The sequence below is a fragment of the Mercenaria mercenaria genome, chromosome 8 (assembly GCF_021730395.1).
Source record: "Mercenaria mercenaria strain notata chromosome 8, MADL_Memer_1, whole genome shotgun sequence".
Taxonomy (NCBI): Eukaryota; Metazoa; Mollusca; class Bivalvia; order Venerida; family Veneridae; genus Mercenaria; species Mercenaria mercenaria.
Window position 1 is genome coordinate 50014693 of NC_069368.1, and position 72089 is coordinate 50086781.

Sequence of the window (72089 nt, forward strand, 5' to 3'; positions counted from 1 at the left end):
TTTCCATAAGTCATATAACGGTTATTGTTGCCTTCTACTAGGGTGTTTCCATAAGTCATATAATGGTTATTGTTGCCTGCTACTAGGGTGTTTCCATAAGTCATATAATGGTTATTGTTGCCTGCTACTAGGGTGTTTCCATAAGACATATAATGGTTATTGTTGCTTTCTACTAGGGTGTTTCCATAAGTCATATAATGGTTATTGTTGCCTGCTACTAGGGAGTTTACATAAGTCATATAATGGTTATTGTTGCCTGCTACTAGGGGTTTACCATAAGCATATAATGGTTATTGTTGCTTTGCTACTAGGGAGTTTACATAAGTCATATAATGGTTATTGTTGCCTGCTACTAGGGAGTTTACATAAGTCATATAATGGTTTTGTTGCCTGCTACAAGGGTGTTTCCATAAGTCATATAATGGTTATTGTTGCCTGCTAGTAGGGTGTTTCCATAAGACATATAATGGTTATTATTGCCTGTTACTAGGGTGTTTCCATAAGTCTAGGGTGTTTCCATAAGTCATATAATGGTTATTGTTGCCTGTTACTAGGGTGTTTCCATAAGTCATATAAGGTTATTGTTTAATTGATTATTTACGAGTATACCGGCCGCTTATCTCTCTACATAATTTCTATGTAAAAGTTCCTGGTCAGATTTAACAATCATTTCAATGCACATGATAAAAGAAAATATATTTGAAAAGTTCATATCACTAATGGTGTATACTTTTAGAAAATCGAAAGAGAAACTATGACACACTTGCCGTTTAAAAGTAGCAAATTCTATAGATTTTAGCGTATAGTAAGGTTCGTTAAATGCATTGACCTCCAGATTTTGGCTTAAAAATTGTCTTTCAATCAGATTGAAGTTTTGTCATGTTATGAACATTAGAATATTAATTTTTGTTTCTAATCTTTTTTAAAAAATGCCAAATTAAGAAAATAAGATGACCGCGTCAGGAATCGAACCCGGTCCGCCACGACAATAAAGAAGTTTTCCGGCTTTAGTGTTTAAAGCGTGTCAAATATAGATATTTATAATCGAGACAGTTTACCCCGAGTAAACGCTTTTCGAATTTCATTGTAAAAAGTAGTAAAAATAACTAATTTTCATGTGTTTCCGTAACATATAGTCTGTCAGTAATTAAGCTTCAAAGCATTCTTAAGAAATATAGTACATTGTATTTATTTCCAGATATGTAAAAATCTTCTCTTTTTGTTGTCGAACGATCTGTAGGCTAGTGCCTTTAACTTTTAAATTTGAATATCTAATATTTCTATCACATACGAGTATATTCTCTTTGTGAATATTTGTGTTTTTAATGAAACAGACACTGTATTTCTCATTGGTATCATTATAGTAAATTTTAATTAAGCCGATATAGGGTTGCCTTACCCAGCTCGTCAGTGTGTTTAAAGACACTTGGTGGCTTAAGTCAAAGCAAAATCTAAAATATACGAGGGGTGTTCAAATATGAATGCAACTAGGCCAATTTTCAGAAGTTCTTAACAAACAATGCCAAAATAATTATCTTAGTCTTCAAAGTTTCAGTCTTTTAATCTAATTTTAAAGGCGTTTCATAACCTTTTCGAGGTAAACTGTTCAGACACTCGAAAGTAGCCGAACCGAGATTTTTGCGCGTTAGAAATTTACTTCCAGAAAGGTGTTTTTTGAGCCTCGGAAATAGGAAAAAATCACAAGGGGCATGATCTGGCGAATAAGGAGGGCGAGGTCTTTGGCTTCCTTTGTTTGCCCATATTTTGTTCTGTATCTTTCGCTTGGGCTCATAAAAGTGAATCCACGTCTCATTGCCAGTGATGATATTTGCGAAAGATCGATTTTTGTATTTAGGGAACTGTTTCAACAATTGTTTGGCGAGTAAGTTTTTCTCTTTTGTAAGGAGACTGGGTATCCATCTGGCACTTATCCTTCTCATTTTTAAATTACGTCTGAGAATTGTATGAGCAGCTCCTACTGAGATACCAACGCATTTAGCTATAGGCCTACTTGTAAATCTTGCATCGGTAGCAATCAAATCCTTTACTTTTCCAACTATTTTTGGCGAAATTACAGTTTTCGGACGGCGTGCATGAGGCGCCTCTTTTACTGAATCAACACCACTTTTGAATTTCTTACACCACCGTGTGACAGATGAAAAAGAAAGTTCATTGTTCCAATAAACACGACATAAAAGGCACTGACCTCCACTGACATTAAATATGTCTTTCGCCTGTATACCAAGAATACAGCCGTTCTTCATATAGGACCGTATTTGGTCAATGAAAGGAGACCTTTTCCCAACCATTTTAGCTTTAGTTCACACGAATAGATAGTGTTAATCGAGCTATTGTCAAAGCTATACTGAAAGGATTTAAACATGTTTTGTATCAATGGAGAGCTTACACAACCGTCTATGCGATAGATGTACCTATTTTGTGCAAATCGTGGTTAAAAGCGAGATATTGGCCTAGTTGCATTCATATTTGAACACCCCTCGTATAATGTAACACGGATGCAAATGGTTTGAATGTTATACTGTTTCATGGAAGTGACTAGAGCTGTTACAGCGGAGTGGTTTATTGCACATCAAATGCAGGTTTCAATTTGTGCTTTGATTACCATAATAGCATCAAACCCATGGATAAAATAATACTTTTTACTTGTTGCTTTATATATTTGGTAAATGATATTGCGATCTTAAACTGACAGAAAACGATATCTTCTGTAACTTTTGCCAACTTTGCATTCTGACAAACATGCATAGTTTTTATGCAGGTATTTCATAAACTGAAATAATTCAAAACATAGAATGTCAAATCAATATGCTCTTGAAAACTAGAATGCATTATCGCTGGTGGTCAAGAGCTGGAGATTGCACAATCCCAGTCTAATCGTAGTAGGCACTTCCGCAGTACAAATGTGCTAGAGGGTTTTAACAAATATAAATTGCTTTGCTAATGTGATTTCATTCGGTGCAAACTTCTCAAGAAAAAGTAGCTAGAATAATGGAATGATATATATCTAAATTTCCTAGATAAATACCCTCATATTAAAATGTTACATACAAATCAAGCGTTACATAGTTTTACAATAAAAAATGTCTATGTAATATTGATTTATCCACTGTTTAAAGTTCTTGATGGTATTGTGAAAATGTTGTTCGTTGACTTGCCATCTGCTACTGAAGTTATTAGATAGAAGGCATTTACTGACTCTCATTGCTATACTGTTTATACATCTGTACCTGAAAGTCAGCATTATTAACCAGACAGAAAATGTTGTTTTACATACTTTAATTAGATTGTTTAGGAACAATTATTTCACGTGTCTGAAAATATGTATAATGTACGAGTATTTAGTGATAATATTTTCATACAGTTTGTGTATTACCACAGAATCAGTATATTTGAATGACATTTATCATAACTGACATAGCTGTTTGCTCCAAATTCTTTCCTTTCACGGTATATGTTGTTCACAATTTATGCAACTGACAGTTGCGGTCAAGGTTTTATAGCATTATTGCATTTTCCTCTCAATAATAAAGTATAAACAACAATCGGCGAATTTGTTTCAGTTGTTACAAAAGATCCATTATGAAATGCCATGTCCCAGAAGCGCGGGTCTCACAAATCAAAACTATACAACCGTGTATACAATGTATGTATTACAAGGGAAAACTGTCACTTTTGTGGCTACAGTTCGAAACAAACACCACATCGAGATTTTCTAATCATTAGTAATAGAAAAAGAGAGAGAGAGAGAGAGAGAGAGAGAGAGAGAGGGAGAACACAAATAATTCTACAACTTACGTTTCGTAGTGATAGTTATCCTTTAGCTAAATATAAGAACATTGTATTTTACTTTCTTATATTTCAACTTATTTATCATTTAGGTATCAGTCATATTAATTCATTTATGTTCTTTTACAGCAAATTTTGAACCATTTTCCTTAAACGCTGCGCAAAAGCAGAAATATAGTTTGATTCAAACTGTTTCCTTTTAAAATAATAAAGCAAAGAGACTTGTATTTAGCTTTTTCATGTGTACTTAAGCAAATTACTCAGTACAGAATGTATATCTTTATTGTGATTTTTAGTTTTTACACAAAAAATACATTGTATATCTTGACAAAATAAGAAACTATCTGTTGTTTCATCTGAAACAAATTTTCTGGCCTGATTTAAATGATCTGGGGGAAATGAAGACGACTAAACTTGATTACAAACGTAAAGAACTAGATATCTTCAGGAAGTTTTAATATGCGGCAAACCATGCATTCATACGGAATTCAACATAGTTTTTATTTAAGCGCACGCAAGTTTTCAGAAGTAAATGCTTCATACATTATGTAAAATGTAAAAACATCAACGGAGAATGAGATAACAAACAGACAGTTTTTCATCAAACGTGAAAATACACATAGTTTCCGGACTGTGCAATCCGGTATAATTGCAAATAACTTTTCCGTTTCCATTGCTTTGAAATAACAAATAAATCAAAGGGTGAGGAAAAAATGAAACAGTGTGAAATCACTACTTTTTGTAGAACAGTCTGAAAACAGGTTGTTTTCCTTAAGTAAAAGATTGTTAGGTTACATTTCCATGTAATTTTAGTATTAAATGACATAATGATAAAATTCACAAATGTATTCTAAAGTCATAGTCATACCTATTCCGAGCTAAATCATATGAAGATTGGAAATCAACAAATATGTTTAAACATTTATTTACGATTTTCACATGCACAGCCAAGCACGGGATTTTCGCAAAACTAAAAATTATTTTACGGATATTTGTGTAGGCATTTAGGTCAATAAAACGATGTTTAAAATTCATTAGCTTACCTTTAGATATAAACAAAAACAAAAATTTCTACATTATTCAAGTGTCTAGTTGGAAGTTTTGCTCAGTAAATCCAGATACCCATTTTTCCTTATTTCTGTAAAAATCAGGCAAAAATTACAGTTTCGGAAAAAAGTGTTTTAGAGACTTTTCACAAATATTGTTTTGATGCTAAGGTTTCCTGAGGCTGAATGTTTCATATAAAAACAAATGGTTTTTTGTTGTTGTTGTTGTTGTTGTTATTTATTCTTTACTTAAATTCTAATGTCAAAAAATGTCAAACTATTTTTTTAAAGATCAAAAATCCTACTACCTCTCAGAGTTCTTTAGAATTATATGTAACATTAATAGTACCTTTCTAAATTTACTGGCTACAATTTGTGATATGAGTTTGTGTGACCTAAACGGTATCTGAAGGAAGCCGACAGACGACAATTACCGTAAGCGCCTTTGCCAATATTGCTACAATAATTGTATTTTTCCAGCTTTCGTTTGAATCTTTTGTGCATTTAAATACATGGAATTTAAATACATGGAAATAGCATAAAAATCATTCGACATAGGACAGGACTAATGGCGAGCATAATCGACTGTTCATTCCGCTATTAATTCCCCTGTATATTCCGATATTTATTCCATTTACACAGCTTTTGATTTGCCAAATGGTAGTCAAAGATCATCTTATGAATCTTATTTTATTATTTTTGAAGGTGAATCAGACAATAATTTATGGCACAAGAAATACGTACATTAATTTCCACTACCGTCCATAAACAGGCTCAGCCAAACCGAGATTTCAACATTTTCATTTATGTTGAGTTGTGCGACCTGTGGTTTTCCACTTTCTTATTTTCAAATGGACCATGGCGAAATATAGACCTCTAATTAATTAGCAATATCTTTATCTATAATCCTACTGTCAGATTCAGGTCATTTTTTTGATATTGTTACCTCGCATCATTAGTTGTTTTCTCACCCTATAATATCATGTAGCTTCATTATGTTAATAAGACATCTGCTAATGTCAGTAATCAGGATAATGATACATAGCCATAAATTTTTGAGCAAATGGCATCGAGGTTACAGCTATGCTTTCAGTAATTTTTATGAGCTAGAATCGTTCTTTGTACAGAAAGGTCCTTGAATTCAGTAGAGTCTTTACTGAATATGATCATGCGAATCAAAGTCATTCGATTAAAGATCCCAGAGAGTAACCTTATATACCCTGCGTTGTATAGTCAGGACTGTTGTGTCAGTATATTATATCTAGAATCGTATTGCTCTTGTCTAGAAAGTTGTCTTCCTAAATTGATCTTTATCCGTTTTACATATGTTCCGAATTCATAATGTTTCTGCTATAGTCCAAGTCCATTATAATGGTTTGTTGCTGCTACTAGGGTGTTTCCAGTAAGTCATATAAGGTTATTGTTGCCTTGTACTAGGGTGTTTCCATAAGTCATATAACGGTTATTGTTGCCTGCTACTAGGGTGTTTCCATAAGTTATATAAGGTTATTGTTGCCTGCTACTAGGGTGTTCCATAAGTATATATAAGGGGTCGTTATTGTTTGTGCCTGCTACTAGGGTGTTTCCATAAGTTAATCATATAATGGTTATTGTTGCCTGCTACTAGGGTGTTTCCATAAGTCATATAATGGTTATTGTTGCCTGTTACTAGGGTGTTTCCATAAGTCATATAACGGTTATTGTTGCCTGCTACTAGGGTGTTTCCATAAGTCATATAATGGTTATTGTTGCCTGCTACTAGGGTGTTTCCATAAGTCATATAATGGTTATTGTTGCCTGCTACTAGGGTGTTTCCATAAGTCATATAATGGTTATTTTCCGTACAGGTGTTTCCATAAGTATATAATGGTATTGTTGCCTGCTACAGGGTGTTTCCATAAGTCATATAATGGTTATTGTTGCCATGCTACTAGGGTGTTTCCATAAGTCATATAATGGTTTTGTTCCGCTACTAGGGTGTTCATAAGTCATTAAGGTATTGTTTCCTCTATAAGGTGTTTCCTAAGTCATATAATGGTTATTGTTGCCTGCTACTAGGGTGTTTCCATAAGTCATATAATGGTTATTGTTGCCTGTACTAAGGTGTTTCCATAAGTCATATGCATGGTTATTGTTGCCTCTACTAGGTGTTTCCATAAGTCATATAATGGTTATTGTTGCCTGCTACTAGGGTGTTTCCATAAGTCATATAATGGTTATTTTGCCTGTACTAGGGTGTTTCCTAAGTATATGGTTTGTTGCCTCTACTAGGTGTTTCCATAAGTCATATATGGTTATTGTTGCCTGCTACAAGGGTGTTTCCATAAGTCATATAATGGTTATTGTTGCCTGCTACAAGGGTGTTTCCATAAGTCATATAATGGTTATTGTTGCCTGCTACTAGGGTGTTTCCATAAGTCATATAATGGTTATTGTTGCCTGCTACTAGGGTGTTTCCATAAGTCATATAATGGTTATTGTTGCCAGCTACTAGGGTGTTTCCATAAGTCATATAATGGTTATTGTTGCCTGCTACTAGGGTGTTTCCATAAGTTATATAATGGTATTGTTGCCTGCTACAAGGGTGTTTCCATAAGTCATATAATGGTTATTGTTGCCAGCTACTAGGGTGTTTCCATAAGTCATATAATGGTTATTGTTGCCTGCTACTAGGGTGTTTCCATAAGTTATATAATGGTATTGTTGCCTGCTACAAGGGTGTTTCCGTAAGTCATATAATGGTTATTGTTGCCAGCTACTAGGGTGTTTCCATAAGTCATATAATGGTTATTGTTGCCTGTACTAGGTGTTTCCATAAGTTATAATGGTGTTGCCGTACAGGGGTTTCCATAAGTCATATAATGGTTATTGTTGCCAGCTACTAGGGTGTTTCCATAAGTCATATAATGGTTATTGTTGCCTGCTACTAGGGTGTTTCCATAAGTCATATAATGGTTATTGTTGCCAGCTACTAGGGTGTTTCCATAAGTCATATAATGGTTATTGTTGCCAGCTACTAGGGTGTTTCCATAAGTCATATAATGGTTATTGTTGCCTGCTACTAGGGTGTTTCCATAAGTCATATAATGGTTATTGTTGCCTGCTACTAGGGTGTTTCCATAAGTCATATAATGGTTATTGTTGCCTGCTACTAGGGTGTTTCCATAAGTCATATAATGGTTATTGTTGCCTGTTACTAGGGTGTTTCCATAAGTCATATAATGGTTATTGTTGCCTGCTACTAGGGTGTTTCCATAAGTTATATAATGGTATTGTTGCCTGCTACAAGGGTGTTTCCATAAGTCATATAATGGTTATTGTTGCCTGTTACTAGGGTGTTTTCCATAAGTCATATAATGGTTATTGTTGCCTGCTAGTAGGGTGTTTCCATAAGTTATATAATGGTATTGTTGCCTGCTACAAGGGTGTTTCCATAAGTCATATAATGGTTATTGTTGCCTGTTACTAGGGTGTTTCCATAAGTCATATAATGGTATTGTTGCCTGCTACTAGGGTGTTTCCATAAGTCATATAACGGTTATTGTTGCCTGCTACTAGGGTGTTTCCATAAGTTATATAATGGTTATTGTTGCCTGTTACTAGGGTGTTTCCATAAGTCATATAATGGTTATTGTTGCCTGTTACTTAGGTTTTTCCATAAGTCATATAATGGTTATTGTTGCCTGTTACTTAGGTTTTTCCATAAGTCATATAATGGTTATTGTTGCCTGTTACTAGGGTGTTTCCATAAGTCATATAATGGTTATTGTTGCCTGCTACTAGGTGTTTCCATAAGTCATATAATGGTATTGTTGCCTGACTAAGGTTTTCCTAAGTCATAATGGTTATTGTTGCCTGCTACAATAGGTGTTTCCATAAGTTATATAAAATGGTATTGTTGCCTGTACTAGGGTGTTTCCATAAGTCATTACGGTTATTGTTGCCTGCTACTAGGGTGTTTCCATAAGTTATATAATGGTTATTGTTGCCTGTTACTAGGGTGTTTCCATAAGTCATATAATGGATATTGTTGCCGTTACTTAGGTTTTTTCATAAGTCATATAATGGTTATTGTTGCCTGTTACTTAGTTTTTTCCATAATTCATATAATGGTTATTGTTGCCTGTTACTAGGGTGTTTCCATAAGTCATATAATGGTTATTGTTGCCTGTTACTTAGGTTTTTCCATAAGTCATATAATGGTTATTGTTGCCTGTTACTTAGGTTTTTCCATAAGTCATATGATTATTTTTGTTTCCTGCTACAATATTGTTTCCATCTGTAGTGTTACTTTTATTTGCTACTTGATACTATAGTGTTTTCTGTCAGTCAAGCTATGATTATTGTTGATTGCTGCCAGTGAGTGTCCATCATAATGACCCGTCGTCCATTTCATATGAGTATACTCTTCTTTCGAAACATGATACTCATTTCTACATTAACGTTTTAGTAGGTCTGTTGTCATGTGTTATAAATGGGATGTCTGAGCAAATGTAATGCGTGGTAATTTTATTTTCTCTACACAGAATGCAGAATTCTTTCAATTATAAGTATATTACTAAATGTTTATTTGCTTCGTGTGATAAAGCGATATCAAAAAAGGCACATATATCAATGTAAGGTTTGTTGCAGGAGAATTGTGGCTGACATCACTTAAGCAGACTGATAAACAATATTGCCTACATTACAGGCATACTAATTTTAAACTAGTAAAATTGATATGCGTTAAAGCGGCTTATTTAACTTAAAACGCCCGCGTTCTTCTATTAATGTAATCAAACGATAAATTATGTAATATTTACGGTTGTTATGTTGCCTTAAAATATTTGTCCCAGTCATAATCTGATATAACTGTGACAATACCGTTTGCAACCGAGCGAGCAACATATATAAAAATACAATAATGTACACTTTTAGTTCTGTTTTGATCTTCGGCTAATACATAGACACAAACGTTCATTAAAGCGATTTCAGCTTTAATTTCCGGATGAATGTTTATTTATTTTTGTTCGTTTGAGTTTATATTACTGTCATTTGGATGCAAGGGTAAGCCATAAAATGATCTGGCAAGTCTAAGCATTAACAGATTACAACAGACTGTTTCTGTCAAATACGATAAGCTTAAATGACTTCATTTAATCTTCAATAATAATGTTACAGCATCTTTATATTTAATCAAGCGCATATGACATCCATTATTCATAATATAACTAGAGACACTGACGAGAGCATGTTGGGTACTGATTGGTTTTTCAGTTGTATTTGAATGCACAAAGACAGCTACGGTGATGTGGCAAATGTCCAACCAAAACAGTCGTGATCAGTTCACAATTTAGGAATTATCTTCGTCAACAGAAAGTACTCCGACTCTGATAAGTGTCGGTGCAACAGTGACAGGCCAATTATTCTTGATTACCGATTCTTTACTTCCAAAGAATGATAAATGTTGGGAAGAGAGAGACGATATTAGCTTACTCTTTGTGGAAATAGATAACATAAATGTCAAATACACTTCTTCATAATTTTGAACTATTTTGGAACATATGGGCGAGTGTAATGAACAGAATGATTTATGCCTATTGTTTTATAGGCTATACATGTGATCGTGTGGAATGAGTAATATGAGTATTGTCAAGTACATGTATTACTGATGTTAAAGCCATGCCTGTTTTCTTATTTTCTTAAACAAGATTGACTTACTATAATTATAATCTTGCAAGTGACAGTGTGTACATGTGTAGATATTTCAAAATAATTTGCCACCTTTTAAACCAGATTTTACTAGAGAATTAAAATTTTATACAACAATCATGGCATAAGAACTCTTTTTGTGACACGTTTTACGACACGGATTTAAAATTATTTATGTACAATGCATAGAAAATCACTTGCAACTTTTCATTATTTTATCATTCTTTTCTAAAGTCATGGGTACAAAAACACATATTAAAGATTTAATAGAAATATGTTTAATGTATTTGCGATATTTAACCTAATAATGTTGTGATATTGTATTGGTCCTTTGGGGATCTTGGAGAATATTCACGTTTACTGTTACAGTAATAGAATTCTAGAATGCTGGTCGGGGTGGGGGCGTGAGGTGCACGCACATTTCATAACCTCTCATGAACCCAGTTTGCTATTATATTTCTTGTTTACGTTCTATGCTTCCAAAGGATCTTTACACAGACTTTATCAACTATCACAACAGTGGTCGGAGGCTGTAATAAGTTTACCCGTACTTGGACACAGAGTTGTTATATTTTCCGTTTCTTTGGATCACGGAGAATATTCATTTTTAACGTAATAAAATTCCGCTTAAGCCCTTGCTAGGGGGCTTGAGGAATGTTGCAAATTTTATGACCTCTCATGAACAGACTAAAATGGTTGCGTTTTATGCTTCCAAAGGATCCCTGGACAAATTTTATTAACCAACATGCTGCTTAAAGATACATGAAATGTGACAATACCAGTTGATGTTGTAGTCATTGCACTACTTATCCCTATTTCACTTGTTTTTCGAAATAGATTTAACACGAATAAATGTTTTTCTGTTATGAAATTTAGAGAATTTTGTTCAGCTGTATTGTATTTAAAAGTAAACTTTTTCATACGGTGTAAATTGTAGGAATATTTGTTTGGGATATAGTCAACTCTTTTTGCTTCACATCAATTCAGAAATTATAATTTCGTCCTAATTTATAAGATATGGTGATGAAAAGATATAAATATATTATGTCAAGATTAGCCAAATATATATAAACATAAAATAATAATGCAACAACGTATTTGTCTGCCGGAAGAAACCAGTCAAACCAGCGAAGGCCCAGACACACCCTGTACAATCTGAATATGCCGCTTTTTAATGAGTGAGGATAGCAGAAACAACGATGTTTGCACTTTTTGCCAACAGCAAGGACGGAGATTTAAAGACTATTTAATTTTTGTTCCATATTTTCCCCCAAGTTTAAGGAGCAGACGCGTTGGAGGTTTATCGAAGGTTCAGACACATTTGTAAAATCTCACGGTCAAATGCGTTTGCTCGTTCCGAAATGAAATGGCCTCAAGACATTTGGCCTTTTCACACACCAGTGTATTTTACATGCAAGATAGATTCATTTTTCATTAAGTGCATTGCATATATTAACAATGCCCTTTTCTTTTCTTTTATTTTGTCATTAATCAAAATAATGAAATATTTAGCCTGCAAGACACAGTATTCTTACAAATTTGTTAAAATGCTTATACTTATTTTACTTTTTCAATTTAATATAGCAAATACAGACGTTCTTCGTGTGATATTAGTAATTTCTGGTTCAAACAAATGAAAAAAAAATAAAATAGTGTGTGTGTTTTTTGTTGTTGTTGTTTTTTTTGTTGTTGTTGTTGTTGCTGTTTCTTTTTTTAAGGGGAAAGGGGTTGAGGTGTCTCCTTGTTTGAACGTATAACATGAAATAGTATTAGACAATCACTCGTTGACAAAAACTTACTTTTCTCCCCTGTCTTCACACTTGCTGATTGCATCATTGGTAAATTATATTATGATATTTAACTGACACAAAATAATATTCTATTTTCTGTAACTGTTGCCAGCTTTGCCTTCTAACAAAACATACAGAATTTTTGATGCAGGTGTTTCCCAATATAAGATATTTCAAAAAACTAATATGTCCTTGAAAACTTGAGCGCGTTAGCGTTTATGTATGTAATGATATTTTGTTTGTTTTGGGTTTAAAGCCGTTTTTCAACAGTACTTCTGTTATGTAAATGATATGTCATCATATCGCAAAAAATATATTTGGCGACTGCACAATACCAGTCACATTTAAGAAGATACCTTCCGCAATGCAAAAAGCCCTGGTGGGTTTTAACAACTATGAAATGCTTTGTTGATTTATTGTCAATCTGTGTAAAAGTCTTTAAAAAAAGACCAGAATAATGGAATAAAATATATATAAATTTCCTGTATTCATCAGTTTACATCAGTTTACATAAATAACCTTAGATGTTACATACAGATGAAGTGCAATGTATGTAGTTTTACATAGTTTTAACCTATGTCATGTTGATTTATTCTAAGCAAACAGTTCTTGTTAGATTGTGAATTACACCCAGCTACTGAAGATAATAATAGAAACGGATTACTACTGTTTACACACCTGAAAGTCAGCGCTATTAACCAGACAGAAAAAATGTTTATTTATGTACTTAATTAGATTATTGAGGAACAACTATTTCACAGGTAGGAAAATATGTATAATGTACGAGTATTTAGAGACAATATTTTCATTATCGCCGAATCAGTTAACTTGATCGACATTTATCATAACTGACAGGGTTGTTTGCTCTAAATTATTTCCTCTCGCGGTAAATGATGTTAGAAATCTATGCACTCGTCAAACTAAGGTTATGATAATAGATTTTATCAGTATTTTAGCATTTTTCTTATAACCGTAAATCATAAACAAAAATCAGCGAATTGAGTGTCAGTTGTTACAAAGGGTTATTAGGAAAATCCATGTTCCAAGAATGCAGGTACCACAAATCAAATCTCTATATCAATCATGAAACAAACGGTATGTCAGTATGTTGTATACAGTTTGCTATAAAAGTTTTCTTTATTCCTTTCTGACCATTAACTATTATTAAATTTGCCATTCATATTTATTGGTGGCAGATTTTAGCTGACCTCGCTTTTGACCAGATATCAAACTTTAAGTTAAAATGCAAACGTGACAATGAAAGTGCTTTCTTGACGAAACGGCCAAGTTCACCGCTAAATCAGCTTGCTGGTAAACACCGCCACGACCACAAATCAAGAATAAGTTAGCGAACTTTAAGTTCTCTGCAAAGTTAAATCAAATCTACATCGCCTACCAATCCCCGATTTTTGATATTCGATACAATGCTTGTAAAATACAAAACAATATGATGTCACTCACCTTTGATGACGTTCTTTTTTCGCGACTTGTACCAGCTCGGAAGTTGCGACAGAGAGAGAGAGAGAGAGAGAGAGAGAGAGAGAGAGAGAGATTTACTGTATACCTCTGAAAGAGGTAGCTCTGTTGCTTACCAGGCGTGTATATATGTTGTAACAAATCTAGGGATATGAACAATCTCAAGATTGAGCAGGTACATGTAGATGTGAAGTAGAATAATATCATATGAGGTAAATCAATTTTTGGTTAGTTCTGTTAAAAGAAACATAAAATCACCGATCTAAGCTTTAGAAATTGCGATCAAAAAAAAATCCATATAACAGATTCAAATATTTTAATTAAAGTCTCATAATGCCTTTGTATAAAATGTGGCTGCCACATTTTCCGATATGAACATAAAATACATTAATTTCTTGTTTAATCCTATTTCCGATAAATGCTTTCTTTAACATTTGTCGAAGGTTTGAATATTGCTGAATACACTAGAATGTTTGATTGATTCTATTGTTTTTATTACCTCTATTGTTTTTATGGCTCTAACCATAACAGTTCATGCACAATATTTAAAGTAGGGCTTTTAACCATGTAATTACGCATAACATCTATTTTGAAATCTGTTTGATCTGTTTTACGATAAAAATTTAAAGCATTATAGACTTTAACGTTGAAAATATTATAAACATAGAAACCTCATGTAAATACATTTTAATCTAAACTATACCATGCTGACTTCGAACTTCTTTTATGATATTATTGGAAAGGAAGAATTAAGACAGTATGTTTATAATTTTGCATAGCTATTATTACCAAAAAAAATATGTTGTTTAAGGTGAAAATTATCCATTCTTTTTGTTTTTCCTTATCTGTATATTTTAAGGTTTTCTGTATTTCTTTGTGACCATTAATGTGAAAATTTGAAAATGTATGCTTGGCTGGTCGCAGTCATATTAAAAGTTATTACGCCTTGGAAAAGTTTTAAAAGTAGGAACTATCAATTACCTCTATAGTATAGTCCGAGACATAAATCGCCTTGGGTGTTGTATACAAGAACCGCTTTTTTGTAAAACAATATATAGAACAACATTTATTTCCACAAAGTACGTTTTCCAAGTGATTTTTTTTTTTTTTTTTTTTTTGCTGTATGTAAGAACTTTTAAATTTACTGACAAATATATCTCTATTTTATTTCAGCAGTGTGTTACTCTGGATGAAAATTTTCTGATTGATTAAAAACAAAATTAGAATTAATTAATACTTAAGCACTTCTCGCATTCAATTTATTTCGACTGTGTGGAAATACAAACATGTGTTTTCTCTCTACTCTGTGATATTTCAGCGCTCTGTGATATATTTTGATTACTGCTGTTAGAACATATTTTTTTAATATTAAAAACAGATTATGTATGTAAATTGTGACCATATCCTAACATTTACATTCTGGCGACATAACAAAACCAAGTAAAATTACAGTCCTTTAAAAACTATTCTGTGAGGAAAGGGGTAGCTTGAAAAAAGATTCTGCTTCTACATATTGAAACAAAATTATGACTTCCAAATCACTGGAAAAAAATCTGGCTATATGTCAGATTTCAGATTTTTGGGAAAACAATTATTTTGCTTTTAAATTGCTTTAAGATTTAAAATTTTATGGTTATGTTACAGGGTTAGTAAATGTATTACATAACACTCTTTCTTCGTTACTGATTAGAAACAGCATTTCCATCGACGTTTTAAAATTAAACATTTGCTGAAGAAGAGTGCAAGATTGATTTGAAAGTATTAAAGCGGTAACCTATACAGTACACATAAGCGCATGAGCAGTGAGGAACGGGAAACACCATCTTTTGAGTGTTTATATATTTCTTTAGTAAATCATGCTCAAAGTTTTATCTAAAAACACTCAGTAGAATCCAGCATTTCGTTGTACCACTTCCTAAAAAGGTATTGCCGCGATAACAAATTACTCTAAGAAATTGAGAACCTTATATAGAATCCTCAATAATTTTTGCATTTGGCATTTCAAACTTTTTCAGTATACCCTCCTACAGAAATGTTACCACACTTTCTAAAATAAGATTACCACTTTATTGCTAACAGCCGTCAAACATGTAGTCAAAAATATGTAAATGAGCCGTGCCATGGGAAAACCAACATAGTGGGTGTGCGACCAGCATGGATCCAGACCAGCCTGCGCATCCGCGCAGTCTGGTCAGGCTCCATGCTGTTCGCTTTTAAAGCCTATTGGAATTGGAGAAACTGTTAGCGAACAGCATGGAGCCTGACCAGGCTGGTCTGGATCCATGCTGGTCGCAAACCCACTATGTTGGTTTTCTCATGGCGCGGCTCAAATAATATTATTTATGACTTTACTATCTTAATGATTAAAAAAGGTAAAATTACAACCTATACTTCAGGTATGGAAAAAAGTGGTGCAAAACACTTGTGAAATTCTCATAACAGGAATTTATTTCTCTCAAAACTAGATTAAACGAAACTGATCATAATGCTTGTGTATATTGGAAATAAAAATGTCACCCGTGTTAATTTTATTCAACAAGGCTCAGTGTTGTTATATTTTTTGGTCCTTTGGGATCATGGAGTACATTCATTTTTACTATAATAGAATTCCGCTTCGTTTGTCTCTTAGTTGACTTCTATGCTTCCAATTGATCATTTCAAAGAATTCATTTAATGTTATTCCTAACCACCTATGTTACCTAAAAGCGTTGCTATATTCCCTGAAGTAACCTTGTCATATTTATTTTGAAAAAAAAAATGAGTTGTTTCAAAATCTGTGACCTTTTGATATCTTAAGGGAATTTAATCCTCAGTCATCGCAAATAGTAAGATATAAAGAGATTCTGAAGTTCTATGACATTGTTCTCTAAAAGCACTGAATACTGTATAAAATGCGGTAATACGTAGGAGTAGACGAGGCCATCACTAGCTTTAAGCGTTGGTTAATAATTGATTATGGGTGTGTAATTTTATTTCCTTATTTGGTATCTTTTCCTAGTTATATAGAATATAATATCCTTTTTATCTCTCAATATATTTAAAAGTCATCCCCAAATATGTATAATATGATTTTATTATATACCTGTATAAATTCTGTGGAAAAAATGTTGTGCTTGTATTTCACAATTGAATAGGAACAGGCAGAAAAAAAAATCCGTATTGTACCTTTTAAATTCCGTATTGTACCTTCTGGATTGTATGCTGCCGGACTGTCTTCATTAATATGCATGACCTGACACAGGTCTATAAATAGCGCACATAAAAACTCACTTGGTTCCATTTTAATATTGATAAACATTGCTGATTTCAATCTAAAACAAAACAATAAACAAAATGGTACAGGTATATAATAAAAGGGTCTCGTGAATTTTGCAAGGTCGAATCACTCTCAGCGCTTGTGCGCCTCGTGAGATCCGATCTGGCAAAATCCACTCGAGCCGAATACACCATCCCAGATCGAGCTACTGTTATAATAACCCTATTTTATACTTTTTGTATAGTTTTACACTAAATCAAATATTACCAAAAAGCGTTATATGTCACTTTAAACATTAACTAGACTTTACGATTTCACGACTGAAATGTGTGGGCATCGTTATGACATTCCACTATATAACTATTAATTTTGAAGATGAACGTAAAATTCATGGCATCTTCTTATGAAAATGTTTGTTACTATCATAATTTGTTAGAACTGTATGTAGGATATTATGTCACGAGACCTGGAACAAATACGAATATATGTTATAGGATACCGAAAGTCTTTGGGCAGATAATAACCTAGAAAGTCTGCTGAAGACAGCTCAATATTACAATTGACCTCTGCCGTTACAGAGAGCAAAACCCAGAAGGAATCTGGAAAAACGGAAACATTTCATCGAAAGCAGTAACAGAACACCGTTCGGACGTAAACAGTTTATAGCAAATTGAATTATATTTACGCGACTTTTATAAATAAAGTGTAGGGTTAATAACGGTATGTTTATTGGAAATAGATCGCGGATTAATTTGAATATGCATATGTTATAACACTCAGATAGTTAGCGCGGTAGTAAATTAAACGTCCGCTTTGAAAGGAAAACCGGAGTTTATTAGAGACGGTGACTGGAAAATCGACAGAAAAGTAAAAGGATTAATAATGGCAGTTGAGCGGTAAAACTGGCGACATATGGAAATTGAATTTGGTGATGAATTGAAAGCAGAAAAGAAGAAGTAAAACGTTAATGTAATTTCAGTTTCTTTTATCCATGGTTATGAAATATTGATAAATGGGAATATACGAACGACCTGTGTGGTAGTGCGTGGCAGTGTGTGCTTGAATTCTGTTAAAAGGAGTCGCGTCTCCAGGAAAGAATATTTGTTTGGTTTTTATATTGTTACATTATCAAATTACTTTAAAAAATCATTTGACTACGTAGGTAGTTAACAATACTTTTTATCGCTTGTCTTTACACCATGGGATATTAATTAATAAATACTTATAGAATTAAATATTTTAACATTTTGAAAATGAGTGTTACGAATACATCTCTTCAATTGGATCATAGCCAGAAGGCTTTGTTGAACCTCACACTGGATTACACTAATGGTAATATGACAGCAGACGCGGATCCTGCTTACTTTGCAGGTGTAAATGAAAGTAATGGAAACATAACGATGTTAAGTGCTGCTCCCCCGGAGCCGGCGTCCATCGAAACTATTGTTTTATTATCCATCCTTTTCTGTATCATTGGAACCATCGGGCTTATCGGCAACAGTCTCGTCATTATAGTCATTCTGTTAGACAGGAAAATGCGACAGTCATTGACTAATATATTTATAATGAATCTTGCCGTGGCAGATTTTGTCATCATGTTGATTGGGATTCCAGAGATTGTACAGTTTATGATGAACCGTGGATGGCTTCTTGGCGCCACATTGTGTAAGGCCAACCGCTTCATCCTCGTCGTCAGTCTCTATGTCTCCATATTATCCCTCGTTTTTGTTTGTATAGAAAGGTGAGTTCTTATACCATTTCACGCTTAAGTACATAAAGAAACTTATTTCGTATTTATATGTGAATGAAATTTTCAGTGCAATCATTTGTAAACTTGGTGTATAGTATGAAATCATCAAATTTGGTCGGGCTATTTTTTGTGGATTTGTTTAGTTGTGTCAATCCTCGAAACATAACCCCTACGAATACATAAAATTCCCATTTACCCCATCGTCAAAAATTGAAATCAACGAATTCATACCTGCATGAAATAGACGTTTTATGCACGCAAACCTCAACATGTTATGCCTTCAGAATTAAATTATTCTAAAATATGTTATTGACGAAAATTTTTTGTTAATATACATCCTATCAGTATATCTGTTATATAAATTCTAAGAGGACATATAAGATATTTCAATCAGGTATTTTAATGTCTGCACGTAAGTACTAAACTAACTTCAGTTCAAATAAGTTTTAAGTTTTCAGAAAAAAATGCTATTATGTTTCTTTGTACAGTTTGTTAACATGTTAACAAACTGATGTAGTCGCTTTTCACAAAGAGAGTATGAATTTTAATGCAATATTGTATTAATTTAGCTCGAACATGGTTCTTTTTGCATTTAATCACAAAATTTTTAACAAAAAAATATTTTTGCAAAATCAACCAATTTACAATTTTATGCATGCTGTTTGTTGACTTCCGTATAACGTGAGTTTACTAAGTGTAACCGTTAGGTGACAAATTACGATGTTTTTATAACCATATAATGTTTGTGTTTTAAATAAAATGGACAGTTTTCACGCTGCTCAGCTTTACACTTTAACAATTAATATAATAATAATACTGTTTTTACGCCGTCATCGGTTAATGAGTAGTCATAAAAATACAGTTTTTAATACTTTTTGGTCTGTATACATACGAGGGGCGTTCAGTATGTAATGTTACTCCGTATGTAGTTCCGTAACCGCTGGTTATTTTTAGATGCGGTTTTCGGCACATTATAGAGAAATTTATTGGAAACACATAGCTATATAAATTATAAAAATCGGCAGGACTTCAAAGTAAAAATATAATCATTTTAGTGAGGTGTACTTTGGTATACTGGATCATAATTATAATTTAGGTTTGTCCTGGGCAACTAAAGTCTCGGAAAAAATAGAATAACTTGTAAAATCACAACATTCTATTATTTTTCTACGAGGTACAGCTATTTGTGATGCGTTTGCGTTTGTTTTAAACTATTTATTGCACTTTTAATTTTACAACACAACTAAAATATCTAAACTCCAGGTTGATTCAATCTGGAATGGGTGTTGAGAGCGATTAATCAAAGTTGTAAGAACTAGTTTCGCAATCGAGAATTAAGATACTAGTATAAACTTAAAATACAAGAATTTTTTAAGCGATGATTATCGCGCCTGGCAAAATTGCAGAGGCTTATTGTACTCACCTTATCATTTTTCGAGTAAAAATGTACACACTCAACTTAAAACTGTTATAAACTTTTTTACTTTAGTTTTCATGTGTTTTTGTGAAGATCGTGATTTGTTTTATTTGTTTAAACTGAAAATTGAACTATTGTTCTAGTTGTTCAATAGTAGAATCAAGGAATTGCATATTACAATCTTAATATTTTGGACATAAAATTGTCCAGTATACCCGAGTACACCTCACTCAAATGATTATATTTTTACTTTGAATCTACTGATTTTTATAATTTATATAGCTATGTGTTCCCAATAAATTGCTCTATAACGTACCGAAAACCGCATCTAAAAATAATAAGCGGTTACGGAACTACAAACGGAGTAACATTACATATTGAACGCCCCTCGTATTTTGTGTTTGCGATATGATTTATGCTAATTTTATAGACAATGGATAACTTCAGCTTATCTCAGATTCCCACTTACTGAGCCACTTACCTGTACAAAAAACATAAGTGACATAAGTAATTAAATTACGAATCCTTTGATGTATTCACACGTAATATAAGTAATATATATCTTTTTGTTTTCAAGTGAATCAGTGCTATGCAAAATGAGATGACTATTGTATTTTGTTCTTTGTATTGCGCACTGAGGTGTTTCGTTTTAAAGATAGTCTGAAAAAAATATATTTTTTAAATTATATAAAATCAAACAGATATGAATGTTTCAACCTCAAAAACATTTATTACTAAAATATTTAGGTCATTTTATGAACAATATATTTTGATATATAAGTTGCCTATGTGATATATATAGTTGACCTTCCTTCATCTTTTTTTAGCCTTTTATTTAGGTTTAAAATCAGTCATCATAAATTGTAACGGGTTCGGCTGAAAAGCCTTTGAAAGTACTGACATCACTTTTGATTATTACAAGTCTTTTTCTACAATTTAGGTATACTATGTTATCATAATCATAAATGTCTGCATTTTCTAAAAGTGATTTCATGATCTTTGATCCGAATATTTTAATAATAAATACATTAAAAGTATTAGTAAAGGTTTTTCACTTAACAGGAACATTTTATTTAAAAAATTTAAAAAATGAAAAAGAAACATCTTTTTAAATTTTGTTCTAACACATTTTAAATTAAAATCACAAACAACGCTGACATTATTACAAGAGCGATGTAAGTCAAATATCGGACATTACCCCAAGAGGCTCGTCAATCAAATAACGGACACTATCTCAACAGGCACGTCATTCCCTAACTAGCTACTGAATGAAATCTTGTTTTCTATCGCCATTCTTAATTAATTTTCTGTTCTGTTCTGTTCCGTTCTTAATTCTCTAGTTTTGTAGCACGATGAATTATTAATATATGACATTGATCTATTTTACGATAAAAAATCCATATCTTTCAACATAACCTGAATAACCTATGCAAGGAAACGTAATAAAAATAGCATAACGGATAGTGGAAAGAAGTGATGAATGTTATAGTAATTATTTGATGTAAAGGTGATATCGCATTTATTCAACATTTATGAGCTTTTTTCTCTTGATCTCCTTAAAATTCCTAGCGTTTTTCTTCAAACATCTTATCATTAAATGTTCAATCAGTGGAAGAATTTCTCATCGTTTGAGAAATTTCCTCAAATTTATTTTGGTTAGTGTCGTGAGATCTGATAATGCGTGATGATTTTCCAACAAATGTTTTACAGAGTTGTCATAAAACACAATGCTTGAATAAGTTCATATGAGTTGAGTTAAAAGATTGACATAATCACGAACCAATTGGTAGTTTATAACCAGAAAATAAACTAAGTATTAAACTGAAAATAAATACTAAATAAATACTAACATTATAAGCCTAACAAATATGACATTCTTGTGAAATACAAACAATATATCTCAAGCAGTGATTTGCCCTTTGAATTAAATCACTATGGTTCCGATGCGTATTATTATATCACGAGGGCAGCCCTCGTGAAATAATTCGGTCGCATCTTAATCTAATCCATGATTAATCCGGCGGTAAATCAATGTTTGGGATATACTATTTCTTTATTAAACTTAAGGTCGTATTGAAAAACAGTAGATTTTTTTTTTCATAACGAGTATCTGTTATTATAAAATGCTTGATTGAATCCCTACGTGGGATATAATATCTCCTTGTAAAATCAAGTCAAAATGGTTTAAATCAATTTAGAAATAAAAAAACAATATAATGAAGTCAATCGACTATGTATTAGAACAAAAGGAAGTGTCTGTTATGATAACTTTTTGTCTACTTATACCATTTTCCTTGCGAATAATCCTTTTGTTCCAAAATTCATTCGTAAAAAAGTAATTAAAGACTTCTTTTCCTATATTTACTTTTATTCTAATCCTTCAGTACAGACATTATAAATATGAATAATTAATCAAACCTTTGCGTCTAAACATCATTTTGCCTTTACTAAGAATATAAGTGATTTCCAAAGTCGTTGCACAATACTTACTAAGACAATAGATAATACAAGAACATAATTGAAATCGTCGGAAAAACAGAAATAAAAAAAAAACATTACATAGCAATAAACCAATTAAATATTCTTTAAACTTCATCTCAATATTTACAAAAAGAGAAGAACAAATACGTTAAAGTTTAGAAAAGAAATGCTCATGCATTTTATCTAAAACGATCGATGGTTTTACCATGATACCCGCATGTGTTTGAAATGATGCCTGAAGGGAACATCTGGATCGTCCACCACCACTAATAAAAGGTTGAAAGCTATGACTTTAAACGAAAAGCTAAAATCCATAAGTAAAGCCAAAATATTATCTGTATAATTATATAGTGTTTTGTATACTATTGCAAACTTGACAAGCTGATCAACCAAGCGCCAGGTAAACAACTATTCTCTGGGTCATTCAAGATAGTAAAAACTGGAAGTTAAGCCGGCACCGGTTGGAAATATTACCTTTGAGGCTTCCGCTCCCAAGTAAGCGTTTAAATAAAAACCAAGAGGTATGAAGATATATTATACAGAAAACGTGCACTGTATTTGTTTGCGTTGTCTACAGCAGCGCAACATAGATTTTTCCCTTAAGCTGTTTTATGGACCTTTGCCATATCAAACTGCACAGCTACTGGCATAGAAGCAAAATGAATTAGACGTCGCATTATTTTACCACTGCATCTGCGTTCTCTGGAAGCAAAATGAATAGAGATATCCTTAGTTAAGAGCTGCTTCTGCACTTGCAAAAAGCACAGTTAGTCACACTAGTTCAATGCTGCACCTGCACTTGCAAAAAGCAAAGTGAATCAGAGGTCACATTATTTCAGGTCATCTCAGTACGTGCTGGATGCAAAATGAATCAGTGTCAGTATTTTAGTGCCGTCTATGCACTTCCTGGAAGAAAAAAATGATTGAGAGGTCATATTATTTGGTTATGAAAACTGAATGAGAGGTCAAATTATTTCAAAATGAATCAGAAGTCTTGTTGTTTTGTTTTTGTTTTGTTTTTTCATTGTGAAAAATGAATTGGAGGTCATATTATTTCAGTACTACCTCTGTAGAGATTTGATTCTGCTGAATTTATCTATAGCCAAGAATGAAATGGCATATAAATGTCTCATCTATCACACTTGACTTAAGCAGTCTCATTATGGTCTGACCACGTCAGTTTGTTCGGAAATATTGGACATGCAATAAAAACTTGCCACTAATCCATTCCAAAGAGGTAATTTCAGAAGTGTGTCTGTCTACGGTAGCCTGATAAACGTTCTTATTTCGTATATCATCGTATTTAACTCGATGAGCCTTCTGGGATACAGTATGATACTGAAAGATGATAGTGTCTGCATTCATACTGATATTTCGCATTTATTTATCTTCAGTATGATACACCTCTAACCTAAGCAAACAACATGAAAGGCAAAATTATAGTCACTTGCCCTGTCAAAAGTATTATGTCTATATAAACTGACACTACTCATTGAAAAACTATCTAATCGTTGATTAGCGTAACCAGTGCAATACAACTGAGCTTGCATCAAGACTCGAACAACATTCAAAAGAATAGGTGATTTCCAATGCAAGAACTATTTAATGCAACATTATGTTGCAATAAAGCATCCATCGTATATGAATAGAGATTAGTACACTTCAACAATCAATGATAGGAATAATGCACGTGAATATCGTGAGCATTTGCAGTATATTTGCATACTAAAAATATTAAGTACAGTTAAATCATGACTTATTTAATATTGTACAATTTATTTGGCCTGTCAAAATTTGTTCCCGGCTTTCATTATATCCTGTTCAAGCCTATATAAGTTTAAAATAAAAGCCAGAAACATGTTTTGACAGGTCAACTTAATAGTACAATGCAAAACTTTCGAAAAGCCACGAATTTAACAGGTTTTTTTTCCCACATGATTGTATTTACATGAAGAATAATTATATCAAGTAAAACATCCTTTCAGTTATGTTATTTGTTTTAAAATAAAAAAGTAATAAAGACGTAAACAGCGGATACAGTATACCTCGAACAGATATAAGACAGTGTTAGGCTATAATCTTTGTGCCCTTGACACACTTTATATATATTATATTTAGTTTGTCTAATGACGGTATATACCCGATGACTTTCCGTATCGTACTTCTGATAAATTCCGTCGTTAGACAAGTTGGTAATAGAATATTTTTTTGTATTTCATATATTCCGAACTTTAAAAGTACCAAATTTATGTTGTACCGTGTTTAAGTGCATCTTAATATTCACATGTGTTGTCATTGTGACAAGCTGTTGCAGCTGATAGAAATATACTAAGACTTTACAGTGACATATATATCTGTCAACATCTGTCAATACATATTTTATTTACTTTATGGTATAAATATGTGATTTTATTCAGAATTACATAATTCACAATTTAAATATTAATATATGTTCATATATTGTCTCTCATCAACATCTTTTTATCATCAAGTTTCAATGAAATCTTTTCACTACTTATCACGTCATTTCTGGACACATAAAATCGAGAACCTCTCTGACATTTATTTAAAGCAACGTGTTTGAGTAATGATTCTTCCGTACAAGAATCAACGTAATGATTGACATGACCCTGTTTTAAGCAAATAGCACGCGGCTGTTTATTGACATGCACTGCTATACACATAATGACAAAACAACCCGCTTGGAACAGATTGTGCAAGCACATTGTTTCTGTGCAAAATCAGAAATAATAGACATATTACACGAACGCATTGCATATCCAAAATGATATAGGTTAACGTAAAAACAAATACATTCAGCAAATAGTGAATAAACTATCAGGCATTGTTACAAACCAGTACTGAATAGTTTCGGAAAATTAGATAAATGGTCTGAAAATGTATTTCGACAGTTTCGAAAATTATTGAAATCATTGAGAGTTTCTTTTACATTTTGACACACGTTGAATCTTAATTTCAACATATTTAATAATGTTCTCAGAATGTTGAACCCATTACTAATATGTATAAAAAAAATGGTCTATATGAAATTGAGGTTTAAAGATAGTTTGATGGAAGCGTAGTTGTCACCTCTGAAACTTTGATAAATGTTTTCTTTCTAAGACTAATTAACGTTAAGTAAGAATCGATTTTGCTTCAAAATTAGTTAAATAGTACAGATCTCATCTGTCTTTTAAATATGTCGAAAACCCATGGGGAATAAATACGTCTACTACAGCCTTCTCTGGCGAAATCAACAATTACAAAATGATTAAGGGGGCATTTAGGTTAACAACAAAATAGACACAAAAAGTCAGTGATCTGACAGATCGGATGTAAGAATGTCAAAAAAGATTCGTATCGGAAAACAGTCCGCTGATTCAACATGTTATGCAATAATCACATGACCAAAAATTCATGGTCGAGGGATTGTTTCGGTGAAATGGAGTTTGCATTCTGCGAAAATATATCATATACGTTTCTAAATGCCCTAGGAATGTACTCCATCATTTGTTTAGATTTGTGAACAGGTCGGTTTCCTGTAGGGACTTGTGTGGAGATCACTTTGAAATTTGATTGGCTGATCATAACAATGCGAGCTTTTTACTAACAGTGTGCTATAAAAGTTTGTTGCAAGTGCACGCATAAAAGAAATTGAAAATAAAAAGAAAAATTCCAGATATGGCACTAGAAACATCAGAATAGTTTTTTTCCCGAAATTTTGACTGCTTCTGCAGAATTTTAGAGTGGGCGTCTTTCAATTGAAATTACAAAGTGAAAGCAGTGGGTTTTCCCATGAAAAGCGCTTCTGATTTTTGCATTTAAGGTAGCTCTTGATGACGGAGCGAGGCAATTTATCCAAACGAACATTGTATTAGTTGGACAATCATATATTTATTTCATAACGTGGGTCTATTCTTGAATGAGTTCATTGTGTTGGTAATAATCCAATTTGAGAATCATATTTTTCATCTTAACACAACATAAAAGTTCACTTACTATTTGACGGTTTCGACCTCAGCTGAGGCCATCATCAGAATGCCGAACTTCGCGAGATCGGTCATGCTCGATGATTTCCGTCACTTCCTGTGACGAAAACCGAATCGTAGACTCGTGGGAGCTGGTGGCCCCCTCGTCCCTGTTCATGACCTCTCTATGGACTCGTATGTGTATTGCCTCTTTAATCACCCTGGTCTTGTAATTCGACTCCCGATCAATTACTGCCGCCCCCTCACAGTCTATCTCATGGTTATTTTGATTAGCATGGTCTGTGATTGCCCTTTTGTTTAGGTCAGTTAAAAATTGCTTTCTTGTTGATCTTGTATAAGCCCATTTGCTATTTTGTTCCACGTCCTTTGCATATGCATCTTTTATGCTAGTAGAATCTGGTGCAATCACATTCGCGCCAACGCATTATTTAAGCATGGTGAATGTCTTCGTCATATGAACTAACAATAAAAATACACACCGAGCGAATTGTTTAGAAGTTTGTTTTAAGAATGATTCAAAACCGTTTAGTGCGAATGAACTAATTCTGTACTCAGATTACATGTTTTGTTCATAGGAGATAACTCCTGAAGCTATTCAATTTGTATCATATTGTATCATATTTCTTCCCCTTTTCTTCTCAAAGCAATATTTAACTAGAGCCATGACAGAATTTTGCTGCGATAATAAAAGAGAAAGGAAATTTGAAAAAATATATACACTCTGTGTTAGTATTTCCTCATACTAATAGGACATGCCTATACTACGGTGGCACAGAAGTGACATAGATGTTTTTTTATATTAATACGTGCGCACGTAATAACTAATGCGTGCGCACGTACTAGTTCAAAAAACATCATCGCACATACTATAAAAAATCCTCTTCGTACGTATAAAGTAATACGTGCGCACGTATTAGTACAAAAAACACCATCGCACATACAATAAAAAACATCTTCATACGTATAAAGTAATACGTGCGCACGTATTAGTACAAAAAAACATCATCGCACATACTATAAAAAAACCATCTTCGTACGTATGAAGTAATACGTGCACACGTAAAAGTAATACGTGCGCACGTACTACTTTATGAAAAACATCTACCTACGCATAAACTAATACCTTTTACGTGCGCACATATTACTTTATACGTACGACGATGTTTTTTATACTAGTACGTGCGCACGTATTACTTTATACGTACGATGATGTTTTTTATAATATGTGCGATGATGTTTTTCGTACTAGTACGTGCGCACGTATTAGTTATTACGTGCGCACGTATTACTTTATACGTACGATGATGTTTTTTATAGTATATGCGATGATGTTTTTTTTATACTAGTACGTGCGCACGTATTAGTTATTACGTGCGCACGTATTAAAATAAAAAACATCTATGTCACCTCTGTGCCACCGTACTATCCACTGCAATTGGTATTTTTGGATTTCCCGGTTTTCCACGTGGTTGTGGTTCTGATAGCGTTTGGTGATTTCAATGGCCTAAGTTTTCCTTGCCTATATTTTTCTGTAAGCTTTTGTGAATATCAAATTATGAAATATTATTTCTTAACTTCACATTTTCTATATTACGTGAGAATAGTTGATCAATGTTTGCCTAAATTATACAATTGTGTGCCCTATCTCAGATAATGGGAGTGATTTATTGGGATAATGAAGACGTATAATTTGTTCGAGGCCGACTAGCCTGTTCATACGGTTGACCCACAATAACTATTTCAGCCGTGCCATGGGAAAACCAACATGATGGTTTTGCGACCAGCATGGATCCAGACCAGCATGCGCATCCGCGCATTCTGGTCAGGATCCATGCTGTTCGCTAACAGTTTCTCGAATAGCAATTGGTTATGAAAGCGAACAGCATGGATCCTGACCAGACTGCGCGGATGCGCAGGCTGGTCTGGATCCATGCTGGTCGAAAAGCCACTATGTTGGTTTTCTCATGGCGCGGCTCATTTTTGCTTTATAAATATTGTTAATTCTAGTGTCAGCGTAAAACTTATCAAACATAGAAACAGCGCATTTATATGCGAAAGCAAAATATTCTGTAATAGGTCATAATCAGATTGTTGGGCAGTATACCGTATATGTAGGTTTTGCAAAGCATTAAATGCAACCAACATACATACCAGAATTAAAACGCGGAATTGTACTTTTTAAGCCGATTTTGGTATGTGTTTGTCTAAACAAAATAGCGTACATAGAGTAAATTGGGCTGTCGGAGTAACGCATTTAATTTACTGTCGTCACAGGTTCAATCAACCCGAGTCTGCTATTATTTTGCTAATGCTTCTAGGGGATCAGCGTTTATGTGGTTTTGTGAATTGTGGTCGCTGTATTTGTTTTTATTTTGGATTTGCTGCCCGTTACCCAACAGAAAGTTAGTCAGTTCATGTTTTCGAAGATACACTTGAAATAGAAGATTTTTCATATTCGGGGAAGCTTTCTGGTTCCTGTCATGTTCAAACATCCGTGCACGGAATTGTTACTCCAAGGAAAGCATTTGTAATAATTCTTGCATAAAAACTTTTTTTTCACCCATGTATCAGCGGGAGAAATATCATGTGCAAACAAGGCAACTAACGTGCTGTTAATACATGAGCTTTATTTTTTCAATAACTTTGCCAGGGACATATATGTATTTCTGCGCAGATTTACATCTAATATCTGCAACTTGTTTCTTCCATAATAATATCTTTGTGTACCACAAATGCAACATTGAGTTTTAGCCAGTTTGTTTAAAATTATTGGGGTTTTGAAATTTGCTACACCCTTTTCTGTATATTATCCATCGTTTATATAATAACATTAAAGTAAAACAACACACAGTAGCGTATAAAAGATGATAATAAATAATTCGGAGTACTATTAGACACACAGTTAGTTTTTTACATTTGCAATTATCTAAGATACAAACGAAAAGCAAACTGATACAAAAGCAAAAAACACGCCGAAACTAACAAGCTTCAGGTTGCAATTTGCTTGAAACATATTTTTCTTATCTCCTTAATTACAAAAACATTCAAGTTTACCTACTGATTCATTCCAAATCAGTTTTTTCCCAGAGGCTGATCATGATAACATACATTTCAAATTTATTGTGTTTGAATTATTGCGGTACAGATGCAGCCGCAGTTCGGACACTGGTTTTTAATTTGTTTGAAGTGTATCCGCTTTCAGACCCGCAATGTTGTTTTCGGCCCGAGTGGAATTTCCGGTCATTTTTTGTATACATATACCTCTTCTACTGTTATATCAGCTGAAATTGATTAACATATAAAACAAATAAGGCTGAAAATTCATCTGAAACGGTGAACGTTTTGACGCATTGAACGTCGCAGCGAAAAGAGTCGCAATATTGAATATTTTAGTATCCAATGGGAGCTGAATACAAGGTTCGTATTCATAAGTGAAATATAGGCTGTTTGTAGACCAAAAATCCATTCGTATATAATCAGTGTATTTATCTGGCAGCTTATTGTTACTACTACAATCAATATCAACATGTTATGCCTTAAGTTTAACCCACCTTCCACCGCTATAAATAATTTTAGCAAAGAATATTCATGTAAGTGTAACTATGGATTCTATGGTTACAGTATCTTATATTTCAGGCATCATCTGTCAGCAAAAAAAAAACAAGAAAAAAACAGCAAAACAGCAACAATAGAATGTCACAAACATTGGTACTTATTAAGTAAAATTGCAATACCAGCACTATAACTTTTTTCACCTTTGAAACGATTGTTTCTTATATTTGATCCAATTGATTTAATTGGTATATTGAAACAGAAGTTGTATTACTCCGTTTTTGTGAAACGATTTTTGCTCAAAACAAAAGCGTTAATAAATTGAAGATTTCAAGAGCTTTTCTTACCATTTGCTGTGCCGGTCGATGAAGAAATCTCTAACGACGGATGTTAGAGCATGTGAAGCATTATTGTACCATTGAAAGGCGTAATTTCCTTTTTATTTGTCTGAAACTGAAATGAGTTATTTCAATAAGTGATTAAAACGAAACTATCCTAAATACAAATGCCGACATTGCATTCTATGTAAAACAGCGACGATCACAATTGGTGTCAAATATTTGCCTGCATTTATGAGATGTTACAGCACTTACCACGCGCTAGTCATGGAAAACATATAGTATTGAAATTGATCGGTAAACTTTCAAATATGAATGTGAATGCCTCAAGCCACTAAATTTCTATATTTTACAAAATGTTTTATGCATTCGATGGCAGCATATAATATTTTTATCGCGCGTCCAGTCTCGTGGTTCCGACATTAATACTTGTCTGGAGCGTTACTTGTTTCTCTGACTTCAGACAAGTTGTTGAGTACATTTGTCTAATTGAACCTCAAATTAACCTTAATTTTATGTTTTACTTTATTTATCTGTTAGTTTTGCACTAATGTTAGAGCCTTTCTCAGCGGGGATGTTATTTACATTGTGTTGTTTAACTTGTTGAAAATAGGGTAAGTGCGAGGTTGGCATGCCCTAAACGCGTTTAACCCCCCCCCCCCCCCCCCCCCTCCCCCAGTTTTCTTTATTTAGGTTACTGACCGTTCCAAGGCGGTGCCCCTTTTTTCAACTGGTTGTTTTGTCTGTCTTGTATTGTCTGTTGCATATGTTTTAGCTCACCTGTCACATAGTGACAAGGTGAACTTTTGTGATCACCCTTCGTCCGCCGTCCGTCGTCAGTCCGTGCGTCAGTGCGTCATGCGTCACAATTTCTTGTCTGCACGATAGTGGTTTCATTTATGATTTTATTTAACTTGTATCACCATAAGATCACGGTTCCTTTCTTGAACTGGCCAGATCCCTTAATGGGTTCCAGAGTTATGGCCCCTGAAAGGGCCAAAATTAACTATTTTGACCTTGTCTGCACAATACCAGCTTTATTTATGATTTGATTTTTACCAAACTGGCACACAACTTGTATCACCATAAGATCTTGGTTCCTTTCTTGAACTGGCCAGATTCCATTATGGGTTCCAGAGTTATGGCCCCTGATATTTCCAGAATTAGCTATTTTGACCTTGTCTGCACAATAGCAGCTTCATTTATGATTTTATTTTAACCAAACTTGCACACAACTTGTATCACCATATGATCTTGGTTCCTTTCTTGAACTGGCGAGATTCCTTTATGGGTTCCAGAGTGATGGCCCCTGAAAGGGCCAGAATTAGCTATTTTGACCTTGTCTGCACAATAGCAGCTTCATTTATGATTTGAATTTAAAGACACTGATTCTGGTATTCCTGGTATGTGGCCTATGGAGATGATAAGGTCTGCGTATTGGCGATAAGGGCCAATACACAAGTCGGGACCATTGGTAGACTTGCTTCTGTTTATCATAATAAGCTACTGTATAGCTACTGTGCAGTAAATAAATTGCAGGTGATATTTCTCACCTTGATAGCAAATCAGTTCTCACCTTTATAACGAGTTTAGAAAGCTTGATTGAATTAGGGCTAAATAAGAAAAGTGATAAGATACAACAGTATTTTTATCATATTTTTAATAAAGTAAGTTTTTTAACATTGCTGTTTTTTATTATCAAAAATAAAAAAAATGCATTCAGGCACATAGCTTTTAGAAGTAATGAATTATTGTGTATTTTAAACAATGATATATCTTTATAGCTGGATTTTATTATACATAAAAGAACGTTAACATTATTTAGACAACACAAGAGGAATTAAGCATTTTTAATATATAACATCCTTCTGTCTATATGCCTTCTTTATCTATTAAAAATGCAACTGAACACTTCTTTAATTTCTAATAAAATCCAGCAATTATAATTTTTTTTTTCGTTTTTATTTTGTTACTTTTGATAAAAAGATCATAATCATTGAATAAACAAACTTGTATTTTCTCTTATTAAGTTTTGAATAATTATTTTATAGTGAGAATTGTTTTGCTATAAGAGTTATAATTTAATTGGCCAGGGTATTACTCAACACGACTGAGCAATCAAAATTAGTATCTTATCAATTAAAATAATTTTGTGTACATTCTGAAAAACAAGACTAAAAAAACAACAGCATTTCAATTAATAAAATGCAAAACACAGGAAATAACCAATTTATCTGTAGGCAATAAAATTTATGATTCTCTGACAATAATTAGGCTATATGTCAAGGCTACAGGGGTTTTATGGACCCTTATCAGACTGGACCAGACAGGATCTTGTATATTGGGGATTAAAAAGTCTGGTATTTAGGGGGGGTCACTTATATAGGAGATTTTCTTTGCCTTTAATCAAACTTGCACAAAACTTGTGTCTCCATAAGATCTCGGTTCTTTTCTTGAAGCGGCCAGATCCCATAATGGGTTTCAGAGTTATGGCCCCTGAAATGGCCAAAATTAGCTAGTTTGACCTTGTCTGCACAATAGCAGCTTCATTTATGATTTGATTTTAACCAAACTTGCACATAACTTGTATCACCACAAGACCTTGCTTCCTTTCTTCAACTGGCCAGATTCAATCATGGGTTCCAGAGTTATGGTCCCCTAAAGGTCCAAAATTGGCTATTTTGGCTTTTGCAGCCATATAGAGACTTCATTTATGGTTTTATTTGATACAAACTTCCAATATATCTTCAACAACAATAAATATTGGATTCCATGACAGATCAGATCCAATCTTAGGTTCAAGAGTTATTTTATATCTGATTACCTCCCCTGATTGTAAACAAAATGGATTTATATCAGTAAGTACTTATAGGACTTATTTGAAATTTCATTATTGTTATTAGTTGGACTAAGACAATCAGGGTAGATAACTATGGACTGATTTTATGTCAAATTACCTCCCTTTATTTCAAATTAAAGTGGGTATATCTCCATAATTAATGAAGATACTGATCTGAAATTTCATTTATGTCAACAGATTTATTTGGCAGATCCTTCTTTGTTCACTTACAACATTTTTTTTTAATTACTTCCCTTTTACGTTACTATAAATAGCATATTTTAGTAACATTTTTATTATCGGCCGTAGGGAAAAACCGAGACCACTTTTCTGTGGTACAACATAGTTGGTACCTCCAATTATTAGGTTTTTTTGATATATCTATACCTTGTAAGAATTCTTTTTTCTTTTTGGTTAAACTTCTTCCATTTGTTGTTCCTGTCCTTTGGATTTAGATATTTTTTCTGAGGACCTTCTTGTCCTCAAGTGCAATGATAACAGGTGAGCAATATAGGGCCATCACTTTGGGTTGGGCCACGGTTGACAGCTGTAAACAATAACAATAACTCTAGCGTCAGAATGTTTTGCCATTTTCATTGGTTATTGCTGATGTTTGCCTGTATCATGTATAAAACTATATGCAAGTTATTGGCATCAAACTTGAAATACACATATGTAGCGGTGACGCATAGTAGTGCAGTATACAGGAACCTAAAATCCTACGTCAATGTCAATTTTCTAAGAAATTGTCTTTTTAACGATTTTTTGTCTGGACATTTTATCGGTTAGTATATCCCTTTCAAAAAGAATAGACTAAGACTAAATTGCTTTTATTTTCAGCTTGGTCCGTCGGTCGGTCGACAGGGTCTATCTTTCGACGGTAACTAGAGAACACTTTAATATGAAAGAGTTAAGATGTCGTAAGATGTCGTTAACTTTTAAGGGGTTGGTGGGGCAAAGGTCAATGTCACATAATTATTGGGACTGAATACAAAACATCTTTGTTTCCTCCGACGGGCAACCTTTCTCCAGTCAGATTAAAAACAAAGAAATATAAGTGAACAAGAGTAATGCCTTCAGTAAAAGTAAATCTGCAATAATTTCCCTGGATTGGAATATACGCAGATGGGGAAGAAAAGTGCTATGACTTAAAACATTCCCTTTGTTTAAATTTCATGTTTTCCTTTCCGGCTTTTTATTTGGGTGGGATGCGAGTATTTAGAAAGATGCTATGTACAGACTTGAATGAAGTGCACTGCACAAGAACCATAACTTTGATCTGGCTTATGTAAATCTTTCTCATTTCAAATATTATGACTTTAAATATGATTTAATATGAAAACTATGCAAAGGATTTCAAACTTAAAATAAAGGCATTGGTAACGACAAAGTATACATTACATAAAGAACTTTCCGCATGTCATAATATACATAATTTTTCTTTAGCTGACAGTAGTATATACATAACAGCCAGGAATGATATTAGATTAAAAACAACAAATTGTTGAACGTGACAACATCAAGTGTACAACAATTTCTGCTTACTAATAGACAGAATTTTGGTGATTGGACATATCAGGACATAAGCACTGAATCCATTTTATATTTCCGATAGAGTACTAATCAGGTCATTCCATTATAGATATGATAATAGTTATCCCCTACCATAATGCATCTTTATTATATCTTCTTAGTTCTTAACACAAAATTGCTATTTATTTTATATACCGGATAAAGCATGCAGTAATTATAAATTGAAATCGATAGCAGCTTTCCACTTTAGATTTAATGATGATTTTGAATTGATTATATACAATAAAGATCAGTTAATCGTTCCCGTGATTATATAAATTCTATCATACTCTGCAGTTGTCGGGTATATTATTGTCTGTTCAAGCACTTGACCGAGGGCTTATATCATAAAAATGAAATTTGGTTAAAAAATATGAAATTGTTAACCAAGGAAAAAAGACAATCATTGCCTTCCACAAAGACTACCTTAATTATTAAGCAGTAGAGAACTTTACATTAAATCTCATTACAGTGCAGAAGGGGATAATTATAGTTTTATGATGTACCTGCATCCATCTGACCGACTGATGACACGAGCACTAATGCCGTAGCATCCGATAGTTCTAACGGTTTGACGGAAGTGTTTCCTTAACCTTTAGCCTGATATATTTATAAAATGGACTGGTCTATCATTCATATTTGGACAGTACCATTTGTTATTTAAAGAGGTTTTCAACGAAAATTTACAGACTGAATAGCAAACAGTGCAGACCGTGATCTTTATCTGTACTGGTCGCAAAGACAAAACCAGCAGGCTAAAGGTGACATTTAAGGTCATTGTCACAAGGAAAAAAGGTTTATCTAAAAAACTGTCAGAATGTTTTCATTTTTCTCTGTATACTAGACATTTAATTTCAATGTTTAGTAGACATTCGATTAGTTACGAGTGTGACGAGTTTGAGTTTCATTAGAATCTACATTGTAGAAACTATTCTATTCGCGAAAATGTTATCAAAATTTTCCCATAGACGCCCATTGAGGTCTAAACTTTTGTAATCAGTCTACCAAAAATTAAACCCAAGCACAAGAATGTATTTTTTATTTGCCGAGCTTTCTTAATAAATTTTGAAGTTCTTTTTAAAAAAAATCAGGGTTGAATCAAATTCTATATGCAAATAAAAATTAATCCGAACGTGCAGAACTACTTTGAAAGTCAAAAGTCAAAAATTAGTATCGCTTAGAGTTAATATATAGTGGAGTTAAACTCCTCCTGTTCACATCATTGCAGAAGTAACGCTTTAAATTAACATCCATAATAATATATTTCAAATTCCATTGACTTGTATAATTAATGATAATCAAACAAAATTTGCTTAGACAACAACTGTAAATTCATTCGGATTCTTTAATTGTATCACCACTTTACTTCACAATATAAACAGTTAATCCAATTCGCCTTGAAATATACCAAAGCAAAATGTCAATGATCTGTAGAGATGCACAAACACGCAACATTAGCATAAACATTTAAGTCTTTCAAAATCAGGAAAAGCTACATTGTGTTTTGCACATAAAAATGCTTGTTTCAAGTCCCTGGATAGTACATGTCGACAGCTCGTCTGATTGATAATTATTTTAAAGAAAATTTATGTCCCTGAATGAAATTTAAACAACATTGTCATAGATGGTCAATCAAAATTAAATTTAAAAATACAGGACTGTAGGTCTTTATTGCATTGTGACTCTTTTCACATCTGGACGTATGAATCTTAATGAAATTGTTTCCATATTGTTTTTCACTTGTAGAAATACATCAAGTCATTGAGAAACAATTTAATTATAATATTGGCAACGATTATTCACACATGCGTATATGCAAGTATTTTTCTCTTGATGTAGAATAACAGTTGATTAAGTTAAGATTTTCTTTAACTGTATCAGATGATAGATATATAATATGTATAAATCTATCTGCAAAATTAGAAATACTGGAAGTATAATAAATCTTGTAATCGATTATTTGATACCCTTATTTACAGAGTATGTTGCGATATCTTATAATATGATGCGATATGTGAATATATTGCGATACGTTAGAATATGTTGCGATATGCTACTACTTGTCTTGGAAAAGAGATTCGGTTATTACTGCTTTTAAGTAGTCGGGAAAAGACTCAAACCCTTAACAGAAAGCCTGTGTAACACAGCTTGGCTGATGGCTTACAATATGCGCGAACATTAGTTAGAAATAGCATGGGTATTATTATCAGGTCTTTTTAACTAACATACAGTGACGCATTGTTGAATACGAAGTATTAGTCCACTGGCCGCAACTAGATTCTACTACACTTATACATATTTTCAAAATTAAACAGCCTTAGTAACTTGTAACTATTGCCAAGTTTGTGACCATTTTTTTATAAACGTACTAGCATAAATGAAACTAGAAAAAAGACATACGTTAAATATATATGCAACATTATTCAACATCCCATGTACCTTCCTTCATTCGACATCCCAAGTATCCCAGTCTTATTCAACATCCCATTTTTTTCGCTTTAATCTTATAATGTCCTAACCTTGCATCATTTGCAAAAATTTGCGATACGACAAGTCCGCACAACGGGAACAATAGTAAATTATATCATATTTACAATGTATCGCTATTACGAAGTTTGGATGGAACAGTCTTAAATACAAGCCTTTAAATCAGCTTCCGCTTACGCTTAAACTATTAATAATATATTAATCCATTATATATGTAATATCAATAAAATAATTTATGTTTCAGATTTGTTGCCATTGTGTATCCGCTAAAAGCTCATATCTTATGCGGAAGAAGAAAAATTGTCTTCGCCATACTATTTATATGGCCGATGTCTTTGGCTTGTGGACTGCCGACGGCGATTTTGAACACTTTGATGATCCCTCATCCATCGGTTCCTTACAAACATTGCTTTATCGTGTTTCCAGAGAGAAAGTACCAGCAAATGTTCGAATACATGCAGTTTGCCTTCTTCTACTTTATACCGGTTACTGTTCAGGTAATATTAATAAGTGCATACTTACAATATAGCCTTATTTCTTTCACAACTTCTACCACTTGGCAAAAAGAAATATGAAACTTCAAGGGGGTGAGGGGAAGTGAGGTATTTAGACATTGTGGCTGAAATCTGTTAAGCTAATAGTGAATATCAAATTGACAAATTTAAGACATATAATCACATATCACATGTTGAGGTACAGCGAGTGGTATAAAACCGTCACATACTTTTTAGTATTGCACTAAGTCTTGTTTTCAGTAATACCCCAGTCACACATACGGTGCGGATAGCTACGTCTAGCCACGGATAGAAACGTAGTAGTTCGTATCGATCCGTACCTGAGACGTACGGGTTGGTACGGTTTGATACGGATTGATACGGGTTACAACATTAAGCTACGGCTTAGGTACGGATCGATACGGATTACTACGTTTCTAACCGTAGCTAAACGTAGCTATCCGCGCCGTATGTGTGACTGTGGTATATAGAAGACGACTGAACCGACATTGTTTATGAAAGATAAAGAAAAAAGAAATTTCGATGTTTCAACAGAAGCTATCATGTGATAAAATGAGTCTTCCCCCATTGCATTTATCATGATTATTGAAGAACAAATGATATGAGAGCTTCGCATTAAAAAAATTTCTGCTTTGTTTTCAACTCATTTCACAAATTCAGTATGAAAGGAAAATCATGTAAGATCCTTTTAACAATATAAAATGCACTTTCTCAACGATGTACAAACTGACAGGTTTAGTAATATATGACTTGTACAGGTAAATCTTTAACGTTTCAATTCATTATGTATATTATTTCATGACATTCTGTTAATCATTTCGTTTACCTCCCGGTTCTCCAAGCTTTAGTGTATACTAATTTATTTTAGCTCAATTATTTATATGAATCACTCTAAGGTCCGCATCCTGGAAATAACAGTTTTGGTGCCATATAGGTCAGATTGTGACCCCATTTTAATTGGCCAACTAGTCCACCGTTTTTTTTCTCTTAGTTGAAATATATATAGAAGTCGTCATTTACGAACCGATGATCTTATTCGAGACCATATCTGTATTTGACAGGTTATATTATACGCCGTCATCGGAAAGAAGTTATATGCTAGTACAGAAGAACTACATGCGAGATTTCAGATGCGCAAAGATATTCGACCAAAACATGACAAAACGTCGGACACTATAAAAGCCCGCAAAGACGTCGTTAAGATGTTGGCTTCAAGCGTGCTTGTGTACATTGTATGTTACGCCCCGCCACAAATATTGCTGATCTACGACACATTTTCACCGAAACCGTTTCAGGTCACATGGTCTTTTCGTGTGTTCAGCATTGTTATTTCTAATGTAAATTCGGCGGCTAACCCGATTCTTTACAGCATATTTAGTCAAAACTTTAGAAAGAATTTTAAGAAATACCTGTGCTACCTGTGCCTACCAAAGCCAACGGAGTATCAGCGAACTGGACAAGACATTTCAGAATCCAGATACTTATCACGAAAGATTAGTTCAACGATCAGCCGGTCTACAACATTTTCAAAAGTCTGAATCTATTTTATACAAACGTTGCGTTTTGAATACCAATACACCATTTACGATATGCTAGGAGAGTGGAAAATGATAAAACTACATGTTCGAGATACCGGTTTTATGAAAATATAGCATGTATAATTTGTAAAACGGAATACTGACGTTTTACTCTGAAACAGGCGCCCAGGCAAAAGAATCTTTGAATATTAGTAGATATTGTCAAAAAGTTTATTGGATGTGATATTCCATGTTGTAGCATATTTCATTCGCTTATTGGTAGTAAAACAATAGGTTTAATATTTTAGCAAATTCCATGTTTGTTCCATCCTTCCATTTAATAGCAGTCACTCAAATTTGACTTAAAAACCAGGTTTAGATACCTGACCTATATTTCAAATGTCATTCAAGTTATTTACCTATATTTAACCTGTTAGTAAAGTTACCTAAACTTTCCTGTAAATTAAATCTTAATTCAACGTGTCAGTCAAGGTATCTCACCTATATTTCAAATGTCATTCAAGTTATTTACCTATATTCAACCTGTTAGTAAAGTTACCTAAACTTTCCTGTAAATTAAATCTTAATTCAACGTGTCAGTCAAGCTATCTCACCTATATTTAAGCTGCATTAATTAGGCCTCAGTCAGCAGTTATGGGAAAAGGAACCTTCAGAGCTGATTGATACCGCAGCTTTACACAGACAAAGTGACAGAGACATGTTCGTATGTTCGTGCAAATTCTCTCATAACATCGGATTATAGCGGATAAACATTTTTCTTGGGACAACTTTGTATTATTTGCTTAATAAAACGTTGCAATCATAAAATATACAAAACCTTAACCTATAAGCCCTCAATATGCCAGTATGTAGCTTGTGTTTTACACAGTAAAAACAGCTGTTACAGAAGAAATTTAGTTTAATCAGATAAGTTTTTACATAAAATTATGATGTAAGCCTTATATTTATTATTAAGATATTTATCGAATCTGTATCAATGATACTACGATTAAATGTGTCATTTGGCCTGGTCGCTAAGGTACTGGTAAGGTTAGTTTCAAACGGTCAAGGATATGTGATTTACCAAAATGGCTTTCTCTGTATTCTCCAAAGTCACTTCTAATGACACTAGTAAAATAGACCACATTTAGAAATGATTTGAAAATGAGTGTCACTTAGTGCTAAAACTGAGAACATGTCATGTAAAAGCTATGATTACAGCATATGAGCCGAGCCATGGGAAAACCAACATAGTGCGTTTGCGACCAGCATGGATCCAGACCAGCTTGCGCATCCACGCAGTCTCATCAGGACCCATGCTGTTTGCTAACGGTTTCTCTAATTGCAATAGGCTTTGAAAGCGAACATCGATATCATGGATCCTGACCAGTCCGCACAGATGCTGGTCGCAAACGCACGTAGGTTTTCCCGTGCTGCGGCTTATATGTATTAATTGCTATTAATATTCATACCATAGCTACAGACATCTAAAGACACGTAGAGTGCATTCACGAATAATGGCTGTAAAGATTTTGCATATATTTATAACAGATGTAAACTTGAAATTTTGGTGATTTTAGTTGCCGAACATTTTCTATAAGAGGATGTTACAATTAAAGATATTATAAAATAAGTATTGTCAACATTTGGATGACTTATATATTACAAATTAGATGAGACATGATAGCATTCAAAATACACTTTTAAAGTCTATATTTATTGTCTTGTATTCAATTGTTTCCAAACAAGAGTTATCAGATGAAACCATGTACTTTTATGTAACCATTTTTGTTACAAGATACACATGCATTCATAGTAGACGTTAAAGAACACAAAAAGGACATTTTTTCGGGAAACTGTTCATATATCGAAAATTGATCAAATAGTTTTAATGCTTGCGTTTCATGACTCATAATATACATGTTGTAAAGTTTCTTAATGCTTTTAAAACTTATTGCTATTAGAAATACCCATTAATATCTAAATAAAGCTTATTCTTTAAGTAGTTTATTGTTTGAGAATTTCTGTTGAAGTTGTTTCGCCTAAATATTGACAGAGCCGTTTCTTTTATAACTGCCGCCGCTCTGTTGGGACTGAACAACATGATTCCAGTTCAATATTAAATCGTTTCAATTTTGCTATAAAACGGCACTTGAAACCATGAGGGAATTGTTGTTGAGACGTTATTGTTTATATATTTTACACAAATTATTTTACTCGCAATATCTTTCCCATGATAACTTTAGCCTTGATAAAAATCGCTAATGAACGATTTAGGAACTATATGTTAACTTGCTTATATGTTACTGCAAGTTTCTTTTAACTTAGATATTATCTTTGAAACATCCAAAACATTCTTCCTTGATAACTGTTTCTTTTTTCAAAATAAACTAGTAAGTTAGTAATTTACATAATTTAGTAATTTATATATGACCTATTTCTGGAAACATTAATTATCAAAAAAAAAAAGATAAAGGTTATAATAGATTTCCCGAAAATAAACGGAGCACCCCAAACATTTTATTTGGACAAATATGCTGGTAAAACAAATACGAAAAGTGTTCAATTTATATTTCAACACGTTATAAACAAGGAAGTTGCCTTTTATTTGTGCAGTTTGTAGCTGATGAACATTACAGTTTTCTGTCATTTTGCATCCTCTTTTTGCAACAAAACACTGTTGTTAAAGAAACTATTTACTTAACTGACTTTTTAACTGAATTGTGAGATGATACGGGCGACATATTTCGATTTTATCGATGTTTAATTTAAAAATATTTGAATATAAGCTGAACACCTCTGATAGTAAGCAATTCTTATCCATTTTCTTTCAAGCTTTCTTTAAGTTTTTAACAAAGATGTTGCTGGAAAGTCACAAGACATAGCTGACAAACGTAATAAAATATCTCCCCTTATTAGAAAATCACACGATAAATTGCATTATATGGAATTTGTCCTTCCTTGTTTATATTGTAAGTCCCACTGGCATAGTTTAATTCATCTTTGCGCCTAGGGGATTGTCTTTTCTTGCACTGCAGAAAACGACTCAAGACTTCGATTCAAGGATGTTTTCAAAGCAGATGACTTTCTCACAGGACATTATTCAAACCTTTGTGAGTATGCAACTGATCATGAAGCGTTGAGGAGAATGTCATTCAACAAAATAAACTTTCATGTGTAAAAAATTCTCCGTATGCGATTTCAGTTTTTCCGGTACGGACGGAAAAGTAGCTGTTCATATGAGCTACGTTCTCGATAAATGTCGAAACGCTATACAAGAATATTTGATCGTATGGAAACAGTCGATTACAATCATGGGTTCGATACCTTTAATCTACATTAAGGTTATATATCCAAGCGCATTATTGGCAGGTTTATGGTTAATACTAGAATGCTAGAGCCTAAGGCATTGCACATTTTAGCCTAACAAATCAAAGGCAGTGGTTTGTGCCTTCCACTTTTTTTTTTGACTTTCTTGAACAATTTCTATATTATACTATTATAGACTTGGCTTGAGTCAAAATACGTACATCAAATGTATTTTGATTAATGGATATCAAGTGATCGTATAAAAGTCTTTTAAAAAGCAAGAAAAAATGTTCATAGGGAAAAGTCACATTCAAAACGAGCGCAGCCATCTAAACGGCGTTCCACACGACAATGCGTTTAAATGCATTCACAAGCACACAGACAAACATACATGCGTTAATAAAAGAATGAAGTGTTCAGAAATAGTTCTTATGTAACAAGCAGATCCCAACATGTATAAGGTAACAACAATTAATAGTATACTAGATTTATATAGCACCCTTTTCATAATAAACATGTTTAAAGCGCTAAGTATATTTGCAGCCGATTAGGTTTGATATCAGTTGATAGGATTAATGATTCTCCAAAGAATACCAACACGGTAAATTGCATTAACTTGTTGACAGATGTTTATATATCATATACAAGTTATTGATCAGCCTACGAATAATATTTTATCACGCACAGAACAGCTTTAACTGTAACAGTTTATATCTATGTTCAGACATGAAGGCGTATGTGTACAGTTGTATCAAATAACACTAGAATTCCACTGAACATACAATATTGTAAATAAAAAAGGTACTCCAAATACCATGGACCGTCGCCAATGGTTCATTTCATAATTATTTAAAAGAACCTTTTACGTTTAAGGATGTAGGAGCGAAATTTTTCTAACGTTAAGAATTTTTTCATACTCTGTGAGCTTGAAGAACATTTGTTTCCAAGACAAACAAGAGAAGAAAAAACATAGGTCACCGAACTCGTTTTAATTTTATAGGGCATTTTCTTCACCCACTGCTTAAGCATTTCTGAAATTTTGTAAAATTAGGAAAATCGTGGTACTTTATAAAACATAACATATAATATCCCACTTAATGTTATAAGGATTTCAGATGTTACAGGTTAATATGAATACAAGGTGATGCCAGTATTATATAAGCATAAATGTCACTAACACTTCTCTTTGACATTATTACCTCACTCACTTTAATACAAATGGTAAAAACGTATTTAGATCTACAAAAAAGTTCTGACGTTAAGATTTTCAAAATATTTTGCAGCTTTAATGACCCACAAAAATGTTTCAAAATGGAAAGAAAAAAGTTGAGGTCACCGTGCATCTAAGAGATTTATAAAGAAAAAACTTAAAAATTGTTGAATTTTGGTATTTTTTGTTCTATTTGTTTTAATTTTGTTTTTTTTTGTTTTTGTTTTGGTTTTAACGCCGTTTTTCAACAGTATTTCAGTCATGTAACGGCGGGCAGTTAACCTTACCAGTGTTCCTGGATTCTGTACTAGTACAGACCTGTTCTCCGCAAGTAACTGCCAATTTCCCCACATGAATTATCAGAGGTGGAGGACTAATGATTTCAGACACAATGTCGTTTATCAAATAGTCACGGAGAACATACGCCCCGCCCGAGGATCGAACTCGCGACCCCGCGATCCGTAGACCAACGCTCTTACCTACTGAGCTAAGCGGGCGGGCTTATTTGTTTTAATATATGTTTTCTAGATACTGTAATGTGCTATCTTGAAAATCTTTATTTCAGTTATAGCTTTTCATTATATGTGTCAGTCAGGAAAATATCAAAACCAAACCTGATCTACTTTAATAGATATTTGACATTATCTACCCCATTGTAAATCTTACGTCAATTTTAGGCACATACCAGCCAAAAATAAGGGTGATTTTATTTTCGCCAAAAGTAGAATCAATTTGGTTAAATGGTACATTATTAGCCATATTTTAATTATCAATCACTAATTTTTGGCAACATTTTTGTTAGAAAGCAATATTCGGAGAAACATTTTTCAAAATGGCGGATATCCTGAAAAAAACGCTCGTACATCCTTCAGGCTTTAAATGGCTTTGAATATAATTATGGTAAATATCTTTGCTTTAATGTTTATATGAGCCGTGCCATGGGAAAACCAACATAGTGGGTATGCGACCAGCATGGATCCAGACCAGCCTGCGCATCCGCGCAGTCTGGTCAGGATCCATGCTGTTCGCTAATAGTTTCTCCAATTCCAATAGGCTTTAAAAGCGAACAGCATGGAGCCTGACCAGACTGCGCGGATGCGCAGGCTGGTCTGGATCCATGCTGGTCGCACACCCACTATGTTGGTTTTCTCATGGCACGGCTCATATGATGTCAAAGTTATAGCAAAGAGGGTTGTTAAGACGACGTTTATCTTCATTAGCAGGAGTGACGTTAACACTAAAATAGTAATTTTAATATTGCACTACTGACTGAAATGAACTACATCAAGTTTCAAAATCTGAGAAAAGCTACATATAATATTCTGATAAAGACTTGAGCCAAAAGGATGGAGAAAACTCCCCCAAACTTTATTTCATGCTTCGAGTATTAAATTTCATTAGGGATATTATTACCTCCTCTTCGCATGAAAAAGCGTGCATTATTACTGCAGATGAATTTATGCAGATCCTTAAATTGGTCAGGTACCAGTGATGAACATAAACAGAGCCTTAAACAGGTCATCATTTTGTAATGAAAAAAAATATATAATAAATGAACGATATGAAGACACGCCTTGACATTACTTAGAATCTTTTAAGTTAAGTTTCGTAAAATGTTCTTCAAAAGTATGCATGATATAATAAATTTTTATTAACTGGTGAATTTCAACATAAATACCATTACGTCTCGTGTAACTGTAGCCTATTGTTATCATCCCATTTTATGTCAGAACAACCTATGTCACTATGCTCTTGGTAACTACAGAAAATATTCAAATATAGGTTTTCCATTCGCAGACAAATATCTTTATTACTATGTTTGATTAATCACTGTTGTTGGAAGACGTCTTGAACACATTTATAAACAAAAGAGTCAGGAAGAAAATTGATAATTGAACCAATAATGCATCTCTTTGCTATTCTGAGATAGTTTGATAACATTATCTCCCAAAGGCACATAATCCTAAAATCAAAAACAATACTTTAAATGTAATATGCCATATATTTCCTGCTTCCTTAGCCAAAGTTACTGCAATTTTTTGTGATATAAAATTCATTGAAACAAATCGTTTATATGTTGATAGTATATTATAATAAAAAAATATTACAAATATACATGGATATTGCTACTAAAATTTGAAACAAGTAAAACATATAACTGCATTGTGAAAGCTAAAGATCGATTTGAAACCTAAACATAAATGAAAGTTTGGTCTTAGAAAGCATTTGTGTTGTGCATGATAATTGCTACCATGGATGACTTTAGAATGTCTGATCAACAAGACATTTAAAATTTTGTCAGTAATTGATTGAAAGAATATAAATGCCAGGGTACGTAACGAATAATAACCAAGGCATTGTCAGACAAGAATAGACTGTTGTTTCCATAATAAATAAATCTAGTATTACGATGTGACAGATGAGTCGTTAATGCTTGCTTGATATACAACAGTTCAGCTAGAAGTGTCGCTATTGACGTAATAGTAGACGCTTTGATACCATTTAAACTAAATGCAAACACTGTCAGTATACTTCAAAACCAGACTCTAAACATCATTTTCTAGCAAAATATGTAACCAGAATTTTACACCATTTTAAAAAGATGAAACTGTCCGTAGGAAATTATAAGAGACGCCTGGTTTTGAGCATAAAAACGACATAATAACCTAAGATAGTTTGTTCGAAGTTCACAAAATTTGCCTAAAAATGGAACGTTACTTAATTGCACTTGTTACAAACTACGTTGGTAACCTTGCCGTTTATAGTTTGAGCATGGTTACTTATCATCTTCATGTTGACAATGTGTAGTCATGTTAACAATATGTAGTCTTCCTGACAATGTGCAGTCATGTTGCAGTCATGTTGACAATGTGTAGTCGTGTTTGCAAATTGTAGTTTTGCTGACAATGTGCAGTCATGTTGACAACGCATTTTGAAATATGTAGTCAAATTGACAAAATTTGGTCTTATTTGCAAATGCGTTATCATGCTGAAATTTTCTTGTCATGTTGACAGTGTATAGTCATGAACTGAATGTGTAGTCGTGTAGACAGTTTGTTTTCATCATGTTCACAATACATTTTCATCATGTTCACAATACATTTTATCGTATCGTATGCTCTTCCTAACATCGTAATATATATTGTTTTCAATAACGAGTGTTTCTATTAATTTACTCATGGAAGAGTGAAATAATTACAAATATATGTGTCACTCAAATGTCTGACGCAAATTTTGCGTACATAATCACTACTTTTCTGGTGAAAAAAAAACAACAACATTATGTAAATTTTATTTATAACATGTATAAGATCAGATCTAAAAATGTGTTTTCTATATACATTTAGCCAAATTCAAGAATAGCTAAAAATCAAAACTCAAAAGATAAATGGCGTAGTTTCCGCCTTTGTAGTGTATTTATAATTAAGCTTAAGTTCTAATGATTATGTTATTACCAAATAAAAGCAATGCCAGTAAATCTATATATACGTGCAAATAAATCGTTACCTGCAATATAACTACTAAATAAATAAATGATTTTAGTTATACTACTATTTTCGACCTCTTTGATACAATGTTTCTCTCATACACTCCTGGTAATGGGTTCCTTCAGGAATTGGGAGTCGGAAGTGATCTATAAAAGCTATAGAACTTCCTTGACGACAAACCTAAAATAAATAAGTATAAACAACATATTAAAAAGTCTTTGACGCATTATTTTCACAACATCGACATTTAGTCTATTATAATTCAATTACACCATTACTTCAGAGCGAGACAGTTTACAAAACTTTGACAGCTGTCTGGCGGAAAGTTCTAAATTACATGACAGAGCTTGTAAAATTATGCCTTAAAAATTCCAAAATAACAATCCACGTAAAAACTGAACGAACAAAATCGAGACAAATAAACGTTTTATGTTGATAAACTATTGCATTCGACTGAACGGTATCAATCAATAAAAACAGGAACTAATTACTAAATTCATTGATATACTTCCGTCCATTCATGTAGGACACGTCGGTAGTCCATTTATTCTATTATCGTTATGACAATGGTTATTTCCTTTATTCCTTAATCGTATTAGATCCGTAACAAAACTAAATTGCTTCCCAAATGTATAAGAATCGGAGGTGAACTTTTAATAAAGGCATATGTATTCTGTTGACCATTACTTAGTCAGCAAAACATTTTTTCTGTAAAGAGAAAAGAAAGTTGTTTCGTAGCGACCCATTACCTCCACGGATTTAATACAAATCCATCGACATCCGCCATATGGAAGAAGAAAAATATCCAACATACAGATATTTGACATTTGCTCTAACAATGAGGGAATCCTGTATGAAAAATTATTGCAGTTTATCCGAGTGCCTCTAAGAATCAGACAAGACTGTTTAACAAAATATATCGAAATCGACCACACTTTAAATTTTCAAAGGTGACAGTTGTTTTGTAAGCTATATCTATCTATACAGCGATAAAGACAAAATAAATAGTGGTTAAAAGAAAACAAATCTCTTGTAATTCTAAGAACCGAGTATAATTTGGTGTTTCTGTCAGATGCTGGCTTGGCATGAAGTAAATACATTCTGTTTATTATAAAATGGAGGTTAAAAACTTAAAACAAAACTAAAACCTGGTTTTGCATTTGACATCACACACTTCAATGTTACGTAATAAATGCATTTTTTTCTCAAAAAAGCAACATTATTTTTTGTGAGAAATATTCATATTACTTTTTTAAACAACGGTAGAAATGTTAACATATTTTAGAATGAAAATTCATATACATGTAGTTACTTTTCGCCATTGTTGAGCTAAATACAGTGCAACCTCTGTAGAGCAACGCCCTTTAGGAGATATAAATATTGACTGTTATGTAGAGGTTGTTGTTCTGGAGAGGTAAACTTGATGTATATTTCAACTTAAGGAAATTTTTATAATGCTGTTATAAAGAAGGTTTTGCTTAAGAGAGGGCCGCTCTGGAGAGGTTGTACTGTATTGAAATTAGTGGAATCGTGTCTGATTCTTAGAGGCACTCAGATAAACTGTGGCCAATATACTGAAAAATGTTACCAGTTCTTTGAGGTAAAAGCTATCATAAAAACTTAACTATTCAGAGTAAAACAAAATGCCACAAGATTACAACGGGTCAGTTGACAAACAAGCCTGTCAGCTGAGATTCTCGCAAAAATGGTAAGATGTTAATTTGGCAGCTTTCACCAGAGCAAAGTTCAGTGTACAATTATTGCAGTAGTATCTTTTAAACATTTTAAAATGAAATTTAGTAACTAGGAAATGCTTGGGCATACAGTCATCGGATTGGTGGAGGTTGATCATAACCTGAAGATGACTTACGTCATGGTCACAGTGACTATGGCCTCTAATAGTACAACAGGGAAACCGTTTTCGACAATAGCACAACCTAATATAAACAGAAACATAGATAACAATTGCTATCTATGTCTCTGATATAACTTTAAAAGGAGCAACACTGGACCTCTCCTACGTTTCTTTTTTTAAAAGACGCCTGCTTGTGCATGTCATCAATCTAAAATGATACGGATCTATGGTTATTATAGTTGCACATACAACATTAATTATTTTGTAAGGTTTTATGAAAGAAATGCACATGTATGATTATATGTGATGCTTTTTGTTACACAAATTATATGTATTAAAGATTAAAAATGGAGAACCATGCACAATGCTAAAGATCAAGTCTGGCGAAGATACATCATAGTTCATAAGAAGTTATGAAAACATTTCGTATATATATTTAGCTCTTCAGGCCCATATAAAGGTAACATGGAAATATTTGAACAGACTTGGGGGAGAACCTTAGGGGAATGATACCTAGATTGGTGAAGATTCATTCGGTCAATAATAGAAAAATCGAATCGAATTTAGCACAGGATAAAATCGGAACAATTTGAACTCAGTTTCGTGAAAATCCATAATGCTTTTCTATAGGAGCATGTTTCAAATAAATGTCACCTATAAACGAAAGAAATTTGGAAGAATTGACATTATCACAGACATGGTAGCGTTCCTAAGCAACAAAAAAGGAGAAAACGACAGGTTTTAACGACATTATGCGTGTTTTCTCTCAAGCTTATATAATGCAATTTTACAAACATGTTAATAAAATGTTATTTGTATCTGTTGCCAAAACATGAAAGTCCTGGTGAAAATTTGATCATTCATGCTGCGTTCATTTTCTTAGAAAGAGCCAATTATGTGACGCATTCTCTTTACATTTATCCAATACACTGTTAAATATATTTAGGAAGTTGCATTATTTATTGTCTGACCCTCATCAATCTATTTTAGCAGATCTACTCAGTATAGACCTGCTAGGAAACCAGAATAAATGAAATTATATTGTGCATAAGTTTACACGCTTTTCTTTTAGAGCTGTTTGATAAGGTGATAAATACATCATCGGTCATTAAAAGACAGGTTATTATATATATCAAGTAAACTAAGATATCGACTAGATTTTTTTGTAACACTCATACTTTTCAGGCTACTGACGACGCCGGCTAGTCAAACCAAAAACGTTAAACGTTAAAATTTTCTTTGCTGATTTTTTAACTATTAGAACGATGTCTGAAGGGGATTGTAATTATTTTAATTCGCATACTGTGTGTTCCTGGACTTTTTGTGTTTGTCATAATTTTACACATCCGTTATTATACATGTGTAAGGTTTTAGGGGTTGCGTTCTTATAAAATCCCTTTTCCTATTTTTGCTGCTATGACTCCCAGGATCTCTCACCAATTATAACTTGTTATTGCAAATAACTCACAATTTATCCGCAACAAACAAAGATTTTTAGGTTTGAATGACTGTAGAAATCTGATTTTGATGAGCGTTTCATTAAGAAAGAAACAAGATTTGCCAACAGTTTCCAATAAAAACTATCACACCATACAGAAAAAAATAAATGCAAAGTAATCCATGATCCCGTATGACCAAATATTTAACAAAACTGAGTCTAAACCCAGGGAAAGAAAAATCAGTTAAAAATAACAGTGAAATTTATGGAAATTTATGCGTTTGTGATTCTATAACGCTTATTTGGAGGTTGAAGGAGACTGATAAAATTTATTAGATTTGTCTAAAAAACATGCCCGTCATTGGGACTGTCCACTTTCCCTGTACGAAAATATGAAACATATTCTTCTTAGAAATAGCTTTCCCAATTTTGAAAAAGTTTACACGTAAAAGCGTGACATGGAAGACCTTTCGAAAATCACTTGCCGCCAGTAGGCTAAACGTTAAGCAATGCTTCAAACGTAATCTTACAAGTCATGAAAATTTCCTGAAAGTATGAAAGCGAAGTGCTATGTGCATATTGAATAAACTGCATGTATGTTTTAAACATTTATTTCTGTGCTATAATATATTTAATATTTTTTTGTTTTACCGGTCAAATGTTTTGTGAATTATGTGAAAACAAACTCCCATTACAACAGTTGCCCTTATTAGATTTTCATTGGTATAGGAGTAATAAGCAGAAAGCGTTATAAATGAAATACTGTCAAATGACTGCGGAGAAAAGTATCTAATGCATGATTTTTAGTAATCTAAGTAACTGAATTTTGAGAAACTTGTTTGAAAATCTGTTATTATCACACAGATATGAAAAAGAGGATATTTGTTTGTTTCCATGAAAGATCAAAAATTAAAATATATTTCACCGAGTGAACAACATATGCATTATTTTATTGGTGCAGCCACGAGTGAAAATAAACTTTTTTACTTTTTGATATAAATAAGTAATTTCTATTCAACATCAAATAATCAAAGCCTTGAAATGTCTGATGGTTGCGGGTTTTGGTAGATTTATTTTCTGTTTAAATGCCAGTCTATGAATATACATGAATGAGAAACAAATACAAATTTAATGTGCCTCATATCTAAGATGGCCTCATATCTAAGATGAACTCTGCCTGACCCAGCTTGTGATGTAATTATGAACTTGAGTACCTTATCAATGATAGATCTTACATAATCTAAATGGTCAGTGTAAGTGGATACAGGTTGAATAAGAACTGCTTGTTTATTGATAATTCATCCGCACTGTTCATGAATGGGACTATTTTGTGTAGCACATGAACATCCTTTGGATGTGTTTCGGAATAAAATAAAGATGCTATCATTGTCAGAAATACACTTTAATTTTGGTAGCGGGATAACCCCGCAACAACAAAAAATCACGAAAAAATGTAACACTCTCAAAGATATATTTCTATAATTAAATTTCAATAAAATCTCTTCATTACATATGGAGTTAATTTCCAGAAAAATACAATCAAAAATAATGTTTGCAACTGATATTTGAAGCAGTGTGTTTGAGTAATGATTCCTCCATACGAAAATCAACAGAATGATTGACATGACCCTGTTGTAAAAAAAAAGAGGCGGCTTTTATTGACATGCTCTGCTATACACATAATAACAAAAAAAAACTCTCTTGGAACATATTGTGCAAGCTAGTGGATTAAATGCAAAATCAGAAATAATAGACATATTACACTAACGCATAATATATCCATTTAGAAGATAAAGATGATAAAAATAATATAGGTTAACATAAAAAGCAAATGCGTGCAGCAATAGGTGAACAAACTATCAGACATTTTCACAAACAGTGATAATACTTTAATAAACTTACCGGAACATTAATTAATCTTGCCTGACTTAAATTGGCGAGGAAATGGCTTAAAATATTTCGAGAGATTTGTAATGCATTAAAAGCAGAGTTTTTTTTGTTTTTGTTTTAATTTTCACATAACCTTGTCCCTAATTATTTTTCTCATACACTTACATCCAGTAGTCATATGAATAATTACTGGTCTACGTGAAATTCAGGGAAACAGATAGTTTGGTGAAAACATTTTTGTCACGTCTAAAACTATGATAAATGTTTTCTTTAAATGATTAATTAAAGTTGAGTAAGAATCGCATCGATCTTCTTTAAAAAAAAAGTTAAAATGGTACAAGTCTCATTTGTCTCTTAAGGAGGTAGGTTACCTTCATATTTGTATGTGCGCATGTCCAACCGGAAGCTAACGTGACGATTTACGACGACGTTTACGACAAACTAAATGTGTTTGTATATTCATTCTTCTGAAAACAAATCATCAACCTGTCTTCGATCTGATGCTTTATGGTTTAATAATGCAGAAATAATGAATAAATTGCCGCAGAAACGCTTCAAAACAATGTTGTCCTAAAATGACGTCATTGACGTCATAACGTTACGTGTCAGTTACCGCGCAAAATTTATAGCTTTTATCTTAAAAGTACGTAATTCTGTGCGTTTTCTTTATTTTAACTATTTTCAAATAACCATTATTTGCTAAAAAAATTGTATGAGTCTTTTGCTCTAAATAATATCAATATTTTGCTTCTTTTATGTAGTTATATCGAAATGTTATGCGGATTGTAAGAAAATGGATGATGGTAACCAATGTTTTTTGGAATATAGTTGGGTGAAAGGTTACTTGTTACGGCCATTTTCAAATAAAAAATCTCGCAGTTTGATTTGTAATACCTATTTTTCAGGTTCCGTTGATAATTTGTTACATTATACTAAAAGTAAGATCTAAAATTGTTAAAATTTCAGTAGAAAATTGTGGTTTCTTGAATTGAATTGATGTTACCATGGAAACGAAGCCCGTGACCTATGTATCTAAATGTAAAATTCAAAAGCGTTGACACTGGTCTATTTAAGAAACACAGCTTCGGCTTTTTATTTTCATTTTTAACAATATCTATGAGAATAATAGCAGCATACTTAACGATTTTCCATGAAAAAATGCCAGACGAGGGGTACTGCTGTAAGTATTCTAAGCTGTTAAATTTGTTTAAATAAATGCAAATAACACGAAAATATTACTTACGTTAGAAATTATATGTTTTAAAGCTAAATCAACTAGAAAGATAATCTTATTCAATATTTTTTATAAGAAATTACGACAGAAAGCAAGATATAAGCTATTTTAAACATCTCTGTTGCCATGGTTACTTTAAACTTTAAGAAAAATAGGGTACCATGTAAAGTGCTTGGTATTTTACTAATAATATTACCCAAATATTCCATGTTGGTCATTAACAGAATGGCACTGAAGCCGTCGAAAACCCCTATTTTGATACATAGTTGTTTAAAAATGAGAGAAAATGCGTTACCATGGAAACACGAGCCCCGCGACATATACATTTTAAGCTTATATTAGAAAGCTAACGTGCATACTAGTAAAATTATCAATTATGCAGACTTCTACGGATATCAATGAAACTAAAACACACTGAAAAGTGTTAAATATCCGTATTTTCCTTCTTCTTTCAATATGAAATACCTTTGGAGGGTCATGTTCTTCAAACCTGGATAAAAATTGAACTTGAAGGGACAGAGACAAACGAAATTGAAATTGTAGCAGTTAAAACTTCATATTACACGAAATACAAAATAATGCTGCGTTTCAACTAATTTGAATTTATCCTTGTAACAAGGTAACCTACCTCCTTAAATAATTAAATTGAAACCCATGGGGAGTAAGTAGGTCGTCTACTACATCTTCTTTGGCGAAGTCATCTATTACAAAATGATTAAGAGAGCACTGAACTAAACAACAAAAACCCAGACCGACAGCTTACTGATTGAATAGGTAAAAAAACAGAGTTATTCATGTAATGTAATATCCACAAGAGCAAAAATTTCAGGATCGAAGGATTGTTTCTGTGAAATGAAGTTTAACCTCTGCAAATGCTTTATAAATAAACTCTATTTGTGAAATCGTCCGTTTTGTTTAGGGAAATTTTGGGCCGATCTCATTGAATTTTGATTGGTTGGTAATGTCACCTGAGTTTTTGCCTTTAAGAAGTAGTGCGGTATAAATTGTTTTTGCTGGCCCATGCATTAAAGGAATTAGCGGGGAATTATTTTATGTACATTGCCTCGTAGATCATGTTGAGTTTAGCGTTTAACTTGCTAACGGTTAGGTCTAACATGTTAGGTTTAGTGTCTAACGTCATTAGCATAGTTGATGGACTAACATGCCATAAATACGGTAACGTCGAATGTTTTCTGCTCCAAGGACACCGACCGTTCCAAGGCGCTGTTCCCTTACAACTTGTTTATTTATTTTTTTTCCATTTTATATATCGGAATGTCCGCTCTATACAATGACACTTCCACCAGCATTAAAGCAAGTCTTCTTTCATATAGCCATAACACACGTCATGCAATATTAGCATAGGGAGTATTTTTGTGCCGTACACTCGGCGTAAGTATTTCGTCATGAAAACTTATCTGTCAACTAATACTTCAATATTCTTGGATTGCTCTGTTTTCGGGTTTTGCTTTTGTTAGTGTTTGGGTGCTCAATAATATCTAAAACTATAATACTTCTTCATTTTTTCTTTTGATTTATTTTTAACTGTGAGACCGAACATATTATTGCTATGGTGAATATGAAGTTACGAAGTAATTTTTCTTACGTTCCACATTTTGTATATTACGTGAGAATGTATAAATCAATATTTGCCTTGATTATACAATTATGCGCACTTCTCCGACAATGGGAGTGATTTATTGGGTTAACGAAGGTATAGAAATAGTTCGATAACCAAATTAAGAGCCGGCTAGTCTGTTTATGCAATTTACCCATAATGACAGTTTTTCCTTTATAAAGCTTATTAATTTGAATATCAATATATAACCTATTAAAACATTGACTAAAACAACGCCTATTTCTGCGACAGTAAAATATACTAAAAATGTTTTGCAGTCACTGTGTATGAATAGCAAACGACATTTATATCAGAATTAAAACACAGAACTGTACATTTGTCACAAATTGTCCGCAAGAACTGCCCATTAATAATTTTAAAGCGATCATCTAAACATGTGTTTGTTCGAAGTGATGTTTTCAGTCATTTATAACGTTGTTTTGTCAGCAAACACTATGAATCAGTGTTATTGAGGAAAGGTTTTCACGAAGTTAAATTTGTTTTCATATAAATGTTCTTTGACATGTTGCATAATGTAATTGAACTACTTAAAGACATACATTCATTATCTTTCATACCCAAATTTCCTTACAATATATACGTATTTAATTATAGAGACATCTACTTCAATCCATCACTGTTCGTTTTTTAAATTCAACATTGTCGTTTGGGCCAGGAGGTTAAAACTGTTATCTGTTGCGCTTGAATTCAAAAGAAACGCATACAACGAAACGTAGAATTATAAGACTTTTACCTTTATACCAAATAAGACATTCATCTTCTTAGACAGATGTAAAATGCTAATAATATAGATATCCTGAGAGCTATCTGCAAGACTTAGTGCAGCTGATCAGAAAATTTGGCCCCAAAAGGTCAACTAAAGCGACTGCTGGAATAACAAACGTTTCAACGTGGCGTCACAATTTATGCTTTCAATGGGTAACGTATGGTTAAATACAAGTATCTCGAATGACGGTATGACGTATGTAGCCAACAGAATCTTGTGAGCCCTAGAAAAACCTACATTTATGTGAAACAGTAGCCATGGTAGTAATCATAAACACACAGTTCACATAAGTTTACCGTTGCGTATACTGAGGTAATGTATATGTTTCGGTGCATAGTATAATTTATGCAAACCAAAAGCAAGCCACTGTGAGATATAACACTACATGTATCTAGGGAATCGTGCGTTGAGACGCCACTTCTGAGAGCGTTTGGCGTCTTGTCTTTGTTGGCAATTTTGTTGTCTCAGATGTATATTATTGAACTTCAAGAGAATATTTAACACTTGATCAATTTAAAGAACGTTAGACGAAGAGGAAACAAAACTAAAAATATGTGACATATATCAGGGTGTAATAATCTATTATTTGATATTAACTACATGGTCGTGCTTAAAGTTCGGATAGGATTCGGTCTCAACACACTTTCAACACACAGTTATACTTTTTGCTAATATACCATAAACCTCAATTTTCTTCATAATCATACAAAGTATATTTACAAGACGCTGATGGGATGATGATAAATGAATGTAACTACAAATTATACACTTATTCACTTAGGCTGCTTACAGAAACATCATATGCTCTACATGTTCGACTCTTGGCTTCGGCTTATATCAACATTGTCACAGATGTTTTATTTGGATCAAAGTTTCAATTCAGTGTTCCGTTTAAGCTGAGACGGAGGGGGACACGGCAGGTGCTGTCATCAAATAGAAAAACAGTGGAAAACCACAGGTAGCCCAACACGACATTAACGAAAATGTTACAGGCTCGGTTTGATCGAGCCTGTTCATAGACGGCAGTGGACATGCAAGCTGCTGTTATTTTGCTTGGTTGTATTTACTTCTTGCAATCTGTAAGTGCCGTGTTGCGACCGGAAAAAGTCTCCCCGTACTTGGATTCAGTGTTGTTATATTTTCTGGTCCTTTGGGATCATGGAGTCCATTTAATATTTATGTAGCAGAATTCCGATTAAGCCAGTGCTATATAGGGGACGTGAGAGTTGTTGCACTTTTCATTTACTCTTATGAACAGACATAATCAAACCGTGCCTGCTATTATTTTGCTTGATTGCATTCTATACTAAGTATATTTTACAATTTTTTTGCGAAGTATCAGCTTTAATATATTGTTGTGAACTTTGGTCTTGTATATGTGTGCGTACCTGATTTTAGATTCGCTGCCGGTTGACAGAAAATCAGTCATTTTTGGTTTATTTAGGATACACTTCATGTAGTAGGAGACACTCCACATTTAAGCAGATTTTTGGTTTAATTACATGTCTGTCTCAATCACCCGGACACCGTATTCTTGCTCAAAAGAATGTATTTGTAACACCAATAGTGGTTAAAAAACAGGGAATCAAACTCATGTCTGCTGGTTTCATTGCCTGGCGTCTTACCACTGTACCCCATCCCAATTCTCGCCGATGTAGATAGCCGTCTGGCGGTATATAAAGTAGAAAAAGTGGAAACTTCACAGGTCGCTCAACACGACAAAAAAGAAAATGTTGGTCATGCTGAGAAACTAAACAGAACCAATAACATGACATAAAAGTCGTGCTGAACGATCTGAACGATCTGAGAAGATCGAAATCACACTGGTTATTTGGGTACCTACTCGTGTGAGAGATACCGCATTCGTGTGATTTTTGTACATGTAGGTTGTTTAGGGTATATAAAAACAATGCCATACAAAGTATGACACAAATTTAAGAATGTTGAACATTTTAAAGACAGATTTGTCAGAGGAAATGTATTAATTCGCACTGGTGAAAATATCAGTCTTCAATAAGATTGATATGACTATAAGATTTGAAGAAATGTAGCGAAATGCATGCATTTTGACGTTTTGAGACGTATTTTTCTTTGTTCAAAGATGAGATTACTGAATTTGCCACTCTCCTTGGTAGAACTATACATACTCAACTACTAAACGTTTGGATCACGTACCTGCAAGTTATTTTTGTTGATAAAATTTCAATTATATGCATCCTGTTGCTGTTTTTGATGGTACCTCTGATGATGGATGAAAACAAACAAAGATACCTACCCGTTTGCACATGGGTACCGTCCTCGTTATGTCAATGAACATTTATAAAACTCCCCGCAGCGATTGCTTCCGCATACGGTAGACTAAATAAACGAAATTGAAGGTAATTGCTTTGAGGATCTGGAAATAAAAACTGGAAATGTGAAACCCGACCTTTAGTTGATCTGTTTGATTAGAGTTTTAACTTTGAAGATGTAAAGAATGGGAGTAAACCGTGTTAGCAGTATTTCAGCAATATTAAATCTTCCTTCACACCCACCCTCTATTCTACGCATTCCATCATCTTGCCTTCTTGAAGTTCTTCTTTTTCTCCTTCAGTCTCATTATGAAAACGACCAAACTTGTTGCACACCGAGCAAAAGTGCTTATGTAAAGACCTTCTTTTTCTTCCTGAAAGTGAAATTGGATCCTCCCTGGGCATGTGTTCGTTTAGGGAGAGGCTCTGCCTTTTATCGTATCTTGTAATATTCGCCTCTGTTCATAGGCGCACCCTCCATTTAGGTAGTGCTAATTACGCGACTTGTTTACAAGTGCATACAATATACACTACTGTATAAGTGTCTTACAGGTGACTAACTGAAGAAACAGAAGCAAATATGGAAGTCTAGGTATCAGATTCTGTCTCTTTTTAGTGTTAGTTCACACTCCTTACAGCGGTTGTAAACGTTAAATGTACGTCAAGGGAGGAAATCTGTGAGATTCAAGATTTCAAGATTTCAAAATTTTATTTATAACTAGGCCAATACGTGCATCAGCATTATAATAAATTAAAAAACAACAACACTAATACATAAAATAAAACAGTAGTTTTACGGTCATAACGGATCTGATACAAATATTTTGTGAGCTAAAAATAGAAGATGGTGTACATTTAGAATTAACCATTGTTTTAACTAGCCACCATATAACTGCCAGTGGCAAAAACCTATCCCTACCTAAAAATTTGAAGTATTTTTTGTACAAACAATGCTAACTTAAAAAGAAGAGTACTACCATTACTTTGAAATAAACGTTGAAATGACATTACATTTGACAGTTGAAAGTCATTTGGTATATATTTTACTCTGTCCAAATTAAAATAGGGACATTCTAAAATAAGAATATTGCGGAAATATACTGGTGAAAGTACTGACTGATTCAACCAGAATTCAGCAAATCCAAGTTGTTCTAAAGATTCTTTTACATATGAAATCCAAGAACAATAATTTACATTTTGCTGATGGAGTCTATACATGAACCTGTAAAGTATACAGTTTATCTTTTCTTATTTACCATTTGGGGCCTCCGTGGCCGAGTGGTTAGAGTCGTTGACTTCAAACCATTTGCCCCTCATCGATGTGGGTTCGAAACCTCATTTGGGGCGTAGAATTCTTCACGTGAGGAAGCCATCCAGCTGGCTTGCGGAAGGTCGGTGGTTCTACCCAGGTGCCCGCTCGTGATGAAATAGTGCACGGAGGGGCACCTGGGGTCTTCCTCCACCATTAAAGCTGGAAAGTCGCCATATGACCTAAAATTGTGTCGGTGCGACGTTAAACCCAACAAAATAAATAAATAAATTATTTACCATTTAATAAATTGTACACCAGTAGTTCAATATTCTATTTCTAATTATAATATCTATTGGCAATACCCCAAGCTCACCAAAAAACCATGACATAAGGTGTTGACTTTTTAACCTTCAGTAATGTTTTTAAAAAATTAAGCTGAAAACTTTTAACAATGCTAACATCACCACATCCCCATGCCTCTGAACCATACAATAATATTGGTTGAACCACAGACTCAAATAAATGTGACTGTAAATCAATACTAAGCAGCAACTTCCTACATTTTTTCTACAGAGCATACCTAGCCTTTCTAGTTTGGTCAACCAAATACATTTTAATTTTATTGAAGTTACCATTATAGTTATAATTTAATTCCTAGATAGCTGAAGTCATCTACTACTTCAAGTGCCGCATTATTATAATAAAAGGTAGACTTATTTGCACTTTTCCATGTGAAATAACAACCTTAGTTTTATTTGAATTAACTGTAAGTTTCCAAATATCACAATATTCTGACATGCATTGAATGCGGTTTGTAAAACATTTTGAGATTCTGCAAAAAGTACTGTATCATCTGCATAAAGTAACAAAAATAACTTGAAAAAGAAAACATTTCTGAAGTATCATCACTTAGCAGGTCCTATACATTGTCTGATAATTCCACTAGTCCTAAACAATAATAAAACATATATGAGACTAAATCATGCAAGAAAACAGAAAATAATATTGGTGATAAATTTTCACCTTGTCGTACACCAGTTGAGCTAATAAAGAAATTTGATAGACTTTGGCTACTCTTTACACAAGATTTGGCTTTATCATATATTGCATAATATAATCTACAATGGCACAATATAAGAGCAGATTGTTTTTTTTTTATATTTTAACTTACTGCCTTTAGAGACATAATCATCCATTGCAATACATAATGACGATAAGACGGGTAAGATGATATTTTGTTAAAGTTTAAGTATCAGACGAGCTGTATCAACTTTGAAATAATGTACAAATAGTTACAGAGAAAAAGCAAAATTTCTCGCCGCTTTCTTTTTTTTTTCTTTTCATTTCCAACCATTTTAACTCTGCTTTCAACATTTGGATGATAAGCAAATTCCTCGAGGCTTTAATTGTTCGACAAACCTGCAAACCTGCTAAACTTCGTGTCCTCTTTACTTACCTTAATAGAACATCACTATTTCCAACACCTATTTTTTCATGAAAGTTCTATCATAAGTTAAAGTAACGATGAAAATAAAGTGGGAGTTGAATAGTTCCTAGAAAAATGCCACTCAGTTGTGATCTGCTACCTTAAAATGGCGCTTATAGGCCTAACTAATATAAAGGAACCAGCGTGATGGCTGCCAAGCTTTTGAACACTAATTTTTCACTTGGCATAGCAACAGAGGTCTAAATTTAAGCTAGTTTCTGTTTAAATGTCATTGTGGATGTATTTTTGAGATTTTGGTAAGGCAATTAGGATGTATTTGGTGAGGTGAAACTTAATTTTAGTACGAGTAGTACTTCCAGGTCACAGCAATGTGCTTTTGATGTGATTTTACAGTAAGTAAATATGACAAGAGAAATCTCTCTTAGAAGATACATGACCCATACTTTTTTCTATATTTTATATCAGTTTTATAATAACTATTTAAACTGAGGTAAGCATTAGTTCTCTGAAATGGGTCTAGCTCTGTTTGTTAACTCTTTAAAAAATGTCAGTTTTATATAGAATATATAGGGAAAACTATTTATAGTATTGTGACCTATATACTCTTGTCCGTACAATAAACCCCCTACATTCGGTTTCGATCTGCAAAACTTGAATGTGGAATGTATAAACATATCTCATCTCTTTTCATGCATTATGTATTCTAGCAGTATAAAGCTGTGATTAATGCACTTGTTCTACACGAATTTTCGCAGAAAAACATTGGGAAATAAGGATCTGTTTACTACTGACATCTTTCGACTATTCAAACGAAGCACATTTTTGACCGAATTACTGGCTTTATTCCTCAAAACGAAGCTAAACATGGGTTGATCGCAATAAAATATTTGACAAAAATCAGAATTTCTGAACAAATTTAATTTTGTTTTTGTTGCAAACATTTTGTACCCCATTTAACAACTTGAGTAACTAGACAAAACGTACGGAAGTCGCAATATTCAATTTAAAATACACATAAGAATGTGTCTATGTAGATGGATCTTGAAAGCGAATTTGAAGAAATTATGTGAGTTTTTCTTCGGATAGGCTGTTTCCAGTAGCTGGAGGGTGTAAAAGACCAAATTTTTATCTTTATCTTAGCTGGTCATTGCATATTATCGCAAAATTTTAGAAAAGGGGTCTGCGTCAATGTAATGTTCATTTCAATAACGAGGACGGTATCCGCTGGACTGACAGAAATAACGAGGATGGTACCATGGTACATCGTCAGAGGTATCTTATTTTCTACACACTGTCTTCGAAAACATCGATCTAAATTTACGGTTCTTCAAGTTTTTGTGAAATGAAAGCAATGGCTTATACACAGAATGACTGCTTTTCTTTTTCTAACAAAAAATCCTAATATAATTCGAAATAATACCATTAATCGTGAAAATATATACCATCGCCTTAAAATATCTTCATTTTCGCGACAAAAAAACGTATTTTTTACAGTTATTCAGATCATATGAGATGGATATTTTACATGGATATAGTTAACATATGATCTTACACATTTTATACTAAAACTTTTCGAATCTACAGTAAAATACGGAATAATTACCTGTTATAGGTGTGAATTTCCTGTTCACCAACATGTACATTAATCACACGAGGGCGGTATCGCTCACACGAGTAGGTACCCGAATAACCAGTGTGGAAATATAACAGCCCTGATTGAATGTACGGGGAGACATTTTACGGACGCCACACGGCACAAACAACGCTGCTGTGATAATTAAGAAGAAAAAGTGGAAACTTCACAGGTCGCTCAACACGACAAAAAACGAAAATGTTGCAGGTTCGGTTAGATTAAGCCTGTTCATGGACGGTAGTGGAAATGCATGCTACCGTCCACTCTAGCCCCGGGTTGAGCAGAACTCAACATTTACACATGCTAAAAGTACAAAAAGCAATTTAGCGACATCCGCAGATGTATTCAAACGGCGGTAAACATAGAACCTTCAATGATACACGGGTTGTGGCGTGTAATTCCATGAAAGGCGGCGTTTGTTCCCCAGATAAAGTAATGGGTTTGCCCCAAACGAAAAAACAATGGGCAGAACTAAACAAACTGGAATTTAGAAAGGGGATCTGAGGTTATGGAGCCTGCATATCACAGGAACTGTCAAAAGACAAAATTAAAAAGCAGGCACCATATCCAAGGGGTGATTATACAATACCCAAGGCTATGAAAGCGGGAGTATTGGAACCACCCAGGCCGAAATGGTCATGCTGAGAAACTAAACAGTACCAATAACACGACATAAAAGTCGTGCTGAACGCTCTGAGAAGATCGAAATATAACCGCCCTGATATAAGCCGAAGAAAAGCATACACTAAATTTTCAATTGTGTTAAACACCTCATGGGGAATATGTTATACCTTACATCGACATTTCAAGAAAATCAAATCACAATTCATCATTTATTTTACGTCCGCAGCTTATTCTTTAAAGAGTAAAAAAAAGGAATAATAATAAGATAATGAGTCAGAAGTGCAAATGTTGACTTCATATTCATTCATTCCTGCATGTATTTAGAATATTTTGGACAGCTACACTTTATTCCTGTTTATAAGTTCGTGTAGAGTCTTTATCAGTCAGATATTTTTTATCATAAAAACTAAAACAACACACGGGAAGGAACAACAGATGATAATAAGTAAATCAAAGTTATATATAAGACAAACTTTCATTTACAATCAGGGACTTTAATGAGTTTCAAATCGTCTCCGTTACTGGATTATATTCAAGAATATAAAATTGTATGTTGGTCCCATCATTTGAAATCCTCTGACTTTATCGCTGTTTTTGTCATTGAGATACCTCAGTTCTAAGCTTTGAGCTTCTGAGCTATGCATATTTGTTAAACTGAATGTCTGGAATGTCAAAATTAAGAATTTGAGTGTTTATAGAATATATAGCTGAAGGCATTATTAAATAAATAGTCATAATGATCAATATCTTAGCTCCATTTACTTCATATTGTTACAAATAACATAGCGATAAGAACAGAGTAATCCAAATGAAAGGACCTACTTACTTTAAGAGAGTATAAAAGGAAGATAACTGACCAAAGTCTCCCATTTACAATTGTCAAACATACAAACGAAGAGCGAACTGATACAGAAACAGAAGCAAAAACCATGACAAAACTAATCCGTTTCAGGTGGCATTTTGCTTGAAACATTATAATATTTCTTATTTTCCTAATTACAAAAATATTCCAATTTACCTACAGTTTCAGTCCAGTTCAATATTTTTTTCCAAAGGCTGGTAACACATGTATTATATGAACTGTTGCGGTGACTTATATACGGATGCAATCGGAGTTAGGACACATGCAAGCCTTTAATTTAAATCGCGATTCCTGTTTGAAGTGTCTTCTTTGTGATCCGTAATAATTGTATTTATCTATCAGTTTGTTTTAAGTCCTTAACTTAAGAATATATAGTGACCTTTCCTCACTATGAATATTTTTTACATAGAATATTGTAAGTGAAACAGAGAAACACATGATGTAGTCTAGTAATTGTTAGTTTCTTTTGTTTCCAGGTTTTATCTGTCAGCAAAAACATGTCACTAAAATGTCACAAATATTTGTTTGAATAAAAGATTACAAGTTACTAATGATAGTATTTTATAACTATTTTTCTTAGATAAAGTTGTATTCCCGGAATAGCTTATATTCTACTTATTTCTGGATCCAAGGGATTTAATTGATATGTTAAAATAGTACTTGCGCTGCTCCTTTTAAGTAAGTTCAGACGTATTGATAAAAACAAAGACAAACGTTAATACATTGAAGAATTCAATAGATTTTCTAACCATTTATCGTCTGCTAGCGGTAAAAGATATATCCATTGACAGAGCATGTAACGAATTCATTTCTGTATCATTTACAGGCGTTATTTCATTTTGTCTGAAACTAAAATGAATTATTTGATAAGAAACTATCCTAAACACAAATTGCGACATTGCATTCTAAGTAAAACAGCGATAATCACAATTGGTGTCAATATTTGCCTGCATTTATAAGACAGACAATGTAACAGCACTTACCACGCGCCAGTCTTTGTGTTTAACAAGCATGACCATTTCGGCGTGTGATGCTAAATTCTTCCTGTTTCAGAACTGCATTGCGGGACGTACGCATTTGTTTTGATATGTAGTGAAGCTCAATTCCTCCTGTTATAAAAATCCATTGCTGGGCTAACGCTTTGTTTCGACGTGTGTTGAAACTAAATTCCCCCTGTTTCATAGCTGAATAGCGGGACTGACGCTTTACTTTAATGTATAGTGAAGCCAAAGTTCTCCTGTTTGATAGCTCCATTGCAGGACTAATATTTAAGGTAGTTTTGCACGTTTGATGAACCGGAAGGGAATAAAGCTTTGATTCGGTGTAGGAAAATGAAAATCATCTTACGAATTAATGATAACTATAGTAAATTTATAACAGTGGCATTATTTCTATTTATTAAAGTTAAAATATGATAATAAAACAACTTACTTGTTAAATAATTCCAAATAATGTCTTTAAATTAGCATGAAAGGTGCCGTTCACTTTAATTAAGGTCAAATATCTCAAAAATACGCACACTGACCTATACATTTTATTTCATCACATTATAGGCCATATGTATATCACAACTATGAGAAGTTTCATTAACACCTACATTGTGGAAAAATTCCTATTCGCGAAAATGATATGAAAATGATGATTTTCGTGTAGACTCCCATTATGAAAAATAGCGTGAGGTCTAAATTTTTCAAAGTATTTTAGCAAAAAATCAAGCACACCACCCCGTCTTCTTTTATTTGCTGAGTCATCTGAGCATATTCTGAAGTTGTGAAAATTCAGGGTTTAATCAAATTCTACGTTGTGGAAAAAAAATTGATCCGAAGGTGCAGAACTACCTCAAGTATGGTACACAGTGAAGTTAAATGCTCCTGTTCCACAGCTCCATTGCAGGACGAACGCTTTATTCTTATGTATAGTGAAGATATATTCCTCCATGTTTGACAGTTCGACTGGGGACTAACGCTTTAATAGTTAAATTTTCCCTGTGCGAAAGCTCTATTTTCGGGACAAACGCTGAAGTATTACCTACAGTGAAGCAAACTCTCTCCTATTTCATAGCTCCATTGCAGGACTAACGCTGTATGATGAAATTAAATTCCTCCTGTTTGATAGCTTAACTTCACCTCATTGCGAGACTAACGCTTTAGAATGATAGGTAAATTCCCCGTGTCCGAAAGCTTTACTGTGAGACTAACGTCATTATACAAAATTAAGAGATATGAGATATATTTACATACAGAACGAGTGGTCTTAATATATAATACTTCTCAGAACTCACTAAATCGTGTTATTTACCCTTTGTTGAACTCACTGAATCATATTATTTACGCAGTTTAGAACTTTTTGATAAGTGATAAATATTATATTAACTTATAATTCTTTAATCTCACTTAATCACGCTATGCTTTATACGACTATACTAGCATATGGTTTTTATACTAATACATGTATACCATTATCCTACCTATACCTACGTTATGTTTTTTATATCACCTTGTAACAGTACTTTCTACTTTTCAAAAAAGTAAATCTAAAGTCAGGTCCCTTTTAGAATTCGTAATGTTACATATGTTCGAAGTCAAGACTTCTGGACATATTTGTTTCTGTGATATTTATTACTCTGATTTTTTCCGATTGCTATCGATAGCTTTTGACCAATAATGTCACTTTATAGTCTCTTCTTTCGCCGTTTGAATGTTCTTAATAAATATTTAGAACATCAACAAGAGTGCAAATCTGTCACAAAATACGCACGTCTAAATATTCAGTTACGTATCATAAAGGTAATAATGTTGATGTTGTATATTATTAAAAAAAACTAAGAATGAATCAAAGTATTTGTGAGGTTTCATGTGGGATGAAATTGCCAATCATTTCAAAACTGTTTGAATGGACAAGGCTAATTTCGCAGATTACGAGTAATTCAAGGGCCATAATCCAAGAATGCCTGGGGCGATTTGCGATGTTACCGATATTATGCCTACAAACATTGTCAGCAAGTTTGGTGAAGATCGGATGAAAACTGTTTGACTTAGAGAGCGGACAAAGCTAAATTCGCAGTTTTTTCGAGTAATTCAAGGAACATAATCCAAGAGTGCCTGGGGCGTTTTACTGGTTATCAAATTTGGCCGAGATATTATGCCCACAAACATTGTCAGCAAGTTTGGTGAAGATCGGATGAAAACTGGTCGACTTAGAGAGCGGAAATGCTTTTGGACGCCGACCGACCGACCGCCAGCCCGCCCGCCCGCCACATGTGTTTACCACTCCTTCAGAGATGGTCCGAGAGCTCACGGACTTCTGTTCGCAACAATTGAGGCCAAAAGAAGTTTATACATTTTTGGAAACAATATTTCATATCATCCATGAAAACTCATTTCTTAAGTGTCAAAGCCGTGGCTATCTATATTGTGTTCACTTATGTTTGTGATAGGGGAGGTAAAACTCACTTCTTAAAATTTAGGGGGTAGAGTAAAGTCTACGTCTACTAGTTTCTTCACTGTTTAATTACAGTAGCTATATCATTGTCAATAAATGTATATATGTCAACCAATGTCAGCAAAAAGAAATTCATCAGAAAGGAATGAAGGGCAAACTTGATACTTAACGTCAAGGTTCAAATCTATGTACAAATCACAAAAATTGGCATATTTGAAATTTATTTTTATTCTTAAAGATTAGTTTTTTTTCATAAGTCACTCAGCTTTATATATGTAATATGCATGTATAAGTCAAATTCAGAAATGCATATCTTATTGCAAAACGTTAAGGTCAACCCTGATAACTGAAGGTCAAAGTTCATTTTCATGCCAAAATATGAAAAATATTACATTTACTTTCTAACGCTTTTAATATGTATTCACATTGTTAGTCACTGATGTTAATTCGTTTTAATGTCTGTATGTCAGGCAAAGTCAGCAGTGCAAAGGTAACCCCAAAACTGACAAGGGTAAAGCTTATATCAAAGGTCAAAGGTCAAATTTGTGTGAAAAATTCCATGAATAGTTTCCTGTTTGACTGTTTGAAATGTAACAGCTATTTCTGATCATTATTTGTAATTGCTCGTGATTTATTTTAATGTATATATGTCCCAAAATGTCAGTAATAAAGATATCGTCTAAAATCAGACAAGTTCAAATGGGATATTAAAGGTCAAAGGTCATTTTCAAGTAAAAGAATGAAAAAATAGCTCTTTAACTTTTCTTCTTGTCAATGATACTTTGTCGATATTAGTCAACAATATCAGTTCATTTTAATGTATAAAAAGTAGGCGATGTCTAGTATGCACATATTACTTCAAAACATTCAAGGTCAACCATAATTTCAAAGGTCAAAGGTCAAAAAAGTGAGTAAAATGTTGCAATAAAATCACCTGTTTGTAATAATTTTTACTGTTTAAAAGTATTTGTTTTGTCATTTTAGTAACTGATCGTTGTTCATTTTACTGTATATATGTCAGACGATGTCATGGAAGAGAAAATAAGTCAAGGTCGAACCTGGTGTTAAAGGACAGGGGTCATTTTTATGTAAAAGATCAAATTGTAGCATACTTACTCATTACTTTGTTAGAAAATAGTAGCGCTTGTTAGAGTTTTCTGTTAGCAATTTATTTTAATGTATACACGATAAGTAAGGTCAGGAATGTAGGTCTTATCTAAATAAGACAAAGCCAAACCTATTGTCAAAAGTCAAAGGTCAAATTTGCGTGAAAATTAGCCGAAAAACAGTAGTTTTGCAATGATTTTTGGGGGTATTTCAAAACTATTGACTAATTATTATTCATTTTAAAGTATATATAACGGATGATATCATTCTTGAAATAATAATGCAAAATTAGTCAAGGTCAATCTGACATTAAAGGTCAAAGGAGAGGGCCTTCAAAAAATCGCCATTATGAAAAAAATGGCTGGAACAAGTTGGGGAATAAATGCAAAGATCCTCTGCAAGTCTACACAGGCAACGTACCGCCTAAGGCAGAGTACGCATCAAACTCATGGGTAACTGCTTCCAAAACCAGTAAAGATAAACTGGACAAGGTTAAATTTCAGGTCTGAGGATAATCCCGGGACAATGAGACAACGCCGATAAAATGAATGGAAAAGACAGCAAGCCAACCCTGAGCCATAAGATACAAGACGAGAGTACAAAGCTTGTGTGCATGCAGAGAAGGCAAAGGGACTACTACTCCACTCAGAGTGAAGGGACAATGTATTTCTAACAGACCCCAAGTCAGCACTTCAGGCTCTCTCAGCAGGTCAATCAGACAACTTAATCAGACAGCTGTTGAAAAACATCAATCTCCTGCCTGAGAGCAACAATGTAGCATTTCGATGGGTTCCTGCACATGTGGGCATAGCTAGAAATGAAGCTGCGCACAAACTTGCAAAGATAGCAACCAGGCAAATACAGCCCCAACCTCCTACTTCATACAGAGAAGCTCAGACTGGAAAAACATAAATGGAGATTACCTGCCAAATCAGGACTGTCTACACAAGTTGAACAGCTAATTAACTGTCTTCCATCTGCGCACTGAAGACTGTGGCCTGAGAAAACATATGAAGAAGCTGGGTGTTGCAAAGAAAGCTAAATGTCAGTGCGGATCAGAGGAACAAACACCGTTTCACATTCTGCAGAGCTGTTCCTATCTGGAAGAAGCACGCCAGAACGTTTGGCCGACAGACATCCCGTTTGAGACCAAAATAGAAAAAGTGGAAACTCCACAGGTCGCTCAACACAACAAAAACGAAAATGTTGCAGGCTCGGTTTGATTGAGCCTGTTCATGGACGGTAGTTAAAATGCATGCTACCGTCCACGCCCTCTAGCCCGAGGTTGAGCAGAACTCAACATTTACACATGCTAAAAGTACAAAAAACAATGCAGAGACATCCGCAGATGTGTTCATACGGCGGTGCACATGGAACCTTCAATGCTACACTAGCGTGTAATTCCATGAAAAGCGGTGTATGGTCCCCAGTTAAAATAGTGGGTTTGCCTTGGAGAGATGCCAGCGACCTGCAGAATACGGAGCATTTCATTGCCGCATCTAATCATAAGATATAAAACGGCCATAAGAAGATGGAAGGCAGTAAGGAAGTAAGTAAAGGCTAACATTAAAATGAATTAACATCAAGTTATAACAAGATATGTTTGAATAAAGAAATAAAATAACAGTGCTATCTTTTGAATTTATTACCCAAAAATGAATTTTAAACTTTAACATCAGGGCTGATCTAGACTCATGTTTTATGATATCTTCATTGTTGACATTGACCCATATATATATAAGATATAAATAAAGACAAAATACCTTTAAACATGAAATTTTAAGGAATAACCATAAGATATAAATAAAGACAAAATACCTTTAAACAATGAAAAGAATTGCAAAAATGCTTTTTTTGCGATCTTTCACGCAAATTTCACCTTTTACCTTTGATATCCTTTACCAATCACTGTTTTTCAAATTAAATCTGCATTGTTGACATTGATTTACAAATAAATATAAGACAAAATTATTTTCATTGAACAAAATGACAAGATAATTTGTAACATAGAAAAAATTAAAAATGCTGTATTTTGAATGTTTACATGAAAACGACCTTTGACCTTTAAGGCTTTAATGTCAGGTTTGACCTTGACTTATTTTTCATTATTATTTCAACAGTAATATTGTCATTTGTATATACTTTAAAATGAATACTGCTCAGTTTTACTAGTAGTGACAAAAATAACCTACACAATAAAGAATAATCATTGCAAAATTCTTGTTATTTTGCGAATTCTTACACAAATTTGACCTTTGACCTTTGATAATAGGTTTGTCTTTGACTTATAAGAATAAGATCTACTTTGCTGACCTTGCTTGACATGTATACATTAAAGTAAATTGCTAACAGTGAATTATAACAACAAGCTATTTTTTATCAAAGTAATGAGTAAGTATGATAAATTTTGTGATTTTTTTATACAAAAGTGACCCCTGACCTCCAATACCAGGTTTGACCTTGACTTATTTTCTCTTCCATGACATCGTCTGACATATATACAGTACAATGAACAACGATCAGTTGCTAAAATGACAAAACAAATACTTTTAAACAATAAAAAATATTACAAACAGGTGATATTATTGCAACATTTTACTCAGTGTTTTGACCTTTGACCTTTGATATTATGGTTGACCTTGAATGTTTTGAAATAATATGTGCATACTAGACATCGCCTAACATTTTTACATTAAAAAGAACTGATATCGTTGACTAATTACGACGAAATATTATCAACAAGAAGAAAAGTTAAAGAGCCATTTTTTCATTCTTTTACATGAAAATGACCTTTGACCTTTAATATCACATTTGAACTTGTCTGATTTTAGACGATATCTTTATTACTGACATTGTGGGACATATATACATTAAAATGAATTACGAGCAATTACTAATAATGATTAGAAATAGCAATTATATGTCAAACAGAAAGCTATTCATGCAATTTTTCACACAAATTTGACCTTTGATATAAGCTTTACCCTTGGCAGTTTTGGGGTTACATCTGCACTGTTGACTTTGCCTGGCATACAGACATTAAAACAAATTAACTTTAGTAACTAATAATGTGAATACAT

The 72089-nt window shown here is 33.4% G+C and overlaps 1 protein-coding gene across 1 annotated transcript; it reads left to right on the forward strand.

Moving 5' to 3' along the window:
- Positions 1–17712: 17712 nt before the first annotated feature.
- Positions 17713–41528, forward strand: LOC123566378 (neuropeptide receptor 15-like). Its single transcript, XM_045360403.2, has 3 exons — positions 17713–18807; positions 37736–37988; positions 39068–41528. Exons 1-3 carry the CDS (start codon positions 18320–18322, stop codon positions 39542–39544), a joined length of 1218 nt encoding a protein of 405 aa, XP_045216338.2. The 5' UTR covers positions 17713–18319; the 3' UTR covers positions 39545–41528.
- The last annotated feature ends 30561 nt before the right edge of the window (positions 41529–72089 follow it).

Bases quoted from the DNA above. Each gene is read 5' to 3' on its own strand.
- LOC123566378 (XM_045360403.2), top strand. From the start codon at position 18,320: ATGAGTGTTACGAATACATCTCTTCAATTGGATCATAGCCAGAAGGCT. The intron at 18,808-37,735 runs GTGAGTTCTTAT...TTTATGTTTCAG, and splicing joins GTTTTTGTTTGTATAGAAAG to ATTTGTTGCCATTGTGTATC. The intron at 37,989-39,067 runs GTAATATTAATA...TGTATTTGACAG, and splicing joins TTATACCGGTTACTGTTCAG to GTTATATTATACGCCGTCAT.